We start from the raw sequence: 72,089 nt of genomic DNA, 5'->3' as shown, positions 1-72,089 counted from the left end.
AGTGTGGCAAAAACGCTGCACAATGAGAAGAGGTGACCGGACCCTGAGGAAGATTGTGGAGAAGGACCGATTTCAGACCTTGGGGGACCTGCGGAAGCAGTGGACTGAGTCTGGAGTAGAAACATCCAGAGCCACCGTGCACAGGCGTGTGCAGGAAATGGGCTACAGGTGCCGCATTCCCCAGGTCAAGCCACTTTTGGGCTACAGAGAAGCAGCACTGGACTGTTGCTCAGTAGTCCAAAGTACTTTTTTCGGATGAAAGCAAATTTTGCATGTCATTCGAAAAATCAAGGTGCCAGAGTCTGGAGGAAGACTGGGGAGAAGGAAATGCCAAAATGCCTGAAGTCCAGTGTCAAGTACCCACAGTCAGTGATGGTCTGGGGTGCCATGTCAGCTGCTGCTGTTGGTCCTCTGTGTTTTATCAAGGGCAGGGTCAATGCAGCTAGCTATCAGGAGATTTTGGAGCACTTCATGCTTCTATCTGCTGAAAAGCTTTATGGAGATGAAGATTTCATTTTTCAGCATGACCTGGCACCTGCTCACATTGCCAAAACCACTGGTAAATGGTTTACTGACTATGGTATTACTGTGCTCAATTGGCCTGCCAACTCTCCTGACCTGAACCCCATAGAGAATCTGTGGGATATTGTGAAGAGAAAGTTGAGAGACGCAAGATCCAACACTCTGGATGAGCTTAAGGCCGCTATCGAAGCATCCTGGGCCTCCATAACACCTCAGCAGTGCCACAGGCTGATCGCCTCCATGCCACGCCGCATTGAAGCAGTCATTTCTGCTAAAGGATTCCCGACCAAGTATTGAGTGCATAACTGAACATAATTATTTGAAGGTTGACTTTTTTTAACATTAAAAACACTTTTCTTTTATTGGTCGGATGAAATATGCCAATATTGTGAGATAGGAATTTGGTTTTCATGAGCTGTATGCCAAAATCATCAGTATTAAAACAATAAAAGACCTGAAATATTTCAGTTGGTGTGCAATGAATCTAACATATGTGAAAGTTTAATTTGTATCATTACATTATGGAAAATAATGAATTTGTATCACAATATGCTAATTTTTTTTAGAAGGACCTGTATTTCTGGATCTGTAAAAATGTTGTCTATTCCTGAGGATAGTCTAGCCTCATATGAACACAACATTGTTTTTCAAGCTAACAATTATGGTGCTATTAGTTTGATATTATCTTGATGCTTGGGACTTCCTTGTCCTTCTTATCTGAGTTCTAACAGAACCAGACAATTATCTCTGAAGGCAGTTGTCACAGTCATGGCCAGCAGCCATATCACCCTGTAGCCCAAGACTTCCCACTGAAGCTAAGCAGGGCTGAGCCTGGTCAGTACCTGGATGGGAGACCAAATGGGAAAACCAGGTTGCTGCTGGTAGAGGTGTTAGTGAGGTCTTACCCTGTGGTCTGTGTGGGTCCTAATGCCCCAGTATAGTGATGGGGACATTATACTGTCAATGAGCACCGTCCTTCGGATGAAACCATGGTCCCGACTCTCTGTGGTTGTTAAAAATCCCAGGATGTCCTTCGATAAAGAGTAGGGGTGTAACCCCGGCATCCTGGCCAAATTTGCCCACTGGCCCCTGTCCATCATGACCTCCTAATAATCCCCCTATCCTGATTGGCTTAATCACTCTGTCTTCTCTCCACCAATCAGCTGGTGTGCGGTGGGCGTTCTGGCGCAAAATGGCTACCGTCGCATCATCCAGGTGGATGCTGCACATTGGTGGTGGCTGAGGAGATTCCCCCCTTCTATATGTAAAGCGCTTTGGGTGTCTAGAAAAGCGCTATATAAATGTAATGAATTGTTGTTATTATTATTATTATGGTTAGCTTAATTTTCTTGTTCTGTTTAGTGTCTTGGGCTATGTATGAAATTGCCCCCCTATACCCTTAAATATTATTACACTATTTGAGAAGAAATTTGTAGTGATGTATGAAACCACAGTGGACATTATCGAGTGCACTCATTCAATTCCACAATGTACTGAAATAACAAATTTTAATTTGCAGTAGTGACTTGTGGGTAATATAAAAAAATAAAAGGCAATTAAGTGTACTTAAAGATACACTCTAAAAAAAGCTGGGTTAAAAACAACCCAAGTTGGGTTGAAAATGGACAAACCCAGAAATTGGGTTGTTTGAATGGGTGTAATGAGTGTAGTACACTTTCGTGAACACTTGTACACTTGGATGTAAAACACCATATGAACCCATTGTGAAGTGACATGATCTTTTGTTACAATTTCAGTATAGCGTGTACACATTTACGTATTGTGTGGTTATGGAGGTTTTCTGTTTATTACATTTAGTGTATTATTTGGCAGACAAATAAAAGTGACTCAATGTATGTGGTATGCAATGTTTACGAGCTGTGTGGATTGATGTACAACCTGAAAACTTAAAAAGGAAAATTTGCATGCTAATGTAAAACTTGTCATTGAAGACATGACATCAGACTGTGGTGGTACTGGTGGTAAAAGATGTTGGCTGGTTGCTCCAGTTGTGTCAGCAGAAAGGGAGTTGTAGATGGATAGCATTAGTTTGCTGAATGCAAAAATAGCAGCTGCTTCAGTGTCAATGTATGTGAATCAGTATACAGAGATCATGGGCTCAGGACGTTTTGAAATAATTGTCCTGGGAGATTAAGTTACAACATGCATCAATCTACAGCTTAAGTTTGAGGTTTTGAATTTAAAGACTCAATTTATTTTTGATCTTAGCAAAGACGTAAAATCTTTGGAATGAAACAAAGTAGAAAAGTTCTCAAATAAGAGAAAGTGGACAAAGGCAGTCTGCTTCTTAAAGGTGGGGTAAGTGCTATCTAGTAACTGTTGTTGATATTTCAAATCACCAAAACAAACACGCCCCTACCCCCAAAAGGGTTTCGGCCCTATTTTGATAGCTCCGCCCCACATATACGTAACCCAGACAATGACTATGGCATAATCTCTGTGAAATTAATCCAGGTCAAATATTCAATGAAAAAGTCATCCCTTCCATCACAAAAACACAAACCGTTCTCATGAACAACTCTATAGTACACAGGCATGACAGTCCAACTAACGAACATATTACAATTATGACAAGCTAATGTCCGTCCTGTGTGACTCGTGTGTTTTGAATAATGAGGCGCACTGAGCCTCTCTTCTCACCATAGACACGCCCCTTACCTGCTGATTGGCTACAAGTTTGTTATTCCACTCGGCCTGAGTCCTTTTTCTAAAATGGTTTTGAAATAACACTTACCCCACCTATAACACTACCTGTTGACACTTTTATTTCATATTTCATGATCTGCAATCCAGTTGCTTCAGATACATTTGCTTCAGTGGTTTTAGTTAAAGGTGAAGTATGTTATTTTCAATGCACCTAAAACATTTCCAGACATGACTAGTCCTTTAAACACTGTTTGAGTTATAGTTCTTATCACCTGACTGTGATTTCATGTATTGATTTGGACATGACTAGCATCTCTGTGTGTATTACAGAGGTGGGAGTGTGTGTTCCCTTTAGAAGTGGAACACTATCTGGACGCCATCAGCGTGACCGGTATCGGAAGCATGTGTGCCAACACAACAATTTAATTGGCTGATGACAGTCCATGACATTACTACTAGAGCGCCCATGAGTATAAGAAGGCTCGCAATGTACGTCATCAGCTTTTTTGTTTTCATAAGCCATTTGTTTGTGTTAGCGTGTGTGAAGATGACTATCAAGGATAAGCACCAGAGCAAGTGTTTTAGCAAATGTGTGCCTCTTTTTTTGACACTTGAGGACACATAACCTGTGCGTTATGTGTTTGGGTGAGGAGCACATGCATTCAGTCCTTGCGGGATCTGAATGTACCCATTGTGAGAGACTCAAAATGAGTAAGCTCTGTTTGCACTTGGCCCTGTTCTCGAGGGATGTGGTACAAGCGTATGCACCCCAATGCTCTGGCACTGCAATAGCTGAGGCACAGTGGAGACCTACGTCACGGGGATCGCAGAAAATCGTGGAGACCTTTTAGAAAGGTTTGACTCTCTTGCATTCCTCACTGGCTTGAGCGATCTGCTGGATCAGGATGTACTCTCTTGAGTCTTCTGATTCAGCAGTTAACATGTTACTGGCACCATCCAGCCAGGATGAGGTGGGCATGGAGATATTGCTTGAAGTGAGCCCTCCAACCTCGCCAGCCCTTCATATGAAGAGTTGTTGGAGTTAGTGATCTGTAACACGGCTATTCAATCTCAAATCTATCCCTTTCAGCATTCAAATTATTTGAATGTGGAGGAATTTGGATGAATGTGGATATGTAAGGTTGCCTTCTATTGAAGAGATGCTTGCTATCTCTCTAAGGGTGATGCATCCAATTAAACACAAAAATATCTTAGTTTATTATTCTCTGACAAGGGAAAGGAGATACTGCATCTGTAAGACACTATGATGAATGCCTCCAGCGTAACTACAGTGTCTGAAGCATGTCTAAAGTCGACAATGACATTGGCCAGCGATAGCCCATGGTGTCACTACTGGTGCAACTTGAATATAAAAGGGTGCCTGAAGTAAACATCTAATGTAGTGGGCATTTGTTCCCCGTAGTGTCTTCCAGACGCAGTGCAAGTTCCCAATCGAAAGGGAATGGCCCAGTTAAGTGTAACCTGGGTTCTCTGAAAAGGATAATGAGACAAATAACTGGATAACTGTATTATTGGTGACACTATTGGTGACACTACTTCCTAAGGCCACTACCCAAGCCTTATACCATAAACAGAAGATATAGTGTCTACACAGGGCCTCAAGGAAATTAAACAGTGGGCCAGATAAGAAAAAAAAACACTTCCTCTTGAGTTCTTGAGATCGAAAGAGCTCATCCCAGGGACTGGAGTACCCTACTTTAAGACTCGACTAACGGGGAGGGCTCAGCTCTACAGTCAAACCTGAGGAAATTAGGATCCATCACTCCCAAAGGTGGGCAAACTAGGGCAAAAAAATATTCTCTGATTGCCAAAAAAATCTGAGAGTTCTACAACACATAAGTTCCTCACACCAGATGCCTCTCTGTGGTGAACCTGGAACCTTAGCCACAGCCTCAGGTGACAGACCCTGGCTCTGGTCTAGGTCCTGCAGAAGGTCAGGCTGCTAAGCATGCAACTCGCCCATCATGTGCAAGGCAGTCCTGGCAGACCAACTCCCACATATGCCCTGCCATTCAAACACAATGTAACATGTAGAGGCTTGGATGGCAGAGCCAAAGTCTTCAATGTCGATGCCTCACCCACTGAGAGATAGCTTGCCAGCATCTCTTCCACGAAGAGCATTGATACAGATCCGCATCCCCTCTACATTTGCATAATTCACATGCTGAAAGAGATGGATTCTGGAGAAATATGTTTTCCTCAATGAAACGGAAGACTCATGAGAGCAGGGTGGTTATGTTTGGACAGAAATTGTTCTAACATGCTGCAAGTATCTTCACATCTTCAGCGCCTTCACGGCAGATCTAATCTGTTTGTGGCGCTGGACATAACCTCCAACAACTCTTCATCTGCGGAGCAGACAGCCTGAGATCTCAACTACTCCTTCACCATCTGCAGCCACATCTTGTTCTTCCTGACTTTCAGCCAGCAGTGTGCTACCCACTGGATCAGAGGATGTGAGTGATAACACATTCATCCAGCAGATCGCCCTCGTCAGCCACTGAGGAGAGAGTAAGAGCCACAACTTTCTCGAATTCCTCAGCGTGAGCCCCATCTGTGATCCCCACAACCTCAGATTCCTCCTTAAGCATTAGAAGGTCCTGAGCCACGGGGCAAAGACGCTTGTCCCAATTCCCTGGAGAAAAGGGATAAACGAGAGTGGCGCTTCTTCATTCAACTCCCTCCAGGTCATCAGGTGTCAGATAATGCACACACTTTCTGAAATGCTTTGCACTAGCATCCATGATAATCACCTTCGACACGTCACAAACAAATGGCATCTAAAGACAAAAAGGTTGATGTGTACTTCAGGCACCCTTTTATAATGAGGTCATGCCAGTAGTGATGTCATGGGTCGCCTGTGCATGTACGCCTGTGAAACACAAATCAAGCATTTTGCATTAGTTCAGGCAAGCCATGTAGTCAAGCTCCAAAATTCCAACTCAGCCCATATCAGCTGATATGATTCCTACGTACTCAATTGGCAAGTCTCAACAAGGGTGCCTTATTTAAACGCAGCTTCAGTCTGCCAGCTTGACTCCTCCCCCAGCTTCTCCTTAAACTTGTGTTTACAGCATTTCACAATTGCTAAAACACTAAACCCCATTATCTCAACCCAATGTTCAGTGGCCTAAGCCCATTTGTCAAATCAGTCACTTTATAGGTGACTGACAAGTTTAGGTAGTTAAGACACAAAATCAGGTAGTCAAGACACTGTTTGCAAATCTCATCCACTCTTTTTGCAAAACTCTAAAAACATTCTTACTCACTCAAACACATTTTGCACTGTGTTGCAAAATGGTACAAACATTTGGCAAAAGTTAAACACAACTACAACACAACTGTCATCGTTTACACACAACAACTCAAAATTGTTCACACTTCTTTCTAATGATGTGATCAAATCAGTTGTCTTGAAAAGAAGCCAGTTCAGAGTATACAGGTGGCCCACGTACGTTGAGTGTTGATACCACAATGGATGAATACAATGTGAGAGGCAGAGGAGGAAGAGTTTGTGTAAGAGGTGGTGGACGAGGAGGAAGAGTACAAGGACAACGAAGAGCAAGACCAAGAATTGTCGTTTCAGATCAAATTCGGGCAACTGTGGTAGACCATATTCTTGTTCATGGAATGACAATGAGGGAAGCTGGACAGAGAAAAAAAAAAGTACAATACATTTTACATATGAATGTGATGTCCATTTCTATTGTTGTATACATTTGTAAGAACATTAAATAAGGGTGGAAGGACTCCTTTGTTCTCCCAACAGCAAGAGTCTCTCATTGACTGTAACTTTAGCAAAACATGCCAATAAAAGTTGAGTAAAAGGTTTGTATTTTTTTTCTTAAAGCTACACTGTGTGATATTTTCCCCCATCTAGCGGTGAAACGGTATATGACATCCAGTCAATAATAGTTTCTGTTCCTCTCAATTCTGATTTCATTGTAACTCCTACGGTGGCCTATTTAGTCCAAGATTAACATGGCAATCCCCCTCTTCACATTCAACACGGTGTCATCGAGTGTTAAAACGTGAAAGGCGGAGCTTGAATTTACGGGTATGTCCCTCTTTGGCTAATGTACTTTCAAGATGGAGGGGCAACATGGCGACCGGCATTCGAACCCCTCACCCGTATGTATTTTCAATGGCATATTATAAACTTACGAGAATGCTTTATTATTTGAAAGAAGTAAATATACATTAATGAGCACATATATTTTTGAAAGAACTAAGTGTTTTTAGCTTAGAATAAACTAAAAAAGTTACACAGTATAGCTTTAAGTGGTCATGACTCAAATTTCAAAAGTGTAAACACTGTCACTCTGTGACACTTCATTGAAACCATTGGTGGTAATGGTAAAATGGGTTCTGAAATTGCATTTGTGAATTCGTAAATCTGCATTTGTGTGCAACAATAAAATATTAGTATAAAACCTATTAGTTTTCATTTCATGTCACCTTTATGGTTACAGATTATTCCAACTCACCCCTTTTAGATTTTCGATAAAAAACAGCCTACACATACTTATCATTATCAAATTCCATCCTTTACATATGAAAAGTCACTCTTGCTACACAGCGAAGAATCCCTTAACCTTATCATAATCATGAGTGACAGCAGAGGTCAAGAGACCTTTATAAGGCTGTTATCACCTATTCATTCTGGCCCATACAACACTATAACATGAAGAAATATTGCTATGCCTAGATATGTGCTCAAACTCTGTTGCTAACACCTGTGCTGGTTTTATGGGATGTTGATGAAAAACTGGAAAATACAGTGTTCTCACTGGCACACAAAGCTTTTATTTGTTCAGCTGTGAAATAAGCCACTGCTACAGAAAGACACTAGAGAGAGAGAGAGAGAGAGAGAGAGAGAGAGAGAGAGAGAGAGAGAGAGAGAGAGAGAGAGAGAGAGAGAGAGAGAGAGAGAGAGAGAGAGAGAGAGAGAGAGAGAGAGAGAGATCATATTCATATCAATAAAAAGTATAGATGAGAAAGGCTGTCATGATTTAATAAACTAGAGTAAAATAATTGGTGCTTCTCAAAGCTGCAGATCATTTGAATGACAAATAAAGCAAAAAGTAACAGCTTTATTTAAGATGTAAAAAAAAATTGGAATAGCAATAATAATGGGTTAATGGATTAACAGTTAAGTAACAATTGACCTGGTCTCACAGAATTCCATGAAATGAACACGGCCTCTTTTCAGTTTCATTTCACGGAATTCTGTGAGACCAGGTTGCAACAATATTTTACGTGAACATACAATGGCAGCAGTTATTTGTCTTAAATTGTATATTTACAATACAGTGTCAACAAATACATTACAGCGTATGCTTATTTGTGAATGGTCTACTCTGAGAATGGAAAATGTAATCACTTGAAATAACTATTCTAGTATTTTAACTGTAACAAAATCCAGTTCAGAAGATGTCCAGAGCACACTGTTGTTGGATTACATTTACATTTCCCTTCAGAACACAATTCAGTGTTCTTGCATTTCAGTGAATTCAGTAAATTCACAAAGCTCATATTTTGAGCTTTGTCCATGTGGTAAAATGCTTGCAGCAGCTTTGTGGTAAGCAGTAGTAGCAAAAACTTTAATGCACAAGTGCAATAAAGGCAATTGCATTGAATGTGCACTTGTAGTAGGCTACCTAAAGTCTTAAAAATATATTTGAAACAATCAAACAACTAGGCTATATAAGTTGAAGCACAAATTTAATACATTTTCATTAGTTTTAATTAATTTACAGCCCTAAAAATTAGTAATAATCTGTCTAAACTAAATAGTCTGTATGAAGATGTATTAAGCATCGTTACAGGAAACGCCTGAGCTGTAATAAATAGATAGAGGAGATGTTTTTTTTCTGAGCAGTATTTTCATGTTGCTATACATTTATAATATTTGTACAGCTACTGTAGGTAATGATTAATACAAATGCATTGGTTACCCTTTATTTCGATGGTTCACTTTAAACATTCTTCTAACTACGTAACTTTGCCAGTACATGTCAACTATTAGTTATTAGAGTATTAGTACACTACTTAAAGGGTTACTTCAGTGATAAGCATATGGCTTTGTATCAGTAGAAACCCTGGAGTATATTCAAATGATTGTGCTTCCCCCCTCATATCCCCCTGAGACAAGAGATTTATGCATTTTATTTCTGGAAAAATTCTGGAAAAATGATGGCGCAAATTGACGATATTTTGATAGATAGATTTTTGGCCAAAGGCTAAAGACTACAGCAAGCAGAGGAAGCTATTTCTGCATGTTTTCAACCCGCGCATGCATTCACAGCTCAGCTCGCAGCTGCAGGCATTCATGTTAACAGAGCACACCGTGAAACACAAAAAGTAAGTGTTTCAACTTAAAAAAATGTATTCCTATGAAAGTTGCGTTTCCAAAGGCGTGAACTGAAAACGCGGCAGACTGAAGACGTACTGTGAATGTATGCCACGAGCGCAGACTCGTTTACCTCAGCTTTTATCAGCAGAGCTCATTCAGCTCATTCATGATGGTGAATGTAATCTGACTCCTGCAGTGTTTGTGGTGTGACACTCGCACAGCGACTCACTCATTATATTGAACAGACACGTTCAGTTTTTAATTGTTCTCTAACTGAACTAATTTTATGAAAATGAATGCAGTGGGAAAGTGATCCAGTCACAGTAAATCAGTAGCGGTGGCTTTTGAAGGGGCCTCCTAGGGCAGCGAAGCAATGCATTCTGGGAGTTGCTGTCTTTCATCCCCATGAGACAAAAAAACCCTTTCTGTCTTTTCTCCGTCTAGAAGGTACCAAATTCAAAAATTATTTCAAAGTTCTACTACATTAATGACCCAGTTTATATACAGATTCATCTTCCCAGTGCTGAAGTACCAATTTAATAACTGCTAACACTTTATGTTGATGCTTCTCAACAGACATTCTACTGACTATAAGTAACTTTGCAACAACATGTCAATTTATTCTACTAACACTAACACCTAACCCTAACAGAACACCTACTACATTCTACTAATATTGTAATGAAAGTTTGTTGACAAGTTAGTAGAATGTCTAAAGTAGAACATGGAAATAAAGTTTAACCAGGCATTCATCAAGAAAATCATTCAGAAACTATAGGCTTTCCTAAACCGATATGACCACTCTTGAAATCTCTGTCTTTCATTGCAGGATTTTGTGCTGCCCTAAGCAGCCTTTGTACTCTGTTGACTGCAAATCATCTAGAGGCTGGCAAAGTTTACTGCAGGGGAAAAGGGCCCTTTTCAAAGCCTTCTTTTGTCTTTTCCTTTCTTTCTCCTCCACGCCCAGCCTACGCTCTCTCCTCCCTCCCTGTCTTTCTTTCTCTGCAACACAAATCACAAAAAAGTGGCAGCTTCAGGTCAGGTCATGTAAAACGAGCAGACATCAGTTTCTTCTTTGTCTTGGGGGAGAATACCACAGGTTGAGGGTACAGCTGCATTTGTTAGATAATGACCCTTCATTGGCCTGAGGGTGATGCTATTGAACTACAGCAACTATACAATGTCTTAGAGTTGAGATCCTCCTTGAGGAAACTTTTATGGCTCAGAAGATTATACATATAGAAGACCTTGACTTCATTTTAGATGTTTCTTCTTGTGTGAAAAAAAAGAAAATCTTGTCACTTGTTGACATATTAAGAGCAGGGTTGTCCAATCCTGCTCCTGGAGAGCTACCTTCCTGCAGAGATTAGCTCCAACACACATGCCTGTGTGTTTGTAGTGATCCCAAACACCTTGATTTGCTGGTTAAGGGGTGTTTAATCAGGGCTGGAGCTAAACTCTGCTGGATAGTGGCCCTCCAGGAGCAGGACTACTTTCAGTAAGGGTAAAGAGCCTTATAATTGATGTTGTTATAGATCCGATCACTTGGTCATGGAAGAGTTTGACAAGAAAAATGGCAATAGAACATTGGTTCTCAACCAGAGAGTCATGACCCACTAGGGGGCCCCAGCACACGAGATGGGCTTAAACGTGGGTTTCCTCCAGGTTAAAAATGTGCAGCTTTGTCTTTACTAGCAGTATCAGAAATATCGTTGAAGGCCTTTAAATGTTGTTTTGGACAGTGGAGGGCCTTGGAGTCAAAAAGTTGAGCATTGCTGCAATAGCATATCGAGCCAACACTGCACTTCTCATATAGTGTTTTCATGTAAGACAAACAAATGTATGGAATCTGCTTATTATCAGGCCATTCATGTAATGTTAGTGGATCTACAAGCAAGTGGAATTATGATCTAACAATCACACAAAAGAAGCACACCTTTTCAATGAAAGGCTTGACTCAATCAGTTAGCCCAGGGGTCCCCAATCTCGGTCCTGGAGGGCCACTGTCCTGCAGAGTTTAGCTCCAACCCCAATCAAACACACCTGAAACAGCTAATCAATGTTATAAGGCCTATAAAGGCATTGATTAGCTGTTTTTTATGTGTGTTTGATTGGGGTTGGAGCTAAACTCTGCAGGACAGTGGCCCTCCAGGATCGAGATTGGGGACCCCTGAGTTAGCCAATGAAAAGGAAACAGGGACCCAGAAGAAGCAGGTTATTGAAGAGGTTGGGTTCAGCCAAAAATTAAGTACCTCCATTAAATTGAACCCCAGAGTGTCTCCAACTGAACTAAAGTGGAAGAAAGGAAGGATTGCAAGAAATGGTGGGCTAGATGGTGGGCTAATATCTGGGACACAAGAGACTCTTTGAATCAATCCAAAATCAAATCCACTCACAAAAATCTCCACAATAATACAAGCCCTATGTGGGGATGTGACTCTTTTGACTTGGGCCAGTCAATAAAAGCATAGCGCCTCCCTAGAAACCACCCTGTACATCCTAGCAACCACCTAGTTACCCAGAACACCATAACAATGGCCTATCAATTACCAACACTGCAGAAACGTATGTGATTCCACGGCTTGCCTCTCCAGCGGTGGAACATCAGTTTGCTGTTGAACCCCATCAGACAACACTGTGATTTTCTGATGTCAGGTGTAACCCTACACTGTAAAAAAACAAAAAACAAACAAAAAAAAAGTACAAAATTGTACCTTTTAAGGTACAAGTGGCCATCACTGGGGCTGTACCCTTATTGGTACATTTTTGTACCTCTAAGGGTGCGTTCACACTTGTCATGTTTGGTTCGATTAAAACGAACCCTGGTGCGGTTGCTCGTTTAGTGCGGTTCATTTGAACATATGTGAACGCTGCCATCCGAACCCTGGTGCGCACCAAACAAGCGGACCGAGACCGCAAAAAAGATGGGTCTCGGTCCGCTTCCAAACGAACTCTGGTGCGGTTCGATTGATATATGAACGCAACACGGACCAAAGACATGTAAACGGACCAAAAACCGGACGTATAATGTCACAAGATGCCACGCATAATGCAGCTGATTTGACGACGCGGAAAGATCGGCGTATCCAAAATGAGTAACTTTAACGTTAGAGGGCAAACGTAGAGCAACGAGGAAGAGCCTCATCAATATTTGGTCTGACGAGCATGTTTCGAAAATGCTAGAAAAAACACACAAAAAGCATACCTGGCTCTTCTCATCAAAGTTCCTGTGTTGCCTATTATTAGCAGGTACAGACGACAGAACGGCCGTCTCTTTTGCATAAGAGACGCCCGACTCTTTTCTGCACAACGGAGGAAATCCTGCTGCTGTTTTGAATGTTTTGAACATTTTATGAGCTCTTCATGAGTTCTCAGCGGGTAAAAATAATGCCATATGTGTTACACGCATAAAATGATCGCGTTTAATCCAGCACACAGCGTTGTTTTGAACATTTAATGAGCTCTTCATGGTAAAAAATAATGCCATGTGTTACACGCATAAAATGATCGCGTTTAATCCAGCACACACCGTTGTTTTGAATGTTGTGAACATTTCATGAGCTCTTCATGAGTTCTCTGGTAAAAAATAATGCCATATGTACACGCATAAAATGCCTGCGCGTGTAATCCGCACACAGCATTGTTTTGAATGTTCGGTAAACGAGCTCCTACGTCATATAAACCGACCAATCAGGTTGTGAGCGTCTCCCTGTGCCTTTGGTTCGGTAACTTTTGGTTCGCTGTTAAAAATGCCAGTGTGAACGCTAAGCGGACCAGGACTATTATGTTTGTTTTTGTTTTTTGGTCCGGACCAAACGAACCAAACGAACCAAACTACAAGTGTGAACGCACCCTAAGTCAGAGGTAGGCAAGTTCAGTCCTAGAGATTTTATGTCCTCCAGAGTTTAGTTCCAACCTTTCTAAGCCACTACACATATAAAACCCATGGCTCCCAGCATGCATCGCAGCATTAAGTATGTCACCCTTGTTTGGATTCATATGCTGATTCTTGATATATGTGTGTGTCTAAACTTTTCCCCTCTTAGAATGTATAAAAATAAATACAAATTAGAAGGTCTGATCTGTGGCAAGAAAGTATTATTGGTAAATAAAATTCTTTATTATTTTTATTCAGTGATGAGTTTAGTCAAACATTATTCTTCATGATACATTTTGTTTATGGCTTCTTTTGTTTTGAACAATTATGTGATTTGCTTACACTGTAACAAATAAGACAAACTTACTTAAAAACCCAAGTCAAACTGCCCAACTAAAGGAAACACTAATCTCCATAATGGTGACCAAACATTTTCAATAAAACATCAAAATCTAAACCTCTGTTAATTCTCAATAAGAGCTTCTATATATGTGTTTCAGGGTTGGAACCAAACTCTGCAGGACAGCAACTCACTAGGATCGAACTGATAAAAAACAATGGTACAATTGTACCCTAAGGACCAATTGTGTACCTTTAAAGGGAACAAAATTGTACCTCCACTGTTCCTTTTTTTCTGAGAGTGTAGGGGTCATTCCCACTCATTGAGAGGTGGTCACAACCAGTGGTTAAATTGTGATTTATTATGTGGGGGTGCTCTCACTAGGGGGTCCGGGGGTATACTGCATGAAATGTTTTTTGAAAAATACATAATTAAATTAGCCTAGAAATCTAGACGCACCCTATAGCGGCAGCAAGTCTAATCTGCTGCAAGTATCGTCTAGCAACTCTCAATACACTTCTGAGCTGTAAAAACCAAACTCTGGTCAGGCCAATCACATTGTGTATAGAGTTGTTGGACGGGGCTTAACATGATGATGGCAGAGTTGCATTTGCGTGCTACTAGTACACACAGAAGCTGGCGAACGGCGGTCTTTCGAATCAGCTTTGACCGCGACTCTGGAAGGCTTGGAGTTAAGCTTTTCTCTGAGAAAAGAACAAAGAACAGCACTTTCATTCTTCAAGTCATTCTGTTTTCAGAGTTTTGCTGACCGAATACGGCGAAAGTTTAATCTGTCAGCTAGCTCTGCTTCACCTTCATTGCTCTGGTTGGTTGTAGTGCTATTCAATTGCGTGCAGAGGGAGTTTGAAAGACAACCATTTATCCCGCCCCTTCGATTGAGCCCTGTCAGTGGTAAGTTTCCAGACCAAACATCTTGATGTGGGTCTGGCTTGTCAGGCTATAATTAAATGGCACTTTCTGGAGAGTTTTGTGCAAAGAAATTGAGAAATTGAGTCTTACATGATATGTGAAGAACTGCAAGGTTAAGAGCATATACTTTGTAAGTTTGCATTGTTGTATCAACAGGTAGCATATTAGGACATCTAGCATATACATTAGGCTACTGTTAATCAGTCATCACTGGATTACACATTGTATTACCTTATGTTATAGTGATAATATGAAGAGACAGTGCAGCCTATGACAGTAGCAACAGCTGATAATATTTTAATTATATTTAACACATATAAGACAGGAGTACACTTTTGTGTAGTCTTGCATAAAACGTGTCTTATACTTTCGTTTTTTGGGGCACTCTCTGTCTGCCATGGTGCTACTGTTTAGATATATTACACTGAACTGCTTCATTCAGTTTGGGAGAAGATATAAAAGCCCGCCCACACTGACAATTGATTGGTTGACTTACTAAAGCAGGCCAATCAGGATGCTGTGTGTTTTACATGTACTTCAGGAGGCATGCGCACTAGTACACACACGCAAGGTCTCTCACGTCCCCTCCCTCTCAGCCGTGCAAGAGAATCTTGAATATCTTGTCTCGCATACGCGCATGGTTGCTCGCTCTAGATTCCGGGAGGTTTGAACTAATTGATGGGCATCAGGGAGCCGCCCGCTATCAATATGCGGGAGACTCCCGGAACTTCCGGGAGACCTGGGATGTCTGCAGTAGGCAACTGACTGGAGGTACATCAGGACACACATGAGCAGGCCCAATTTAACCACTGGCCACAACCAATGCTTATCTCCTTGAGTGGGGTGCAGTGTGGAATCACAGGGGTGTTTGTGGCTATTGGTCTCCAGTTCAGTCCACATCAACCTACTGGAGTTGAGTGTGATTTCCCTTGCCCTTCATTATTTCTTGCCAGTTCTAGCAGGCTGTCATGCGGTCATTCGGTCTGACAACACATGTACAGTGTTTCACCTGAACCATTAAGGTATCACAAAGTTGCTCAGGGCCCTGTATCTCACTCATAAGATTCTCGCTTGGTGTCTTTATCAACTAACATTTCTGAGGGCAGTTTACCTCCCGGGGTCGAGCAATCAGGTAGCAGGCGACCACTCACTGTCACTTGTGGTTTGTGAGAACAGAGACAACCAGCCCTGTCTCACAAGTGGCCAAACTGATGGCCAGCCATGTCACATTGTGTAGAAAAAGAACCCAAAAGCGAAGGCTGGTTACTGAGATTTATTGTGAATAGCTGAAAACGTAAAATAAGGCAGTCTGCGAGTCACCACCCATCTTGTCGGACGCAGAACTGAAAAAGGGAAATTCAAAAGGCTTGACAGCAACCCAGAGGAATTCAAAGCACAGGTGCACGATGAGCAGGAACTTATTCAGGGAGAGACGAGCGGCAGATGAACTCAGCACTAGAGAGTACCAGTCAAGCAGGCAGAAGGGTAACTGGGCAGATTACATGCAGGACCCAAACAACAGGACAAGAGTAGACTGTAAGGGGTGAACTCAAGAGGTGAGTAAATAACAAACCAGTGAGTCTATCAATGACAGGTATGCTCAACAATAAACTGCCAAGGAGTTAAAGTCCAAAAACCTAGGCAGCTGACTTGTTGCCTTGCTGCCTTATCAGGCAATGACTGAATGACTTTATGCAATGGACCTTTTTTGCACTCATTTTAACTGTGACCAAACATTTAGTATTCTATTAGTAGTATTCTATTATATCTGCTATAGCAGATAGAAACTACCCTTTTAAATTTGATGAACAGTTTAAGCCAAGTTCAGATTGACTTGAGAGATCAAAGTAAATGTTCAACCGCAAATTTGAATAGCATTCACATTTTCTTGATAGTGAGCCATGGATGTGTATGTCCTTGTGCAGATATGAGTGGGGTGTGGAGGGATGTATTAATGAGAAGAGGATGTGTGCTGCTACATTCACCAGCAGGACGTCCCGCCACACACTTCCTGATCAGGAGTTTTCCCCATTTCACTTGGCAGGCACATTGGAAGCTTTTTTTGTGATGGGCATCCAAAAACGTCCCAGTGGTGCTGGCACTGCCATTTAAAGAAATGCTTAGAGAGGGAATATCAAAGTAATTTCTGAAAAACAACCCTGGTCAGACGCAAAACACTGGAGCGTTTCTTCCTAGTTCAATTAGTTCTCATGTTCTGGTTTGCATCTGAGAGACCCCAGCTTAAAAATATACTTTACATTTGAAAAATCAGATGAGCACTGATATACAAATTTTGTATATACTGTTTTATATAAATATAATTTAAAAAAACCAATACATAAAATGCAGTTTTTAAGTACACTTAATTTGATGTTTTTATAACATACTAAAGCACATGTAAAGTACTTGATCCTAATTTTAACTTCATGTTATTCGGGAGTACCTTTAAAAGCACAATATATGCACGGTTTTTAGATAAAATATCTAAAAACAACTAGAACAATGTTACACATTTTGTTGACGTGTGTAGCCTACTTACATAATCCCAAATGTCTCCAAGAATATTTAAATCCAGAGAGATAACCAGGACACGGCAAATGGATGTAGCATTATAACATAACTTTCAACACACTCAAATAATATATCTAATATGATAAAACAGCACTGTGTTACGCCACATATGCATGACCAGAAGAAGCGAAAGTGGTTGCCTACGACATAACAAAAGCTCAGCGAAATCAAGACTTCATCAAGATATGCCTTTGATTTGAATAAGTGACCTCTAGAGGTGAAAAATTACATCTTGTGGCTTTATAGTTAATATATTTTAAATGTATTAAATTGCAGCTTAATCATCACAAATGTGTAATTACAAATTTACACGGTTCAATAGAAATTACATTAAAGTATATTTTACTTTGCCATAATTGCAATTGCATTTAAATAATATATATAAGGATAATTAAATAATTATCAAATTAGCTATAAAATGTATTTAAAGGGCTTCTTAAGTGGAACTAATTGTGTAATTTTGAAAATGAAAATGTAATTTTCATTTGTTTGAAAAAAAACATATTCTTTTTTTAGTATAGCATATTATTCTATGTCTAGAAACTAGACATAAAATAATCACTAGAAACACTCGTTTCAGTTGTCTATTTTCATTTAGTATTATCATTATTTATTTATTTATTTATTATTTTTATTGTTTAGAAAGTCAGTTTCAGAATCTCATCATGTATAAATATTTCTGGCACTGGACTGAATGTCCAGAAGAATGGTAAAATGCACAGATCGTGTAATGATCTGAGTTTTATCAGTATTATACTTTATAAATGTGCACAGATGCATGTACTGTATACCAACTGTACCGTCCTTGCTGCTCCCATCCCCCTAAAACACACCCACCATGCTCTGTCTGGCATCTGGGAGAAGCCAGACATCTCCCACACAACTGACGTTCCCATTTCAAATTCCAAGGAACAAAAGAGGCTGCCCACAGCCGGCACAGACAAACAGCCGGCCTGCAGTGCTCCAGTGGACACAGGGCCCTTGGCAGAAAGCCACTCACTGTAAAGAGGGAAAGAAATAGATCCCCCTTTTTTGACCAAATGAAGAGAACAGGGGTGAGCACCCCCACCTCTTTAAAGGAATGTGTTAATAATTCACTTCATAAAGATGAAAGGGCCTTTGATATGACAAGGAGGGGGAAAAACATTAACATATCTCAGTCTCTTTCCAGTCCACAGTACTTATGCAGTATAGCATATCGTAGATTTCTACTGTTTTCTCAGAAATGCACATAATAGCGTGTTGTTCACAGTTGATCAAAGTGTACTTCTTATACAATTTACAGTTTATTCCAGACCTAGCAGTCGTGATATTTGATATTTGTTGGATTTGTTGACTCATTTATTACCTATTAAAAATGTAATATTTTTATTTATTGACTTACTTTTAGGATATTTAAATTCACTCCATGGTGGTATTTTAGCTAGCGCGTCTTCATTAAAAAAGCATGTCATCATGCTTCTTTTCTCCTCATCTTTTTTGAAAATTACATAATTTCTGGGTGCTTTCTGTTATTCTTTGATTACATCTGTTTATATAAGAATGTTTATTAACCATAATTGCTCAAACTTCCAGTGTCCTCGGGTTGAAGGAACTTCAAGGAAATATCAAGAAAAAGGTTGAAAGAAATATAAAAGAACCTCTGGGCCCATTTACATACAGTCAAGTGCTGAAATGGTGAACAAAATACTGATTAACAGCTACATTTTATTTAAGATAAGGCATATAGCCATGTCAGAATATAGCATCTATTGACATTTTACACGATTGGCCTTCATATATTTGCTTGTGTAGCCTATTGCGCCACCTGCTGGACCAAAGGGGATTATGCGGTTTCTGTTCAAAGATGCACCGCTAAAAGTGTTCAGTGTCGTTAAATGACAGCTGAAGTGCCAATAACCTTTACGTAAAGAATACATTTGTTGACTTACGTTTAAGGTAAAAGGTTAAATGTATCTTATGTAAAGTAATGGTAGGCCTACTAAGATGGTGCTAGGTCAAATACATTCTGATCTTAATTTAGAGAAATCTCAAAATACAGCCTAAAACTAAAATTACAAAACGTAATCTGAAATAAATTGCAAGTCCATAAACGCGCGGGTGCGCGCACGCACTTCTGGAACGCCCCCGTTCACTAGCAGAATGCAGCTGCTGCTGTTATGAATGAAAAAATGTGTTCCATTCATTGACGTCGTCACTATCCTAGAGTGTGATTTGAATCACAATTTAATTGGCACCCTGTCAAAACGGGCTTTATTCTACATTCATAATAATTATGATGTGAAGGTCGTGAGATTTATTTCTGGAATCAGTGTGCACAGACATGGACTCACTGCTGCACAGTGACTGCTTCTCATAATGTCCTCGAGGGTTCCCATGGTGACAGGCTGCATGATACATATGAATGAAACGAAAATATGTGTGAAGGACTTCTGTTTTAACAAGATCATAACAGATTCAGCCTTGACATTGAGGCCTGAAAATTCATGAAATTACTGCAATGACATATACAAAAAAATAACAAAAGATTTGGGACATATAATAAAATAATATAGAATAGAATAGAATAGAATAGAATAGAATAGAATAGAATAGAATAGAATAGAATAGAATAGAATAGAAGTAAAAAAGTATGATGGATATTTGATGGAAAATTTGTTGACATCCCCAATATTTTAGGTCATGTGTATAGGTTTGAGTCGACACAGCAATCGGACAAATTCCTCTGGAACTTGCTTAATTAATTTCCCTTCCTAATTAATTAACCTTCATGTCGTTCCAAACCCACAAGCTTGAGAGCGAAGATCTTTTTGGTGTAATCTGAGAGCTTTCTGTCCCTCCGCTGACACGCTACGCAACTACAACTTTCAAACCTTAGAATGTAGTAAAGACATCATTAAAGGAGTCCATATGACTCCAGTAGTTTAACCTCTTATTTGCGGGGCAGGCGTATTAAAGGAAATGTATGTAAGATTGTGGCCAAAACTGGAACTGCAATCACCATTCCCTCTCCCCTCCCTCTGACTCGAGGTTGCCAGACAAGCAGCAGGATCCAGCAGGAACGTTTGTAGCTGCAGCTGTGATAACTAGAGCAGAGCTGGCAACCCGGATACTAAAACGTGATTGGTAGATAGGCGGAGCTTTAGGCCAAAACACAACATGACATTTGAAGTTGACAACATCAGTTGAAGGCTGCAACAACAACTTTTAAATGACAATATACCTGCCGGACTACTGTTGTCAGTGATATAAGTATTTGAAATTAACATGATTTCTTAATGTCTAGTGATATACAGTATTGTTCAAAATAATAGCAGTACAATGTGGCTAACCAGAATAATCAAGGTTTTTAGTATATTTTTTATTGCTACGTGGCAAACAAGTTACCAGTAGGTTCAGTAGATTCTCAGAAAACAAACAAGACCCAGCATTCATGATATGCACGCTCTTAAGGCTGTGCAATTGGGCAATTAGTTGAAAGGGGTGTGTTCAAAAAAATAGCAGTGTCTACCTTTGACTGTACAAACTCAAAACTATTTTGTACAAACATTTTTTTTTTCTGGGATTTAGCAATCCTGTGAATCACTAAACTAATATTTAGTTGTATGACCACAGTTTTTTAAAACTGCTTGACATCTGTGTGGCATGGAGTCAACCAACTTGTGGCACCTCTCAGCTGTTATTCCACTCCATGATTCTTTAACAACATTCCACAATTCATTCACATTTCTTGGTTTTGCTTCAGAAACAGCATTTTTGATATCACCCCACAAGTTCTCAATTGGATTAAGGTCTGGAGATTGGGCTGGCCACTCCATAATATTAATTTTGTTGGTTTGGAACCAAGACTTTGCCCGTTTACTAGTGTGTTTTGGGTCATTGTCTTGTTGAAACAACCATTTCAAGGGCATGTCCTCTTCAGCATAGGGCAACATGACCTCTTCAAGTATTTTAACATATGCAAACTGATCCATGATCCCTGGTATGCGATAAATAGGCCCAACACCATAGTAGGAGAAACATGCCCATATCATGATGCTTGCACCTCCATGCTTCACTGTCTTCACTGTGTACTGTGGCTTGAATTCAGAGTTTGGGGGTCGTCTCACAAACTGCCTGTGGCCCTTGGACCCAAAAAGAACAATTTTACCTCATCAGTCCACAAAATGTTCCTCCATTTCTCTTTAGGCCAGTTGATGTGTTCTTTGGCAAATTGTAACCTCTTCTGCACATGCCTTTTTTTTAACAGAGGGACTTTGCGGGGGATTCTTGAAAATAGATTAGCTTCACACAGACGTCTTCTAACTGTCACAGTACTTACAGGTAACTCCAGACTGTCTTTGATCATCCTGGAGGTGATCATTGGCTGAGCCTTTGCCATTCTGGTTATTCTTCTATCCATTTTGATGGTTGTCTTCCGTTTTGAACGACCCATTTTCCTCAGCTTTCAAATGCATGTTCAACAAGTGTTGGCTTCATCCTTAAATAGGGGCCACCTGATTCACACCTGTTTCTTCACAAAATTGATGACCTCAGTGATTGAATACCACACTGCTATTTTTTTGAACACACCCCTTTCAACTAATTCAACTAATTGCCCAATTGCACAGCCTTAAGAGCGTGCATATCATATGCTGGGTCTCATTTGTTTTCTGAGAATCTACTGAACCTACTGGTAACTTGTTTGCCACGTAGCAATAAAAAAAATATACGAAAAACCTTGATTATTCTGGTTAGTCACAATGTACTGCTATTATTTTGAACAATACTGTATCAGGGTCATTTTATGATTCACTGAAATATATGTCTTACACACAGTTCCTTTAATATGTGAATGAAACACAGGCTTCAATTTGGAAACATGAATTATCCTGTATGCTGGAGGGAGTTTGAGACAGACTGTCACTGGACTAAGAACTTTGGTGACAACGACCGGCAGATGAATTTTGGAGCTAGTTTATTACATACGGAGCAGAGAGAAATATTCTTGGAACAAAGTCATACTTTTTTAGCCTGACAAGCCAGACCCACATCAAGATGTTTGGTCTGGGAACTCACCATTTGCCAGGGCTCAATCAGAGGGGCGGGATAAACTGTTGTCCTTCAAATTCCATCTGCACACTAGGATAGCGCTACAACCAACAAGAGCAGCGAAGAAAGTGAAGCGAAGCTAGTTGATAGAATAAACTTTCGCCGTAACCAGTTGATCGTTGATCTTTTGACCACTGTTCGCCACCTTCTTTGTTTTCAAGTAGCACACGAAACTGAAAGAATCCAAAATAATCAAAGATATTTGATATTTTTCTTTGAACAAAGACATTTGTTTTACTGTGTTTCACCCCCCTCTCTCTTATCAGTGGGGCTTTTTGGGATTCCTAAAGACAAAGAGATGCTGAGGGCCTGTAGGCCAAATGGTGTCACACCTGTAGTACAGTGGGGGAAGTTTGGTCTGATTGGTCAGTTTGAAGGTCTCAGGGTTTCAGTCACATGGCCAAGGGATGTATAAAAGAAGATTGCAACTGTAACATTCTATACATGCTGGGTACGATTAATGGTATAAGTTTTATCATCTCATTCATCTATTTTGTAACTATTTTAAGTGTAACCATAACCGGATTTTGTCATTAAATTCTTTCAATAATAAATGATTTGCTAACTAGTTTTGGTTTGGTATTGACTTTGAAGTGCTCCCTATTGCAATACAATATAGTCACATTAAAGCAACGCTCTCCCACATATTTTGCTATTGTAACTGCACTTATTTCCGTCGTTGGTATAAGTTGCAGTGGGTGGTTATAGACAAGAAATGTACAGTTTTCTACCATCACGCTGATAACGTTTCTTTAGTCGTTCGGCAACCCTGCAGTCAGAACCACTGTAGGCGATCCACCTTTACAAAACCTTCACAACTCTGTCGTCATTATGAAAGACGTGATCCAAAGACGGCATCCGCTGTATCCTTGACAGAGGGTAATTTGGGCAAGGGAATAAAATGAGCTGACTTCTTGAACCGGTCCACTATGATTAAAACATATAGCCCTGGAGGGACCCATGGGCAACCGCCCGGGCAGAGGCGTTACACCTTCTAAGGCTGTGCAGACCTTCGACTCATCTTCCATGTAAGTGTGGAGACAATGAGTCTTTCAGGTACAATACACACAGGAGAAGATGGGTGTTCAGAGTAGTCAAAAACAGGAGAAAGGGGCATCAGGTTTGAGGTTTTTGGAACCCGGATGGTACGAAAGGGAAAACTCGAAACGACAAAAAAAAAAAAAGTGCCAGTCTTTGCAGCGAGTTGGAGTTCAGTCTTTTAGCGGATCTGATATATTTAAGGTTTTTATGATCGGTCCAAATAATAAAAGGTACCCCTGATCCAACTAACCAATGACGACATTCATCCAATGCTAACTTGACTGCCAACAACTCTCTGTTACCAATGTCGTAATTATGTTCGGTGGTTGACAAGTGATGAAAAAAAACGTGCAAGGGTGCATCTTATCATCCGTGGAAGAGCACTGGGAAAGAACCGCGCCTACCACCACCTCTGATTCGTTGACTTCCACCAAAAACTGACTTGATGGTTTAGGGGCTATCAGAATGGGAGCCAAAACAAAAGCAGCTCTTGACGTTGGTAAATGCAACTTCAGAACATGCCGGTTCTGTCTTGTGTACACATGTGGGTTTTGTTTTGTTGAGCATGTGCTCCTGTCATTGTCTGATCCCTCCCCCTTGTTATCTGATTAGTGTTTGATTTCTCCCACCTGTTCCCTCTTGATTTCTTCCCTTTATAAGCTCCTTGTGTTTGTCAGATCGTTGTACTGTCTACGTCTCCCGGTTCCCTGTGGTGGTATGTCTTCTGTTTCATGTAGTTCTAGTTTATGTTTTGCCCCCTCGTGGGTTTTGTTTTGTGTTTATGTTTTATTTTATTAATAAAAAAAAATGTTTTAGTTTCCTTTGTGTTAAATGTGACAAACGAATGTTTAGTTGAAAATGCTCTGCTGAAGCGAGGGACACAAAGGGAAACAAAAATTTCCAACCAGCCACCCCCCCCACACACACACCAATAAAATTTTTTTTTTTTAGATTAACTCAGTAATCTGTATAATAACTGGTAATTGCCTCAGTCCACTTTAAAACTCATATTAAAATGGCAGCAGACGTCAGCTCATCCCCGTATTTTAGTCAACATTATTCATCATGTTCTTCAACATCAGCACAGCAATAGCTTTAAAAGCATCACAAATACGTGTGTATTTATTGATAGATTGTTATGATATCTACATCTGTCTGGTTCCTTGTCATAAATGCAGTTTATAATGCAGGAGCAATTCAAGACATACACTGCAACATTTTATACAATTCATATAATCTAAATGGCACACGACTTTGACTTCTCCTTGCTATACTTAAAACATAAAATTGTTAAAATTTGTTATATTAACTTTATACTAAATACAAAAGCAAAACAAAGGGCAGTTGAAATGAGCTAATGAGGGGTCCTCTACTGCTAGTTATAGTTGTAATTTCATGTCATTTTCCAAGGGACACCAGATGACAGAAATCCTCCCTTAAAGCATGTCACATTTCCCATGTTATTCATCATGTTGTTTAAAATATGACGTGTATACTGTATATCTAAACATGTTTAACAAATATTTAAACATTTAAATTTACGCACCTATTGCCAAAGCCTACAGTAGTATCAAGTTCGTTTTTAATCTTAATGATTATTAATGAATATTAGCTGGTTATTTCAAATTATTAAAAATTGCATTGGAAATATTCAGGGATTTACTTGATATGTAGCACTGTCGGCTATATAATCTACTATATTGTTCATGCATATCCTAGAAAACAAACAACGTAGGCTATCTTTTTATTTTATTTTTTATCATACCCTCATTTAGTCCCCCTAATATTGATGTCCTAGAATGCGCTTGAGTGAAGAACACACAGCAGTGAGCAGTCCTGTCTCTATGTTGTGAACACACAGGCCGTGACACTATTGATGCCAGCAGGCTTCTGCACATGCTCAGTGTGTTCCCCCATCACCACATCACGCACAACGGAGCAGCCCCTTCAGGAACCGATGCTCACGCATCTGCGACACCTGCGGACGCGCTCTCAGCCTCTCCTGTCCCAGCAGCCGTTTCTCTGTCCGTGTCGGTCGCTGTTCCATGCGAACGCGTTGATTCGTTGTGAGCGGACAGTGCTGGACTCAGGAGCGGAGGGACATCATCATGTCGTGGGCACTGGACGGATTTCTCTGATAGCAGAATTAGATTATGGAGTTCTCTGGCTCTTCATCCGTATTTGAGCAGCTCAAAGGTAAAGCACTACACACACACACACACACACACACACACACACACACACACACACACACACACACACACACACACACACACACACACACACGAGCTGATAACAAGGAGGTGTTGCCATGGTAATGCTTATCAGCGGGCTTTACCATAGCCCATCATTTGTTTGGCTTGCCATCTGTTTGTGTGTGTAGATATAACCCACCAAAAAAAAAAGAGTATACTAGCGACTATGAGGGTCTTCACCACCATCCAAATGTTTTTATGAGAAATCCTAGGGTTTTCTGTTGTATTCCGATGAGGTCTCTTTCAGCAGATCCATATTGCATACATGTTTTTATGTATGCAATATGCCAACAAGCACCGCAGACAATATATACAAGCCCAAAGGAATATAATTTGCTTTCTCAGTGGTTGTTAAAGCTGTAATGCTCTCTCAGTATATTTCACATCATTAACGTTGTCTCCATATCTCCTTAGGAGTTAATTAATTTTCCAGTTGTTGACAAATACTGAGCTATAAAGACTCAGATAACTTTATTTGGAAAGTTAAGAGAATTTGGAGAGAAACATTTGACTAAGTTTATATTTTGAATGCGAAAGAGCTGTCTATTATCTATTTAATCTAATGGGTTTCTAGGAGAAACTTCTGAGAAAGATCTCAGTTCTTTCCTATAGGAAAGCCAATATACACCTGCTTCTCTAAACCTGTTGACTTATTAGAAGTAGAAACATAATTATAGAGTATGTTCATTAATCTGAAGCTCTGATAGCATTGACAACTCCTCGTAAATTTCTCCAAATTAGACCTGAAATGTTCAAGCAAAAAATGTATCAGTACAAAGCATTTTATTTACACCCAACAGATGGTATATCCGTTATATCCGTTTGATCCGTTTTCCTCTCAGAAGCTGCGGAGGAGGTTGATCTGAACGTGGTTTACCAGGCGGCAGCGAATGGCGACGTCAACACGCTGACCGCCACCATACGAGAGGACCCCTCCATCCTCGAGTGCTGCGATGGGGAAGGTATTCGTTCACACAGCATATGCACTTCTGTCCTATACTCCAAGATCATTTTCATATTAGTTTTACCCTTGTGAAAAGAAGCACACCTAATTGTATTGAATGTGCACTTGTAGTGTACTTTACTGTACACCCAAAGCGCTTTACACTCATGTTAGGGGTCTCTCCTCAACCACCACCAGTGGGCAGCTTCACTTGGATGATGCGACGGTAGCCACAGTACAATGGCGCCAGTGCGCTCACCACACGCCAGCGATAGGTGGAGAGGAGAGAGGGTGATAAAGCCAATTCAGTGGATGGGGATTATTAGGAGGGCATGATTGGTAAGGGCCAATCGAGGGAATTTGGCCAGGACAGCGGGGTTACACCCCTACTCTTTACGAGAAGTGCCATGGGATTTTTAATTAAAGTCAGAGAGTCAGGACCTCGGTTTAATGTCTCATCCAAAGGACGGTGCTCTTTGACAGTACAGCGTCCCCATCACTATACTGGGGTGTTAGGACCCACTCAGACTCAGGGGGTGCTCAGGGGTGGCTTCACTAACACATCTAGTTTTAGCAGCTACCTAATTTTCCCAGTTGGTCTCCCATCCAGGTACTGACCACACTCTAAAAATGGCTGGGTTAAAAACAACCCAATTGGCAACCCAGCGCTGGGTAAATATTGGACAGAACACATGCTGGGTTAAATTAACCCAGTGGCATTTTAACCCAGCAGGCTGGGCTGTTGTGAAAACCCAAAATGTAGTAAATTTTTTACCATTAATGGATTTGCTATTCTGGGTTATTCTTGCTGGGTTGTTCTTAAAACATCTCCTGTGCATTAGTCTACTGTAAAACTCGACAATCATGAAAGAACAAATGAAGAATGCATGTTTAGACTGTTAAAACAATCATTTTTATTACTTGACAAATGGTACAATACACAAATGTGTTAAAATTGGCAACAATGACAACTACAAACCTAATATATTCTGTCAATTTATTCACGTTTAAATCGAACTTTTATTTTGACGGGTTGCCGTGACTTTTGAGTCAGTGTTCATGATATGACACCCCCCGTCATTCACACAGAGACGCAAAACATGGAAGAGTAATATTTAAATAGTATTTAATATACAAAGACACTGGTATATATTCGGCTACAGTCTGGAGCCCTGCGTGACGCGACTGAACGCAGCTGCGGGACCGAATATAGTCTACTTGTGAGTCGATAATATACAGATACTATTGTCACATTTTTACATTTCAGTATGTAAGTTACTTGGTATCGAAGTACCGGTACTTGTGACATCCCTACATACAACCATGTTTAATTTTCGTAAGGGGATCATGGTTCTGTGTAATCACAAACTATTAATCGTCTCACATGCATACCTAAACTAACACGAGTCAGTACATTGCATCGGATTCTGAGGTAAAACTTTTGTCGTCTTAACGTCATGTAAGCTCAAGAATTGTTGCCGCGAAGAAGAAAAAAACTATAATTATGCTAATTAAAATGATTATTAAGGAAAATATATGAACTTATCTTAAAACATCTGCAACCAGCGGCTTTGCCTTTTGCATGGTCCTTTCAAAATGACACTTTGGGAGCGAATTTAAACGAATCAAGGCGGGAAACACGTGAAACAACCAAGAGCTGGGTAGAATCAACCAAGCATTGCAACCCAGCAGGTTTAACCCAACGACTGGAAATTTGAAACTACCTAATGGTGTTTAAAATGTGATCAAATAAGCCAAAAAAAATTACCCAACAGTCTTAACCCAGCATTTTGGGTTAAAATATAACCCAGCATTATTTAGAGTGCAGGCTCAGCCCTGCTTAGCTTCAGTGGGAAACCAGTCTTGGGTTACAGGGTGATATAATGACATAAAAGGTGATATTAATGAGAGGGTGATATTAATGGCATAAAAGGGTACGTAAGTGTACGTAAAGGGGACCTTTTATGCCTCTAAGCCGTTAAAATGTAATATAAGTCTCCGGTGTCCCCAGAATTTGTCTGAAGTTTCAGCACAAAACATCCCACAGATCATTTATTTAGACAATGTTGTAAATGTAAAATTTTTGAGAGGGAAGGAAAAACATGCTGTTTTCGTGGATGTATCTTTAAATGCAAATGAGCTGCTGCTCCCCACCCCCTGACAGAGCCTGTACAGCTCATGCCTCAATACCCTGCTAAAAACCAAGGCTGTGTTCAAAATCGCCCCCTATAACCTCATTCACTATCCCTACATTACTCCACTTATAGTCCACTTGAAAGAGTGAATAAAAACAAGTGAATTTGATAGGAGAAGTTTGTACCTGTATGATATTACGCTGTAGCCATATTGGACCATTGAAAAATCTTCTGGCAAGACACGAGACTACATTCTGTGGATAATTCAGTATGGGTATTCTCTCTAGCCATTGCATGTACATTGGTTGTACGCTTGTTATTGTGGTGCATTGTGGGATTCAATTAGTGCACTCGATAACGTCCACTATGGTTTCGGACACAACTACAAATGGCTGTCCCCTCAAAGAGTGCCCTATTTAAAGGGAAAGTTCACCCAAAATGTTTTAAATTCTGTCATTCATTACTCACCCTGTTCCAAACCCGTAAGACCTTTGTTCATTTTCGGTACAATAAAGTGTAAATTTTTTGTCACAAGGGTAGTCCTGTTGATTTATCAGACCTGTCCTGATACTAAAGGCTGCTGTATTTGTGCAATGGCAAGTTGGCCATTGTGATTGTGTTATTATGGTGTTTGCCAGGGCAACTATCACTCTTGCTCATAGTTAAAGGGTCATGAAACCCCAAAACACTTTTTTTGAGATGTAAACAGATATGTATAGGCTGCACATCATTGAAAACACTAAGGGTACTCATTAATGGTATGCATATGTGAAAATAATTATTTTTGCATTTTTCAGAGCGATTTCTGTCTTCCGGTTTGAAAAGTTTAGTCGGAGCAACGTCACAAATGCTGACGTCGGCACGGCCTTTTCGGCCCAAGTATGGGCTGCTGGGCACATGCTGACGTCGACCGCTCCGAGCGATTCTCGATATATATTCATGACATAAAGCTCATTCAGTCCAATCCCTGCGCTGTAGTATGCATACAAGATAATTTAGTTAATATGCATGAGACAGTCACTTCTGTCAGGCTCGTCTTACATCATTATTGTAGAGATATGGTGGGGAAGTTTTGGAAGCAGCGTGCGGAAAAGTCACGGAGGAAAGCTAGGCGTTGTGCTGATACGAAGTAACGTAAAGGGCGCCGAGCGAGCTGTAACCGGCGCCGTCTGTGGAAGCCTTTGCTACAAAGGCTCGGTAAAGTAAAATTCACCTGAGGAATCGCACGCCGAACCTGCAAACGTTGACTATCTATGTCAGGAGTGCAAAATAACCAATCTGTAATCTGTAGGCCAATGAACAAAAGCCACGTCCTCTCCGTTTTATTTGTGGTCACAGCCATGCACTAAACCGCATGTGTTCGGGCTCTTAGTGAAACCGTGTGCTGCATATTTGGACAAATATAGATTTAGCTGCCGAGTGATAGACAGCGCGGATCGTCACGGCAATGCGCGGTCGAGACTAGCCTCAAACCTCTTCGCTTTTACCCCGATCTAGAATTACACATCTCTTATCACATCGCATGTTGGGTGGTTCACGTTCTCTTATCACGTCGGCGCGTTGTTCATCTTGCCAAACAGCGTGCATATTTGGACAAATATAGTTTTATCACGTTTGCAAAATATTTCGTCATGCAGAATAACATTTATTTTCATTTCTCACTGAATTATGCTGGTTTGAACTTTGAAGAGCTGAATGATTTGCGATCTCTGCTGCACTCATAGCTCTCTCATTCGCTGTACTCATCCCTCATTTAATCTCTCTGTGGTAAACAATGCCAACGTGAACCAAGAACATGTCTCAGAACCGCTCAGCACCTACTGACAGACACTCCCCTATTTATGCAAACATTCCCTCTTTCCACACAATACCATCCCACCTTTTCACAGTCGACCACTCCCCTTTTAACAAGCTTTTTCAAATCGAAGGTGTGAAAAAACACCGCTGCAGCAGGGGGGTTTCATGACCCTTTAAGGTTACCAATTCTTGCTCATAATTAGGGTTACCAAACCCCTTACCCAAAGTATTGGACTTTGACACATAATTTGTAAATGCTACTTACATGAGATCAGTGCCGTTTCTAGGCATAGGCAAACTAGGCGGTCGCCTAGGGTGCCAACAGCTGGTGGGCGCCAGTGAGCTCCCACCCCAACAAGATTTTTTAGTTATTTCATATATATTTTATTATTAATATTTCGTACTTATGCTATTTCACGGCATTATGATTAGTTGCGATTATTGGAGTGAAGTCGCCATGGTGATAGTGGCTGCTGTAATGAAATGAGATCATGTAGAGGGCGGCAGGGAACGTCGTCATCCGTGGCGTTGTAACGCTTGTGTCCGAGTGAAAAATGCGGATAGCTCACTTAATGTAACTGGAGTGGATGTAAACACGGAGGCGATTAACATCAAACAGATCGCACTTTATTCCCGCTGAACTCTCATCACAAACTCCCTTTCCGTCCACAGCATTACTTAATAAAACAAAATAACTGACTGTTAGCAACAGAAAACAGAAAATAATCCCCACACATGGGAGCTCAAGACTCAGTGCGCAAATACACAAAATGCAGACTTCGTTTACAGGGAGCGTGCGCAACTCTTAAAGGGGCCACACTATATTTCTACTCGTTACAGCGTGCTTTAGTTTCATCATCATGAAAAGGTCAAAGCCATCAGGGGTATGCAACATATGAATCTTGCCTAGGGTGCCAGAAAGGCTAGGAACGGCCCTGCATGAGATACATCAAATTATGCAGAATGTTGAGGATAGGTGTGCTTTACATAGGTGCAATATTTAGAAACCTATATATGATTGAGGGTGGAATGGTGCCGAGCAACCACTTGGCAGCCATCCACAACCCTAATTAGGAAAAGGTATTTCATGAAAGGATTCATCACTCAAAATCTGAATACCTCCTATCATTGTCGTACAATCCACACATTCAACAAAGCTGAGACAGAAATAAGCCATCATCATAAACAGATTACAGTAGGGCTGACCTACATTGACATTTTAATGAGAACTGTTGTTAAGTGCCGCGTTTCTGACTGCTTGTGTCTTGACGACAGGCTCCACACCGCTGATGCATGCAGTATCTGGAAGACAGGTGGATACGGTGAAGCTGCTGCTAAAGATGGGAGCTTCTATCAATACACAAGATGCCTGTGGACGGACGTCCCTCTCTCTAGCGACATACCTTGTATGAAAATGCCCTCAGGATCACTTCCTTTAAAAAGTCATATTATGCCCTTTTACAAAGTCTTGATTTTTTAAAGCTCTATTAGAACAGGATTTTATAGTTCAAAAAACACATTTTACCCATATTTGACATTATATCAGCTCCTCTCTTCTCAGTCTGTCCTCTGTCTATGGAGATGCGTTTCCCAAAAGCATCCTTAGAGATATGGGGGAGTATTGGGTTCCGGCCATATTTTAAGCTTGCAGCCCTCCCCTCGGACAGCATGCCAAATATGCATACTCTTTTACTCTATCTAATCATTTGTAAGTGTGAACTCATGAAATTGTGTGGTTGGAATGACAGCTCTCGACCTGTGGTTAGAACCATAGACTCTTGTTTCCATGACATGGGCTTAAATAAATCCTTATCTTGAGCAAAATGAGAGCTGATATTCAGTCCAATCTACATCTTTCGTTCAAATATACTCATCTTTCACTTTTACATCTTACAGTTTCGGGAAACAGTCGTGACTAGCTAGTTGATTTCTTCAACGATGCTCTGTACTATTAGCCTAGAAATCTAGGCGCACCCTAGCGGCAGCAAATCTAATCTGCCCGCGATTGTCGTCTAGCAACTCTCAATACCCTTCTGAGCTGTAATCGCCTATCTCTTGCCGGGCCAATCACATTGTTTATAGAGTCGGTGGGCGGGGGCCATAATGATGATGGCCGAGTTGCGTTTGCGTGCTTCTAGTAAACGCAGAAACTGGCGAACGGCGGTCTTTCAAATCAGCTTTGGCCGTGACTCTGGAAGACTAGGAGTTAAGCTTTTCTCTGAGAAAAGAACGGCACTGAAGTCATTCTTAAGAAGGGAAGATGTGTTCGGAGTTTTGCCGACCAGATACGGCAAATGTTTAATTTATCAACAAGCTCTGTTTCACCTTCGTTGCTCTGGTTGGTTGTAGCGATATCCTATCGCGTGCAGAGGGAGTTTGAAAGACAACCGTTTATCCCGCCCCCTCGGATTGAGCCCTGTCTATGGTGAGTTTCCAGACCAAACATCTTGATGTGGGTCTGGCTTGTCAGGCTACTTTACTATGGTAGTTAAGCAGTGAGTTACATCTCTGTATTCGTTGTAACGCACCCCTGTTTCGTTCCTCTATTTATGATGCCCTTCCTTTTGAAAAACACGGTGTGCTCTGATTGGTCAAATGGACCAGTGTGTTGTGACTGATCAAGGCATGTTTTTGAAATGTTCCCATAACCGAGTTTAAACCCTAGACTGTAAAAAAATATGGATGTAGTGTCCATGATTTCACCCATAGGATAAAGGAGAGACAAGCTGGCCCTTGCATATAGAGGGAATGCATCGATGTCACTTTCCCGCCGGAACACGCCCCCTCAGCCAGGGCTGAGTGGCAGAAGAACTGCTGCATGACTGCAGTTAATAAAGAAAAACGCGAGTTGAGAAAACCATTATCAGTTTAAACTAAAGCTTGGACTCGATATAGTGGTCCTTACAACTTACCACAGATTCAGTGACCCACGGATAATGACATGCAGCCAGGAATCGTGTTTTCCTGACATTTTTATGAGCTTGATTTCAACATGATTATTTATAACTGATCAGTCATCACATTTTTCGAGTGAATCCCGCATGTACTGTATATGCGGATGGGTCAGTGTATTCAGGCGTGTATGTGGCTGCTTGTCACGAATGGAAAACAAAAGTTTTATTCAAATTCTGAATATATTATAGACCTTTTAATAAAAAATAAATAATATTTATATTGCCCAGACACCGTGCAAAGCGTGCTCCCTTTATAATCACTAAAAGCTGTCACTCATTCAATAAACGCAATCTCACAGATTTCCGCCATGAAGCTGGTATACAATGAATCTCTTATTTTCACAATGTCTGCACTTATAGAGACGTGCGTGTTAACTGAACTCAGCGCCTGGACAAACACTCGAGCAGTGATGATTGGCCAATTCCGTTGTAGATATCTACAAAATCTCTGTGATTAGCTACATTACTCACCGAAGCGAAAACATGTTGGAAAAGTAATAATTTGACAAGTGCAAATACAGATGCACACTGGATAATTACTAGCTCCTTTTCGCTAATAATATGCTATTATTACGAATTCTTACAGAGGATTACATATCCTAGACAAGCAGTTAAGGGCAGCGTTTCACTCTTAAAGCAGAAGCAGCAGCAGGTTGGCTGTGGTTTGAGTAAGAAAATTTTCAAGTCAGTCTCAAGTTCGGAACAGCGATGTCCATGGTGTCTACGTGGACAATCCTCCCCTACCCTCCTCTGGCACCGGGCCTGGTTTTGTGTGTTTTTCGCTGCATTCACGCTGTAAACCAATGCTGCCTCACAGTCTTTTTGCCACTCAGTAGGGCGTAAACGCAGTCACTCCAGCTGACGTCACGTGCATTCCCTCTATTGCCATCTCGTGTCACTCCCGCATAACAGAAAATGGGCAAAGGGGGAGGATGTGGGCGGGGCTTAGGTGACGCAATGACTAACAGACAGTGGATAAATGGCTATCCGCCTGTCACTTAAAGTGACCACGCCCTTAATTATGCAGAACTTTAAGGCTTTACATAATGTAAACGAATGAGTAATAAAAAAATACACCCCCTCACAGTTGTCATGAAGGGCAAAATTAGCCGTATAGACCAAAACCACAATTGGTTCCAGGCTGTAAACTTGTTTTTTTCTTCTGTAAATTTGGAAATTTTAACATAGGGCTCAATGAGATTCTGCTCCCTTCTGGAGCCTGTCCCTAGTGGTCAGTCGATGAATTGCAGTTTAAGTCACTTCTGTATTGGCTTCAACAGAAACTGGGGGAGGCCGCTGCTTGGTTTCAACACACTACAAACTCAACTAAGTCCCACCCCTTTATTCTGCATATGGCTTAGGTCGGGAATTATTTAAATTAAGAATATTGTCACTAATGGCACCCTTAGCACTTTTGTCCACACTTTCGTGACTTAATGCAGCTTTGACTGTCAGGTAGAAGTCTTGTCTGCTAGCGGGCTCTGCAAACTGGGCATTCGTGAGCACCCTTCTGATACCTAAAATGACAAATGGGACACTCTACAACCTTGTGGACCTCATGATCACATGCACCCAATGGCTATTGTATGTCCACAAGACCGTAAGTGCATGAAGTGTGCCATTTAGGACAGGGCCTGTGATGTGTTCGTACCTGGAAGAAAACTTAAGACTACAATGGAGGCGTTTCAGGGAGTTAAGAGCAGAGCTTTTTCATTCTCAAACAGCAACATAACACACTAAAGAAAGTTGAACATAATTTAAAAAGGATAATTTCTGCCTTGTTTATGGGGACTGTTAGTGGATTGTGATTCTACAGCATGTTTATGAGGGTTAGGAAGGTTAGGAGGGTTAGGTCATGCAGAAAGTTGCAGTGACCTTCATTTCATTGACTGAATTAAATGCTTGTTTATTTTAAATTACTTTTACTGTAATTCGGTTTATCTTTTGCAGGGTTGGCTGGAAGGCTGTGTGTGTTTGCTTCGCAATGGGGCAAAACAAAACATTCCCGATAAGAACGGACGCTTGCCAATTCATGCTGCTACTGCTGAAACTGACTTCAGGTAACAAGGAAAATAAAATTAGTTATTAACAAGAAGTAGCGATTAGTACAGTAAAATTACTGTAAACAAAAAACATTACATCTCCCACTCTTTGTTGTTTTTTAATAAAATAATTGCCGAATTATGTTCCACGTGTTATTTAGTCTTGTTTAGTCAGTTGGCTTCATCAGTGGGTTCCTGGAATTCAACCAATGTCAGCCATTAATTTGTGTGAACAACAATAGATGCATTTTACTGGAACTTCCTCCTTCTCACTGTCCATTTAGCAGAACACTTGCTGTGCATATGACAAGATGAAGAGATGGTAATTAGAAAACAGGTGCAAAGGAAATCTCATCCTACCAAAAGTGTTGATTTTTTTACACTTAAAATCAATTTTTTTTAAATGATTTTCTTGTTAAGAAAATCCATCAACTTTTTCTGTAACATGGACAGTAAAAGTTAGACTGGACTAAAACATGGACTGAGAATGTCTACATTAAGACAAGATAAGATATGCTAAAGAGTTAGTTCACCAAAAAATAAAATTCTGTCATTAATTACGTACCCTCATGTCGTTCCAACCCCGTAAGTCCTCCGTTCATCTTCGGAACATGAATTCCAAACCATCTCTGACCCCTCCATAAACAGAAATTTATTTTACAATTTCAAGGCCCAGAAAGGTAAGAAAGACAATGTTAAAATCGTCCATGTGACTCCAGTGGATCAACCTTATTTTTATGAAGCGACGAGAATACTTTTTGTGCGCAAAAGCAAACAAAATGAACAACTTTGTTCAACATTTTCTTCTCATCTGTGTCAGTCTCCCACGCAGAGTACATTGGCCATAAGTCTGAAGCACTGGACTGTATTTACTACATTATCAGCGTTTGGAGACTGACACAAACATGAAGAAATTGTTGAATAAAGTCGTGTCTTGTTGAATAAATTCTCGATGCTACATAAAATTAAGGTTGAACCACTGGAGTCACATGTATGATTTTAACTTTTTTTTTTTTTTACTACCTTTCTGGATAGTAATCTTCATTTGTGTTTCGAATATGAGCAAAGGTCTTACAGGATTGGAACGACATGTGGGTGAGTAATTAATAACTCTAATAATAAAAAAGAATTTTAAACAATTATTGTCATGATCATGTTGTGTTTAGGTTCATTTTTTTCACTTCCATTATTTTTGCCTGAGTTCTTGATTGTTTGGTTGTCATGGTTTCTGATTAGTTCACACCTGTTCCCTGTTCCATCGATTATCATTTATTGTTTATTTAATCCATCATCTTTCCTCAATTCATTGTACTGTGTTGTCAGTGTTTAATGTGTTGTGTTTATTGGTCTTGGTGTTCATTAAAAGTATCTTTATCGTTCTTCCTGTGTCACACATTGTCTTTTTGGATATTAAACTGCATGCATCATGACAATAATGTGCTCTGCCTCTGAAATTAATGCTTGATTTTAGCTGATCTCACAATCCCTTTTATATTCCAACCCCTCCCAACCACTATCCAAATAACAAATCAACCGCTTAATTTTTTCCCTCATTGATTATATGGTTCACGTTCAATTGTGAAATTAAAATATGTGTATGCAGCATGTATAGAACAATAAACATGCTGTATATGTTTGTTTAAGGCTCATGGCTGTTTTGCTGCAGCAGTCAACACTGTGTGAAATCAATCATCAAGACAATGAGGTGAGTCACGGAAAGCTGCATTTGTTGTGTCCGCACTGTCTGTTGGACTTTTCAAGCACTTAAGTCATTCGCACATGCGCTGTTGTTTTTTTTTCTTTTTTTTTCTTTACGTGGGCCGTTGTCTGAATATCCACAAACCGTGGATTTACGGAAATTACGTCACATTTTGAATACGTGGACCATTTTGAATTGCAGACAGCAAAGTACTTTGGGCTTTACGTTTGGTGCCTTTTTAAATAGGACACATGGCCAAAAAAGTAAAAAAAATTGAAATGTAAAAAAAGTTATTTCTTATTAAATCATTACCATGAAGTTTATTGTTATGAAAACATTATTATACAAAAAAACTATTTTCAAATTTTATATGAACTATAATTTTCCAAAACATGTTTTACTCTAAAACCCAGAGAAAATTAAAGCCAGACATCTAAATCTAAATTTGTGGTTGATATCTCAAAAAATTAGCTTTCAATAAGATTGTGTTTAGGCACAGTATCAAACGTGTCCAATAGATTAAATTTGTTTCCAACGCTGGCAATTTAGCACACGCACTGTAAAAAAAAAGTTTTGTTTTAATATCTTTTGTCGTTCTTCAAAGAAGTACACTTGTTTTTGATATGCAGACTAACCTATGTAATACTAGCATATGTAAAATACTATAATATAAAAAGTAATTAACTGTAATTATCTGTACTGTTTTAAGCCTAATTTATACTTCTGCGTCGAGTGTGAACCGTATATATATAACGGGTTTCATACAAAAATGCAATGCATGTTCTATTTGTGGTCATGCTTATACATTTTTATACACTTTCATCTATTTGTAAAAAGCATGGTTATTGTATCGTGCTGCGCTCTCCTTTTTCGCCTTTAGATAACAGTAGGTTTGTTGTATATTTGCGTTGTGCAGGGACATTTTTTATTGTCATCTGATGCGCCATTTGCTGCTATAAAGTAACAGCCACGAGCACTTATGCAACCCGTGTAACCCTCTGATTGTGCTTTGGTAGGGAATGACAGCTCTTCACTGGGCTTGTTTCCATAACCGACCAGAGCATGTGCAGGCCCTGCTGCAGAAAGGAGCTGACCCGACACTTGTGGACAAAGATTTTAAAACAGCGCTTCACTGGGCTGTGCAGGTACAAATCATAAACAAATACACAATTCTTAAGTGTTATTACAGTAGTGTTATATTGTATTGGTATAGTATAGCTCACTAATTCATACTCTAATATATACATTTAATTTCCTAGTAAGGTAGACAAATGTCATGATTCATCATGAAATGTAATATTATTTATTTCTTAAAAAATAATTGTGAAAGATGTTTTATATATGTACATTGCAAGTAGGGGTGGGTGATATGATATGATTATTTAACATAAATACCCAAAACTGTCAAGCTCAGTAAACAGTCAGATAAAATTAGAGCAAAGAATAAAAATATGATCAAAGAAACTAGGGAGAAACTAATAGGGCAAAAAAAAAAAAAAAACTAAAATAGAACAAAGACTACAAATAGAACAAATTAATTAGACCTTCCTGAAAAACTGCAAGCACTATAAATATGAAATACTACATAAATTGTATAAAGCAATCAATGTACAAAAACACAGCATAGTCTTCACTGTGTAAATTTAATATACATTTATACTTATTAAAGCTAGAAAAGTGATTCAGTCAAGAGCAGTGAGAATAAAATTAAATGACAGACAGCAGCAGGTTTATTAGGCTGCTGTCACTTTAAGACTGAATGCACTGATCTAATATAGCCTTCAAATAGACATGCACTTTCTTTCTTAACTGTTTATGTTCACTTAAGACATACACGTATTTGACGTTCAAGCCCAATAATTCTGCCAAAAACAGCTCAGTTCTAGGCTTCATTTATACGCGTCTCTCAAAGCTAAGAAAGAAAGCTAAGAAACAGTCTCTAAGACAACGCATGCATGCATATACCGATATGAGTCAGCAGTTTAAAATCACTTGTTTTTAAAATACATGTCTTAAAAATGCATTCAAATAATTAGCTTTTGTGGTGGCACAGCATGGGGAAGTCACATGAGCATAACCGCGATAGAGACGATAGTCCGAAACCGGTTGACAAATTTCCATCGGTCAATCGTGTCTACTGGTTTATCGCCCACCCCTAATTTCAAGTTGATTATTAATTTATATGTCTCATTGTTTTTTAACTATGTGGCAGAGTGGCAGCCAGTTAATGTGTTCCCTCATTCTTGACCATAATCTGGGCTCCTCTGTGATCAATTATGATGACGAGAATGGGAAGACCTGCGTTCACATTGCAGCCGCTGCAGGTTTCAGTGACATCATATATGAGCTATCTCGAATTCCTGAGACCAACTTGCAAGCTTTGGACGTGGATGAACGGTACAGTAAACATGTTGTGTAATATGTGAGTGGAGTTCATATGAAGTGCTTTTTTTGTTTACCAGAGGGACAACTAAGACAAAACTTGGTTTTGCTAGTAAAAGTTTAACAGAGAATTTTTGCCATGGGTTTGGAGGACAATATGTCATTTTTATTAGGGCATTTTTATTTTATTTATGGGGCAGAACTCTAGTATCACCATACCACCGTAGCAGAAATTTCCTTAAAATGTCAAAATTCTTAAAGGGGACATATTATGCCCCTTTTAAAAGTCTTGATTTTGTCAAAAAAAAACACATTATTATTTTCCCCAAATATTCTCCATTGTTGCAGCTCCTCTTTTCCCAGTCTTCTTCTTGCCAGCCACTCCTTCTGAAAAGCACAATGTGCTCTGATTAGTTGGCTGGACCTGTGTGTTTTGATTGGTCAAGTGCCTCAGGCATGTTTGGGAACGTTACGCCTCTTACCATAACAGACAGCAAGTGTCAACACACTACTAACTAACTCCTACTCCTAACTAACTAACTACTAACTAGTCCTGAGTTAGTTAGTAGTGTGCTGACACACACACGGTTATGTTAAAGGGAGTGACATTTCATGCCCCTTCACAACACACAAATATACAGTATATAGACTTCCTCTCATCCTGATAGGATATATTGTGGTAACTGCTGATGACGAGTTTTTTGGATAGATCATTTGAATGTGCTCTCCCGAACTTTGTTAATAAAACACTATATAGAGAATAACTCCCTTTAGAGGGACTTTAGAACTTTGTAGACCTTTTTCATGCTCAAACAGCAACATTTTACACTAAAGAAAGCTAATAATTGGACCCCTTTAGTATGAACCTAAAATAGAGCATTTTTATGTATGAACACACCTTTTTACTTAAAGTATACTTCACATTTAGAGCACATTGCTGATGGATAACTGGCAGTTCCTGAGTGTGCTTATTTATGATGATGTCATATTGTTAAAGGGGGGGGTGAAACACTCAGTTTCAGTCAGTGTCATGTCAATCTTGAGTACCTATAGAGTAGCATTGCATCCTGCATATCTCCGAAAAGTCTTTATTTTTTTTATAATTATATTAGAAAGATGCGCTGTTCCGAGTCTTTCCGAAAAAAGACGAGCGGGTGGGGGCGTGTCGTGTGAGCGGAGCTAAATAATGACGTGTGCTCGCTGCTGCTATTGTGTTGAGTGCGTCGAGTGCGTCGTAAAGCTGTCATCCCTAACAGCGGGGAAAAAACTTTATTCAAAATAAAAATATGGCTTTTAATCAGATACAGCCATACATCTATGATCCGGAATCAGACCCAGAGGCTGCAGTTGAACAGGAGCAGCAGCAAAAACGACTAGAGCAGGACGTCTCTATGTGGTACGATATACACTAACTATATAATATGCTTAGCGGCTTATGTTATTTACATATTTATACTTGAATTATATCGTCGTATTTTTGTCTTTGAAGGTGTACATGTGGGAAGTGCAGTTGTGCACGTGTGTTTGTGTGTTTACGCGTGGTTTGTGTAGACAGGTTAAGTTAGTGTTTACATAGATAGACACGGAATAGTAGCGCATTTGAATGAAGAAGCGTGCTTATTTAGTTCAACATATTTCCCCCCTCTTTGTGTATTGTTGAGTGCTTTTACAATACACAAACATAAAGTTACACATATAGTGGCCAGCTAAACAAATGTACACGCACTACACATCGCATGCTCCATTGATCAATTTCTATATATAGTAATATATATAGTAACTATACGTGATCATGTTTGGGCTACTTGATGAGCATAGACACAGACATTTGAAGCAGTCTAACTCACCGCCCGCGGTTCTAACGTTGGGACTGCTCCATCCTTCAGCATTAGGCTATTGGAAAATCCGGCGTCATGCTGGGCCATGTTTATGAAACAGTCGGCACCGAAATGCAGCGAACAGATATAAACATTCGCGCAACTCAGTTGCTGATCCGGAAAAGCAAATTACATCCACTGTTGCCTTACCGCGGGGTTTTGGGGGAATCTGTGCAGGACTGTCTTGGTCTGGCAACCAAAAACGCACTTTTTGATGTCATTGTTAATTGTGCACATTACCTGTGCAGCGCAGCCTACGAGCGCTTTGATGGGCATAGCCTGTTGCTTTCGCTCTCTCCCTCTCTCTCTCTCCCTCTCTCTCTCTCACACGCTTCCGGTAGAATTGTCCGTAAGGCCCATACAAGGAAATTCCGCCCCCACTAACGTCAATGGGGACGCATGATCGCAAAAAACTTGCCGAAACTTATGACTAACCGGAAGTAGTATTTTTGACAAAGAAATACTCCCATCAAACGTCCACCTTAACTTTTGAAACTTTGTCCATGTTTAGTATGGGATTCCATGTCTTTAACAGTGTAAAAAGATCAGTATGCATGAAACAGCATTTCACCCCCCCTTTAATCATGAGCCCAACCATATTTTTTATTATTATACAACATAATATCTGTTTTTCTGTCAGGACCCCTCTTCACTGGGCCGCTGCAGCCGGTAAAGATGACTGTGTGCAGGCATTGTTGGAGCTGGGAGTGGAGCCCAACCCTCGAGATATTAATGAAAACACGCCTCTCACCTACGCCATGTACTGTGGTCATACTGCATGCATCAAACTCCTGTCCACAGAAAACAGGTTTGTCATTTTGTTGAAAAAAATATTTGCTGAGTACATATTGACATATCTGTGACTTTTTTAAAGAAGCAATGCCCGCTTAGCGTCAATAACTGGCAACCACTCATTAGCATTAATAAGTGCAACTGTAGTAGAGTCCCCCCAAAAGTTTATCAAAAAGTTTGAAAAAAGTGCACAGAAGGCAGATACCCAGCTGCAGAGACAGAAACACATCAGGCAGTTGACAAAGAGGAATGGGATTCTGAGAAATAACCGAGGGTCGTGAACCAGGCAAATAGTACATTTAGGCAACCAATCCAAAGGCGAGTGTCACATCAAGAGAATGGCAGTGTGTCATAACCATTCTGAATACCGGGCATAGCAGGAGAGCGAAAGTAGGCACCAATACTGGGTGGAATGGGATGAATGACGACTCCCGCCATAAGGCAAAACGTTTTCGGGAAGTGTAAGAGAGCATCTGGAATGGTATTTTTGTAATACGGACGATAAGACAAAGAAAAGTACCCATTGATCCTGCCTCTAATTTAGTCTTTTGACTTACCTGATGTATTTGATGTTCCTGTGATTGGTCCTCACCACAGATGACACTTGAACTGATGCACCTAAAGAGTGGGAACTCAGATTAAAGTATGTTCCAATTATAAAACAAGCCTACTGTTAACTGTTAAAGATTGCATTGGTACAGTTCGGTACGCAAATGGACCATACCGGAAGTCCTGTTCCAAAACGGTTCGGTACATATATGTAGGGATCCCAAGGGACCACAGACCCTTCCAACTAGTGGTGGCACTCACCCGGAGCCAGCCAAAAACTACCTGGTACCTACACTGCATTTCTGTTCTGAGAGGGACATGCAGTGGGAGAAGTTGGGGCATTGGTGACCTTACCACCCTCTGGAAACATCTGGAGGAAAACCGGCCTAACTCTAAGAATCCACTGTGGAGGTGTTAAATGCCATATTCCAATCTTTGGCCTCCCTAATCAAGACCAGATCATAAGCATTGTGGAGGTGCAGTTTCATGAAGGAATTTGATGACTTAAGAGTCCTCCAATGTCATTGAGTCCCCAATAATTGGTGCAGGGCTACGAGGAGCCACCCTTTTTCTTCACAAAAAGAAATCCAACCCCACCAGAGAACAGGAGAGATGGATAATGCTGGCCACCTGAGGCTGATAAAGATACTTCACCATGGCAAATTGTTGACTAAAAATGTTCCTAGTTAATGTGGTGGTTATGGAGGAATAGCCTATGATGGCCTTCAACTATAAACGTGAATGAGCAGCCCAACACATAGAATACCAGTTCCTCAGTGTGGTTGCCATTTGTCAGACTCACCTAAGCAGTGACCTGTGAGACACCTGTGGGATGCAGACCGGTCAGAGTGCTGATGTTGACCCCGTCCTCTACCAAAAGCATCTACAATGGCCACATGGGCATCAGAACTGGACCATTAGAGAATTGGGAAGAGATGGCAGATTCACTATGCGAAGAAGCCAGGCAGGTTGGTGGAGGCAGTGTTATGCTCTGGACAATGATTTGCTGGACAATTGCTGGCAGTCATGTGAATGTTAAAGGAAGTGTATGTAAGATTGTGTCCAAAACTGGTACTGCAATCACTTTCAAATAACTGTAGAGTGGTGTATCCCCTCTCTCCCTTCCCCTTGACTAGAGGTTGCCAGATAGGCAGCAGGATCCAGCAGGAACGTTTGTAGCTGCAGCTGTGGTAACTAGAGCAAATCTGGCAACCCGGATGCTGAAACACTACTGACTTTGTGATTAGTAGATAGGTGGAGGATGGAACAAAAATGTGACTTCAAGCATGTTTTAAATAGCCTGACAAGCCAGACCCACATCAAGATGTTTGGTCAGGAAACTCACCATTGACAGGGCTCAATCCGAGGGGCAGGATAAACGGTTGTCTTTCAAACTCCCTCTGCACGGCGTGCACGCAATTGGATATCGCTACAACCAACCAGAGCAACGAAGGTAAAGCAGAGCATGTTGAAAGATGAATCTTTCACAGTATCCGGTCGGCAAAACTCCGAACACATCTTCCCTTCTTAAGAATGACTTCAGTGCCGTTCTTTGTTCTTTTCTCAGAGAAAAGCTTAACTCCAAGTCTTCCAGAGTCACGGTCAAAGCTGATTCGGAAGGCCGCCGTTCGCCAGTTTCTGTGTTTACTAGAAGCACGCAAGCGCAACTCCCATATGAAAAAAACCTATATGGTTTATATATGCGACCATATATGTTCCTTACTTAAATCAGTCAGAATTATCTTATATGTTTAATGTAAGTCCCATATATGTCATACACAAAATCAGACCGTTTATGGCCCATTTCATACTAAAAAACACACAGAAAACTTTTGGGTCATGTATGAATCCTGCAAAAATCTTATATGAGTTTTACATGTAAACTGTATGCAATGGTATATGCTATTAGTAGAAAATACATGATATTCATATACAAATCATATAAAGTTCTTATACTGAATCATATGCTAGTCATATAGGATTTATTTATATTTTGTGTCATTTGTTTATATGGTTTTTATACAGATTTCATATTTTTTTAATAGGGAAATGGTGTGTTAGCTCTTCAAGTTTATATAATATACATATAAACTACATATAAAAATCATACATGATTTCAGTCAATATTACATCTCTGCATATACTAACCATATATAATTTCAATCAATGACATACACAAATTTGTGATGGAAACACTTTTATTTCAACACAAAATAAAATAATCAAATTATACTCCACATGAGTAATTTACAATTCCAACTTGATAGCAAACTGAACTTTGCTCAGGAAAAAAACAAAACCCAAAAAACAACAAAATACACTGAACACAGTGACATGGCCATCAATCAAAGATAATGAACGGATTAGTTCACCCCAAAATGAAAATTGACTGATAGTTTACTCACCCCCATCTCATCCAAGATGTTCATGTCTTTATTTCTTCAGTGGAAAAGAAATTAAGTTTCTTGAAGAAAACATTCCAGGATTGTTCATCATATAATGCTTTTCAGTTGCAACCAAAATGTTGAAGGTCCAGATCAACGCCGTTTCAAAGGGCTTCATAGCCTCTGCGTGATCTCAGATGAGGAATAGGGTCTTATTTAGTCAAACGATCAGTCATTTAAAAAAATGAATATACTTTTCAACCTTAATTGTTCAACTTGCTCAGCTCTGCGAGGTGCCAAGGATGAGTTAATCACGTGTAAATGGTCACATAGACGTAGGCAGAAGTCCCGCCCTCGTGTTTACAAAGCGCTCATGTGAAGACCAATACAAACGCCCTTTAGCAAAAACACCTCATAAAATAAAATAAAAATCCAATATTGGACATAAAAATCCTCCAATATTGTTGTTTTATATTATTTTTTATTTGCTAGAGGGCATTTGTATTAGTCTTCACATAAGTGCTTTGTAAACACGGAGGTGGAACTGCATTGAGTTGGACCTTCAGTATTTTGGTTGCAACTAAAAACCATTATATGATGAAAAATCCTGGAATATTTTCTTCAAAAAACTGAATTTCTTTTCGACTGAAGAAAGAAAGACATGAACATCTTGGATGACATGGGGGTGAGTAAATTATCAGGACATTTTAAAAAATCTTTTAATAAAGGCCTTCTGAAGAGAAGCTATGCATTTTTTATTAGAAAAATATCCATATTTTTGACTTTAGACTAAAATATCTATCTTCCGGCAGTCAACAGTGCGTGTCTACTTACGCCAAAAGAGTGACCTCTGACCTGAAGCATGATGTATTGATGAATGCGGATATGCAGAGAATAGAGGAAAACAAAACACTGGTCACGAATTTGAATTTAAAGAGGATTCGATATAAGAGAAGCGCTTGATTTTGTTGCCCAGAGAGACGTTGAAGCTTTCGCTACTCCTACATCGCATCACTCAGGTCACTCTCTGGTCGCAAGTCGTCTGCCATGAGCTTGTTATTTTAGTCAATAAGGTTATAAATATGGATATCTATAGCAGTATCTATATCAATTACTATATTAACTTATTTCACATAGTAATTATAGTACACATATTAAAGCTTTATTTGTTGTGTTCTGAAAATAAATGAACGTCTTGTGGGTTTGGAACGACATGAGAGTCATTTTAACAACATACATTTTTGGGTGAACTAAACGTTAAAAATTGACAAAGTTTAATAAATACTGTAATAATGTATTGCTCATTGTTAGTTCATGTTAGTTAATACACTACATTAAAGTCTCATTTGTTAACATTAGTTCAAGTCTTACAACTCAGATTACATAAACTTCTTCAACACTTCCCCTTCAGAACTGAAGCCGTCCTCATGGGATGAAACAGTCTGTGGCTGAACCTGTTCTTCTTGCGTGGTCTTCAAATGTTTTCATGAAGATCTTTCTGTGGAAGAAAAAGAAAATCTTCTTGACCACCCCATTTACATACATGAATATTAGAAACACGTTTCATTATAATGTTTTTTCCAGTATAACAATATATTCTTATACAGTTACTAACTTTCTATTACAAAATTGTAATATTGTACATCATTTAGATTCATATATGTTGCAGTTACATGAATGCAAATTATAGAAGTTTATATTTTAGCTATATTTTAACTACATTACAGCAATTCACTTTAAAAGAGTTAATGTTTTAGTGAAACTCAAGTTCACTAAAACATTAACTCTTTTAAAGTGAATTGGCACAAAATAGACTATTAATGATGACAACAGGAACATACCGGTAAACAAATCACATTACATTTATTCTAACCTTTGCTTTTTGTCAGTGTCACACAGCTTTCACTGTGTCACACACAATCGTTGTATAACGTTATCTATGCAAACCATGAGCTTTAGGGTTTAACTTAGTTACCAAATGACAGTTAAACAACTAGAATAGTTGTGTTTTACATTTGATCATTTAGCAGACGTTTTTATTCAAAGGGACTAACAAATGAGGAGACCAATCATATAGTTTAATAACTTTAATACAAATATAAGCATTTTTCACTTGTTTTTGCACATTAAATACTTGTAATTTAATTTTTGCACGTGCGCGCAGCATAATTAGGCTTAACGTTACCTAACACTACGGTGGCACCGACATGATAACAGAAACGAACAATTTACTAATCTTTTAGCAAATCTTGCGATTAAATAAGTTAACATTTGCATTGAGAACGACATGACAAACACAAATCTTACCTGGAGCTCGACACTTCGCGGTCCCGCTGGGAGGCAATCATATCACGGACACGGAGACAACAAGAACCCGCGATTGATTTCCTCCTGGCCGCGGCGCGTTGACGCATGCGCAGTTTGCGATGACAGAACTAAGGCTATTTTTGTTACAGATATCTTCATCGTCTAAGCCTAACGCTTAGAGTGAGTGTTTAATTATTATTTTTTTTAATATTGTTGATATTGCTGTTAACAAATAGTTTGTATGGGTAGAACATTACGAAACAAATATATGGGAATATACTGCAATTATATGCAAAATAGCCTATATTAAAGGAAATATAAAGGAATAAAGGAAACTAAAGCCTTTTTTTAATATAGCTACTGCAATGTATGCATATTGACTTTATTTATAAAATATGGCTACATTTTAACACATACAATATTTAGTAATTAAGATATAAATAGTATTACATGTAATATCCATTAAGTTGTATCCTTTATTGTGTAGCCTTACTGTATATTGAATTTCCCATATTAATGTGAATGCATGTACACACATAAACACTTTTACAGAATGAGTTACAACAAATTTCTACTTCCCATCATGCTTTACTTCTGATTTAAAGGAGGTTAAATGTTAAAATTAATTGTTATTTCATGTGTTTTGCTCAATTTAAAAAAAACTGTAAAACTGTTACTTTTATTAACAATAATGTCGGTGCACTTTTCAGCAGTTACAGCTCTTTGCTAAATATGTAGGAACATGCCAGTGTGCTTGACTTGTGTTATTGTTAACTGTATGTGTGTGTATATATATATATATATATATATATATATATATATATATATATATATATATATATATATATATATATATATATATATATATATATATAAAACCCTTTGTAATTGTTAACATTTTCATAAGTAACTGTAATATAATAGCACTTTCTCAGTAACGGACTACAGTTCCTTTTATTTTGTAATATATATTATTTTGTTCAATATATTTTTGGGTATATCATCACATGCACATCAAATAAAATGACATACATTATGATATATAAGTAAATATATTGTCACATAATTTTCTAATTGAAAGCAGCAATTCCTCATGTATTATTAAATATTGTAATATATTTATCCTGTATATTTTTAATATGCAGTTAAATAATTTAATATATTTATCATTCACATATATAAGGAAATATTTTCTTTGTGTTAGGGTTACCCATTTTTATTCGTTTTACTTGCTAATTAATTTACTAAAGTAAAATCTCACTGATTTGCAGGGGTTGTATTTAACACAATCCAGCATATATTTTTTTTACAGTGTAGGACATATATGACTGAAAATACATGAATATTGTACAATTTGTATATGTGGTTTTTGCAGCATATATGATCCTTATAGTTTTCTGTTGGAACATATAAGAAACACATATGTTTTTAGCAAGACTTTTCCATATGGGCTCTGCCATCATTCTGTTAAGCCTTGCCCACCAACTCTATACACAATGTGATTGGCCCGACCAGAGTTTGGCGTTTACAGCTCAGAAGTGTATTGAGAGTTGCTAGATGACACTCGCTGCAGATTAGATTTGCTTCCGCTAGGGTGCGTCTAGATTTCTAGGCTATGTTTTAAATGCTTCTTTCTCAGTAATGATACAGTGCATCCAACAATTTTGTCAACACTTTTTGTTTGTTTATTTCTCATGAAATATGTAGCATAAAATAAGAAATATACAAGTGAATGTGACATGCGAAGGCCAAGTATGGCCATACACACACACACACACACACACACACACACACACACACACACACACACACACACACACACACACACACACACACACACACACACACACACACACACACACACACACAGTCGTGTTTCCATGTTTTATGGGGACTTTCCATAGACGTAATGGATTTCATACTGTACAAACTGTGCATCCTATCCCCCTACACTGCCCCTGCCCCTAAACCTACCCATCCCAGGAAACATTCTGCATTTTTACTTTCTCAAAAAAACTCCTTCTGTGTGATTTATAAGATGTTTTCCTCATGGGGACCTAAAAATGTCCCCACAAGGACAAGGATTTGGGATATTGCCATCTTTGTGGGGATATTTTGTCCCCATAACGTAGGGATTACCAGGACACACACACACACACACACACACACACACACACACACACACACACACACACACACACACACACACACACACACACACACACACACACACACACACTGCAAACCATACTTTGTTCTTGTATCATTCAGATGTAACATTTAAAGAAGAGTTCGCATAAAGTATTTATAAACTAAACTAAAGATGACCATATTTTTCACAGGTCTGAGTCAAGCAGGCCACTGTATGCTCAAAACAGTGACTCTTCTATGCGCAAGGAGGGGAAATTTCGCATGCTAAATCACATCTTCTGCAAGAAGAAGAAAGAACTGCATCCTTCTCAGCAGATAGACCTAAGTCAAGAATGTCAGCTCAAAGAAGAGACGTCTGAGGTGGACGACATCATTACTATGTTTGACTGTGTTGTGGAACCATTAAGCAGAGATGAGAGTGAAAACAGCTCTACTGTCAGAAAACGAAATAATGACTCTGAGAAAGCCCACCTCATTGAGGACACATCCAGCAAAGACTTCCTAAGTCTCCCACCCATACGCACACAGAGTCTTCCTCCAATCACTCTAGGTAAGTCTTTGCTGGCAAACTCTCAGACTTTGGCCCACAGGACCAGTGGAGGTCATGTGGTTGGACATTTAGCGCACAGGTCGCAAAAAAGCAAGAGCGAGCATGATCTGTTTGATGGTAAAAGTAAAGACCAAAAAGCTTTTGGACATGCATGGAAGACTGAATCCAGTCAGATACTGACTCACAAAGCATGGATCTCAACTCCATCTGAAGGGCTGCTTGACAAGCTACTGCATGGAACTTCAAGCCCTTTAGATGTGCTGTGCTCAAATCACTCACCATACATACAGAGAAATGACCAAGGTAAGATATTCCATGTTGGCATATAGATGATTCTTCAATTAGGTGAATATATTTACTCTTTAAAGTGTCCTTATTATGCTATATTAAAATTTTAATTTATCATATTGCAACAATATTGGCAGATCAATATTATAGTTTATAGAATTAAATAAGACCTAATTAATTAATTTTATTTGTATATTTAGTTTAATAACTGAGCAACTGTCCCCCAACTGAGCAAGCCAAGTCAAAGGTGACATTGAATCACCGAAACGATGTAGTATATATGCCAGGCAAGTGTGTGGCGCTGTAATTCTGCCACAGAAATACACTAAAAATGAAGAAAAAGAGTTGTGGCTAGAAGGCAGTGGTAGGAAATGAGGCAAAATCTCATGATAAAATAACAATAAATACATTTGCTACTTAACTGATGTGTTTTATCAATGTCTACACCTACCCCAACCCTAAACCTACCCTTACAATAATGCAAATTACAAATTAAATGATGCGATATTGATGTGCGCATGCCCAGTGCCCGTAGTTGCCTCACTTAACTCTTTCACCGTGCTGGACGTAGTGTGATGACATCACCGTTTCGCAAAATATAGGGATTGGTTGTACACATGAAAACGTAAGATTGTCGGTTTCAGATTTATCCATTCTGGGACCTGGTTTCATGCTTCCAAAACGCTGGATCTGTGTGGACGAAACGCTGATACTGTACAAAACACAGCTATATACAAAATACAGTATACAGCTAAACACATCTCTGTGTGGACGGGGCCTCAGAAAGGCTTTCATTTCCAATGTCATTTCCTCTCTCAAGACCCATAAAAGGCACTAAAGATATCGTTACCAAAGCCCATCTGACTACAGTGGCTTTACAATCATTTTATGAAGTGACGAAAAAACAACGAAAGAAACGACTCATATAGTGATGGGCTGATTTAAAAAAAAAGATTTGAATGTTTATTAATCAGCATATCGATTCAGGATTTGGATCGCTAATGTCACGTGATTTCAGCAGTTTGGCATACAATCCGAATCCTGAATCAATATGATAAAGTATGCTTTCATGTACTAAAAGTGCATTGTTTAGTGCTTTGTAGTCAAGTGTCCCTGATTGAAGAACACTCACACATTAGTGAATTCATCTATAAAATGTATACTTGCAGAATTCCTGCAGTTTTTGTGTGTTTTCTCTAAACAGCTCAAAATCATCTTTTACCTCTGAGGGTTAGAGAAACTGCTCTCACACGTAACAGTCTTGCTCCCATCCGTGACCACTGCACTCACAGATGTAAGTCTAACGCTTGTGTCCTTATATATTTTCATGGTTCATATGACTCTTTGTAATGCAATACCTTGGTCATGATGCTAAAGAAAATTATTTTTTTAATTAGTTTGTTCAGAAATATAGATAGACATAAAAGTATGTGTGTAATTTTTTTTAGATTTGTGACAAACAATTTTGAAGAAAGTAAAAATGTGTTTGGTAGTAAAATATCTGGTTTGTCACATAGTCCCAAGTGTTGGTGTAGGTAGACGACCAGACAATGAAGATGAATACAAAATAAACTTTATTAAAATGAAAGCGAACCAACAACCGCCAAAGGGAACTAAATACAGGCAGATAAATACTCTGGCAAACAAGGATAAATGACAAACAGCTGAACAGAATGACTAAGCATACAGTAACCATAGTGACAACTCAGACAGGACACTGGAACAAAGGAAAGGAATGCGATTGAAGGAAAAGATACTAAAAGTCCTTGAAAATGAAACCAAGAAAAGGACTGATTATCTGTGACATAACATCCCCTCCCAGAAGGCCTTAACAGAAGTGATGAGGGAGGGCTTTAGCCTTGTTCATAATTTCGCCTGGCTCCAGAGCACGAGCCTCCGCTGACTGTGCACACTCCTCCTCAAACGGATGAGACGTTTATACTTGACGCGCTTGCCGTTGTACAATTCTTTGAAACGACAGAGGGCGACTCTACATAATTGTTCTATAAACCATCAGGAAACATCAGTGAGAAGTAGAAGAATGTACATAGGTGACAATATTTATTTTAGTACACTTTTTGTATCTTTGGATGCGAAGCCTAGTGAAAAGTTACAACAACCGCCATGCAAAATGGGGTTTCGTGCACTCAACGCGCACTACCGCCCACTCCGTGGTGACATCATTTTTGTTACGTGCAGCCTCGCACCCTAAACAAGGATTTAGGACAGCGGCCTTCAACCCTGCTCCTGGGGACACACTGTCCTGCAAAGTTTATTTCCAACCTGCTTCAGCTCACCTGCCTGTGTATTTTCAACAAGTGATTCTGAAAATCTTGATTAGCTTCACCTGTCTTTGATTAGGGTTGGACTAAATTCTGCAGGAGAGTGGGTCCCCAGGAGTAGGGTTGAAGACCTCTGTTTTAGAAGGTGGATGAGGAGCAGGTTAAGGACTGGTGAGAGCAGACAGAGCAGACAATGGATATGTCCATCAAGAAGCCATGGAGGAGATGAAGGGAGGAGCTATGATGGCGACATCCGGGGCATGACCAACGGAGATAGAGCCAATCGAAGTGGAGCCCAGGGAGCAGACAAGAGAGCGGATGAGACCAAGTGGTTGGAGACCTAGGTTGAGCCGTGGTGATGAGGGTCCGAGGTGAAACCAGAGTGCCCAGAGACAGAGGTGGAGCTGGTGGGAAGGACAGGCCCGCTTAAGCTGGGTGATGACTGACCAGAGTGTTGCCAGAGGGACAAGGGAACCAGGTGGAGCAGTAAGACAGAGGGAACCCAGTGAAGCCGTTAGGCCAAGGGTCTCTGGTGGAGCTGAGGGTGGGAGGAGCCAAGGCGAAGCCATCAGGTTGATGGGCCGAGGTGGCATGAAGGGATCATTGGCCGGATGCAGAGCCGAGGATTCCAACACTTGGCCAATGCAGGTGACTGCATGACCCAAGGCTTAACAATGCCACAAGGCGTCAAAGGGGAAGATGAAGGGCTGCAGGAAACCAGCAGAGGCAGGGCTGAAGGACTGTATGAGCTTTGTAGCGGAGGTGGGATGGGGAGGCTGGAGGGAATCAATGATGGTATTTCAATGTCTATACAGGGCGATGATACAGTCATTTTGCTGAACTGACCCAGCTGTGATGAAGGCACAAACGAAGGTTCCGGTTAGACGCTGTTGTCATAAGATGCTCACTTGCGGTGGGTGGGGCTCGGGCGAAATCTTCCCAGTCTACCCGGTTGTGGGTTGGGCTCTGTGTCTAGTTGTGGTCTGGAACAGGTGTAGACGCTCTCCAGACACCTGATGATGGCCTCCTTCCAGCTAATTGATGCTAAGTGATAGATGACCCCGATCCAGAAGAGAGACTTTAAAGTCTCATACAGTGAGCTGGCTATAAACTGAAGAGTAAAGTCCAATAAAGGAAGACCTTCCTGGGCTAAAGTGGTAAATCTTGCTCTATAATCCATCTTTTGTTTGAGATTGGTTGTTCTGTCACATTGTCTAAACCAAGATTGTCCAGTCCTGCTCCTGGAGGGCCACTGTCCTGCAGAGTTTAGCTTCAACCCCAATTAAACACACCTGTACCAGCTAATTAAGGTCTTATTAGGCATACTAGAAACTTTAGCAGGTATGTTGAGGGAAGCTGGAGCTAAACTCTGCAGGACAGTGGCCCTCCAGGACGGACTTTGGCCACCCCTGGTCTAAACGTTGATGTAGGCTGGTTTCCGTAAAAATAAAGATGGATACAAAATAAGCTTTAATATAATGAAAGCAAACATAACCAAACTCAGGACATGCATTAACAACAACCAACAAAGGGAACTGAAAACACAGGCACATAAATACTCAGGCATAAAAGAATAATAAATGCTGAACAGCTGAACCAAATGACTAATCATATCAGTAACCATAGTTACAAACTCAGGCTGGAAACTAGAAGAAAGCAAACGTGACTGAAGAAAAACAAACTAAAAGTCCAGGAAAATGAAACTAAGACAAAAACCACTGAATATCTGAGTCTGATTAGCAATCATGTTTATGAGTTTATGATATAAATGCTGTAGTCTGAAATAGCAGGTTATATTGTTTAATTTGATAAATAACATCCACACAAGTTTTTCATCTAAATGTTTTTAGGATACATAAAACTACATAAATAAAAATATCATCATAATACTACCCTGTTCTTACTAATGGGTCCTGCACACTGTGCGATTTTTCAAAATCCTTTGCGAATGTCCCTTGTCAGACTGTACGAACATGATCCCTGATGTAAGCGTCACACTGTAAGATCTCAGTTGGAATTAATGTCAGACTGTACGATAGTGAAGGCGCGCTACAAACGGACACGCACAAGAAAACTCGTCCTGAGTTTTATATCATCAATGAATGTCGCGTTAGGTGACAGTGAAATTACACGCGGGACTGAAATGCTGGCTACAAAGAAATCTCTAGCTCTCGTTTTGGTCATAGTTTGTCTTGAAAAACTGAGATATTTGACTGTCATTGTAGGAGAAGTCACACTGCACCAAATCAGTGTGCCAAAATCTTCTGACACTCCCAGAATTTCGTCTGAGGTAAAATTTGATCACAGCGCTCATTAATCGGCTGCCGGTGAACATGTCAAAGTAACGACCAAAGACGTCAGATTTTAGCCTAGGATCAGAGGAATCTTTTAGGATTTGCTAAATTTGTCTCAGACGGCCAAATCGTGGCCCAAATCGCACAGTGTGCATCCGGCTTAAATGGCTACTTTATTTAGACCCAGAAAGATTGCACAGAAGAAAATATATTGGGCTACATTTGCAGCGACTAATTAGCCTGTGTTGATTATGTTTGTTCCATATTTACCAGGTATTTGCTATTTTGCTGTCTATATGTTTATTATTAAAATTGTTCAAATTTGTTGAAGTTTAAACTAAATGTGTTAAACACGTCCCGATCTTCCCTGCATGACAAACATATTTTGACATATTAACATATATAAATATGATACACTCCTGGTATTTTTGCTGAACATGAGCATTGTTTATATCTTCAGTGGAACAAACCCAGTTTCATGTCATCCACAGTTTCCTTACCACCTGACCAGGTATCCCAGGGAGTGAAGAAGTCCAAATCCTCTCTAGGAGCGAGTCTGTCTGTACTTCCACATCCGTTTGCATCCAAACTGCACCGTTCCGGCATCCCCCAAAGCCAGTCGATCAGCTCCTTCCCGACACCATTGACAGGAGAACCTTTACGTAACATTCAAGTTCTTCCAGCCATTCCTCCGCAGAGAAAACGGAGCCCATCTCCTCTCATGACCCAGAGGCCACAGAATCCCTCTGACAGTAGAAACTGATGGAAATCTGCCTGAAATAAGTGACCAATTGAAAATTGTAATACTGTTCAGCTTTTCATGGATAATTTGGATTCATTTAAATCATGAGAACACTGAATAATCACTGTTTGATAAAATTCCTGAGTCCTAACAGGCTATTTTTCATACGATTTTACAGCTATGAACTTTTTATATGGTATGCATATGGTTAAACTTTTAATTGTAACATTTAAACATGTTTTAAGCTTATTGTTTACTGTTGTTATTATTAATAAAGGAAACTGTTGAAGTATCGAATAGCAATAACTTTACTAAACAATAACTTGTTTAACCCCCCCCCCCCCCCCCCCCCAAAAGAACTAAACAAAAACTGCTATTTGGATTTAAATAAGCTTAAGAGTCAATGATTGGATCATTATTGTGGTGATTATTATGTTTCCAGCAAGTTATATGTTTGTTCTTCAAATCCTAATAATCTAAACATCAATTTAACCATCATTTGTTTTTGTTTTCTAATAAAAAATGTATGTACCTTTTCACTGAAATATTTATTTCCATCAATAGGTGCATACATTTTTGCTCAAAATCTTGCGTTGACAATGCAAGAGTCCAGCACTCTGTAAAGTCTCCTCCAGCACATCCCAAAGACTTTCATTGAATTTAAGGTCTGGACTCAATTGAACTATGAAAATGATACTTAATGCTCCCTTCCAACTATTCTTTCACAAATTAAGCCGAATGAATTTCACATTGTCATCCTGGAATATGGCCTTGGAATATGACCTACATAGTTATTTAAGAAATAAAAAGCTACACACACTATCCATTAGGGTTTGCCAGTGGGCCAATAATAGACTCTTAAGCCTATTTGAATACAATCAGCGACTTTTGTTTTGTCCGGGCAGTTTATAAACAGTATAATAGGGTCCTAATTTGATACTTTTTAAAGGAAGGCCTTGAAATGGTCTTAAATGCATAATATTATTATACTAAATGTTGTATACATCACTCTTTGGTATACAATAAGGTAAGTTCTTCACTGTATTTTACAAATAGCACCGCCCCAACAGCTATTGGGCCACAGACTTTTTTTTTCTTTCCACTGCCTCCTCAGTCCCCATTGGTCAACTTCAAATTTAGCCTGCAAAACCCTTGCAACAAAGTTACTTCATTCGTTGCATTTAAAATATCCCTTCCCAATATCCTTAAGGTTAATGATTTGATTGGTTTTCTTTAACAATATCCCTCCCAAATCCATTGCAGGTGAGGTATTTGGTTGGTTTCAGGCCAGGTTAGCAGATATAGTTTAAAAAAATATAGTTTAACCAATAATTGATTTGATTGATTGATTGTTGGTCTTTATTAGGGAAAATAGTCAATAGTATCTGAAACAGAAAACAAAATTGAAAAATACAACATCTACTTTTAATAAAAAGATTTCAAACAAAAGCAGTAAATAACACATGATAACGTGTCCTAGCAGACTCCAGTCTTCACTGCAGCTCCTGCATGCATCTTCATCTTTACATTGAGCTCCACCATTTCTGTCCTTCACAATGCTCATTCTGTGTTTGTCTTTGTTGACCTAATCTCCAGGAACTGCAAAATTACAGTAATGTAATCACTAATGATACTTACCAAAGCATATTTAAAAAGAGTTACATCTTATAGACTTTTAAGGCCCTATTTTAATGATCTGAGTGCATGGTCTTGAATTATTGTTTAAGCTGGGCCTTTCCAAAATGAAACTATGAATATTTCTTCCTCACAGCCTTATTATACAGCTAGGGTACCTGAAAGGCATAGAACATGTTTAGTAACAAAAAAAAAAAAAAAAATTCGATTGGTAAAATTAAAAGATTGCAAAAACCTTCTGAACTTCTGTTACTGTTTATAATCTCAGAAGACAAGTTCGCCCAGTCTTTTAAGAGGAAACAATCAAAATACAGAAAAAATACAGCATAAATATAGTTGACATTAAATATTTAATTTTGTGAATACGATTTCAAGGGAGATATATTTTAAAAAGTATGAGTGTTTATTTGTTTATTTATACATAGTTTATAGTTATATATACAAACCCGATTCCAAAAAAGTTGGGGCACTGTACAAATTGCGAATAAAAAAAGAATGCAATAATTTACAAATCTCATAAACATATTTTATTCACAATAGAATAACATATTAAATGTTGAAAGTTAGACATTTTGAAATGCCATGACAAATATTGGCTCACTTTGGATTTCATGAGAGCTACACATTCCAAAAATGTTGGGACAGCAATAAGAGACCGGAAAACTTAAATGTACACAAGGAACAGATGGAGCACCAATTTGCAACTTATTAGGTCAATTTGCAACATGATTGGGTATAAAAAGAGCCTCTCAGAGTGGCAGTGTCTCTCAGAAGTCAAAATGGACAGAGGATCACCAATTCCCTAATGCTGGGGCAAAAAATAGTGGCGTAATCATCTACTGTAATCAGTGCATAATATCATCCAAATATTCAGAGAATCTGGCACAATCTCTGTGCATAAGGCCGGGTGAAGGCAGGAAAACCATACTGGATGCCCGTGATCTTCGGGCCCTTAGACAGCACTACATCCCATACAGGACAGCTAATGTAATGGAAATCACAACATGGGCTCAGGAATACTTCCAGAAAGCACTGTCGGTGAACACAATCCACAGTGCCATTTGCCATTGCCGCTAATAATCTATGGGTCAAATAAGAAGCCATATATTTAAACATGATCCAGAAGTGCAGACGTTTTCTCTGGGCCAAGGCTCATTTAAAATGGACTGTGGCAAAGTGGAAAACTGTTCTGTGGTCAGACAAATCAAAATTTGGAAATTTGAATCTTTGCAAAAAGATTCAAATGGTGTGACTCAATCAATGATTTGGGTCTGCGAAACTGCTGAAATCACGTGACATTGGAGACCCGAATCATTGATCGATGCACACCATTTGAATCTTTTTGGAGGAACACGGAAGAGAAGAGAATGCTGAATAAAGACAGCTTTTGATATTTTTGGACCAAAATGTATTTTCGATGCTTCAAGAGATTCTAATCAACCAACTGATGTTACATATGGACTACTTTGATGATGTTTTTATTAGCTTTCTGGACATAGACAGTAAATTTGGCATATGCATATGCTCTGGGACTAAAATATAAAATATCTTAAACTGTGTTCCGAAGATGAACGGAGGTCTTACGGGTGTGGAACAACATTAGGGTGAGTCATTAATACCATAAATATCATTTTTGGGTGAACATTAGGTTCACATTTAAACAGTTTGTGCATTTTCTGAGAATCAAACATGACTTTTGCTTGGTGGCGCCAGTGAGCTAGTTTGAGCTAAGCACATATTTTTGTACTTGCCTTTATTCTGCTTTGACTTATTGGAAGTTAGTTCAACATATAATATTTGTAATTTAATTACCCAATTAAATTTAAAGCTTTTGAATTCACATAAAACTTTTTAAATAAATACATAAATTAATAAGCCTATATATTTATTTGGTGTGGACCAACATAAAAGTTATTTACAAATTGATATTTATTTTGCTCTATTCAGCAGTTCACTTTTAGAAAAACAAAAGGTATAGTGCAGTCACTGGGGCGGTACCCTAAGGTACAAAAGTGAAACGATACATCCTTGTACCTTACTCACCCCTACACCTCACCCTAAGGTACATAACCGAGTGCGTATTAGTACTTTAAAGGTACATATTAGTAACTTTTCATCATCATCAACAATGTGTTAAAGGTAGATTAGGCCATTTTTGGCGTGGCTCTAGCTTTGAAAGCATGAGATCCCAAATGAGCGCACATGCGAAATGGGCACACTCAAAGCATAGGACCCCCCCCTCAGCTCGGATTTATGGAAGTTGTTGACAGGCAGGTAGGACATTGTATCATTGCATTTGGACATTTGAACATTGTGATTGCTATCAGGATGAGAAGAGGTTTTCAACCAGCATAACAAAAATGTTTCTGGAGCAAATCCACTACCCTGCATTTAACTCTCAGCAATCATGTTTCACATGAATGGATGTTTGCTGATGTTACTTTCCTATGCATAGATGCTTGTGAATTAATCACACACTCAGGTTCACAGCTCAAAAAATCTGAGCTGACAGAAACCAGTCCTCCTACCTTGAGTTTATTCAACTAGCTTTTTTGGTACAGGCAGCTGTTCCTAGTGTCGTGAGCAACGCCAAGGCCACGGGTTTGATTTTCAGGGAATGTGAACTCTTTCATTATTCTGATATATTTTCAGATTGTTTTTCAGTGATTTAGAGAATAGCTGAGCTAAATCACAGGACAGATCATAGTTTAGAATTCTCTTCACTGTCAAATCTATGGTTCTCATAAAGAACTGCATTATGCATGTGCCATGGGCAATTTGGAAAAGTGATGTTTTTGTTTAAGCTTGTCATAACACATCCTAAACAGGCTTTTAACAAAAGTGCCTTCATGCCAATAAATGTCCCTTGATTGCAAAATACTGTGACAGCGCTTGCATCAATAAAGGTGGTAAACTGAAGTTAATAATTTGGATATGTTTTTATAATTAGAAAAGGCCCCTAAAATAGCACTTGTCTGTCACTTATTTTCATTTTCATTTTATTTTATTTTTTTACGTAAATACGCTCAGGAAGTAAGATGGGTTTTTAGGCAGTGGGTGAGGACTAATCTATTCTAAGAATCTCAAGGTTTATTTAAATCACTGACATCTGCATACCAATCTCAAGAAGAGTTTCAGGACCGAAGACATCTTGGCTCTGCACATGCTCAGAATGCTTCGATCTACAGAACACAGTAATGTCGGGTGTGTCAGAAACCTGAAAAATGTTGCCTTATTCAATATAAAAAGACATCAAGGCATGACCGAATTTAATGTTAGCTTCACTTCCTGTCTCCTGAGATAGCGATCGATTTTTGAAGGCAGCATAAATGTATCTATCGCTGCCTTTTATATCTCACAAACCTGTGCGTTCCGTTCTGTGACAGTTGAGCCAGAAAAAAAGATGGCATCCAAAAGTTGCATTCGCTGGTCAGTTTCTCTGTAAATGTATGTTTTTAACTAACATTTTCTACTTCTAATGTCATTTCTAGCGAGAAATCACTAATGCAGTTTTTTATTAAAGGGGTGATTGCATGTGATTTTACTTTTTAAACTTTAGTTAGTGTGTAATGTTGCTGCTTGAGCATAAACAGTATCTGCACAGTTACATCGCTGAAAGTTCAATGCAAACGGAGATATTGTCTTTTAAAGTTATGGCAGTTTATTACCTTCAAAAATGACCGGTTTGGACTACAACGAGCTTCTTATCCGGATTGGTGACATCATAAACCCTTGTTATTAACATAAACACTGCCCCCGCGAACATGCAACAAAGTGGGCAAGACCACATCGAAGTCATTACGGAAGAGAGAGCTGTTTTCACCCCAAGTATATGCTGGAGTGCGCTTCTCAACCCCCACACTATTAACAGTAGGCCTACTCGTAATTTGGGTCCATATTTTGTTTTTGTGGGTGCCTTTAATCCCACTCTTTAAACTTCCAAATAAAATGTTTTTGTTTTTTTCACTTGATGGGCACGTCTCAATCATCTCACTAGTTCAGTAGTCAGGGCACTGAACAGGGAGTCAGCCCATTGACTTATGTCCTGATCAGTGCCCTGACTAGTGGATTCGTGAGATGATTGAGACGCGCCCGATCTTTACGTGGGAGAAGTTACGCTTCTTTGCCGTCTTCCGTGTGCCTGGCGTAAAATGAGGTGTAAAATGAGGGCGTGGAGGAGGTGGAGACTTGAATATATAGGGGCGTGTTATTCTAATGACGATCGTTTTCAGCCGCTGCATTTATCAAGGGCAAGTATTGCGTACACCTGGATTGCAGAGGTCTGAATCAGGCGATGAGAGGAGTGTAAGCATAATCTTACACCAACATATATGCCCACTTCTACGCAAGATTGATAAATGAGGGCCAGTGACACTACAAAAATACTTGTAATACGAAAATGCTTACCATTCACTAACATCCATTAAAAGCCTTGTGTGCAGAGGTTCTGCTTGACCTTCATCCCTGCAATCTGGCTCTGATTCGGGCTCAAATTGGTATGGCAATAGTGACGCCATTATTTTATTTACACCATCATTTCTGCCAGTAATGGTAAGGAGCGTGGTGTTTCCGGCAACCTGTGCTTGGCACTTTAGCCAATAAAAATACATGAAACTACATTTAACCATCTAACCAATCTAAGACCATTGCGTTTTTCGGAGGGATGGGCTTCATAGAAGCAGAAAGCAAATGAGCCGTTCAAAAGACAGTGGAGACAGCGGTGTGGAATAAAGGTCAAATATAAGAAAAATACAGCGTTTAAAAAAAAAAAGTATTAAGACATGTTATACTGTGCCCCATAAACACAACCAAGCCTAGAAAAACACTCCTTTAAAGGTGTCATGAACTGGCTTTTTACATTTTTTTAACTAAAAATTTAAATTAGGTTAGGTTATGATGTTCGCATGGTTTTTACATTCAAAAACATCATAACTAATTAGTAACAGGCTATTTTCTACACTGGTTTTGAGGCTCTCTCCAAAACGCTGGGTTTTGATGGGCGCGACGCACTGAAGACTGGGAACAAAAAGCCCAGGGCTAGGAATTGATAAGATTTTCATATTTTAATGAGCTTCTGCTCCCTCACGTGAGCGAGTGATTGTTTTGAAAGTGGCTGGAATAATTCTGACAGGTGACAGAATTGAGACCTGACAGGTCTCAGTCTCAAAACGTATTTATCAAACAAACACAATGATTCATCTCTCATCCACCCGTGATTGATTGATTTTTTTTAATTACTTGGCCCGCCCGATCAGTGGATATAAGCGTGAACCATACACTTTTCAAACACAATGGAAATCAAGAAATGAATGTTTTCACTATTTAAGATTCACTGACCTGCTGACGGGCTTATGTTTTGGTAGCCCTGCACTGTAAAAAATTATTTAGAAAAAAAGTTACCTGGTTGCCTTAAAATTTTGAGTTCATTGAAAGTAAAATTTTGAGTTAATACAACAAACATTTTTTGAGATTCGTCAACCTTTATTAAAATATTATTAAAAGATTTTGTAAGCATATTGGGTAATTGTGTGTTTTATTTCTGATGATGCAGCCAAATTTAGCTATTTTCATGATTTATCAAAATTTTTATGTGGTTCAGATACAATAATATTTTGAGTTTCTATTTATTAAACAAATTTCCTTCATTGTATCAACTCAAATTTTAATTTCAATAAACTCACAATTTTAAGGCAACCAGGTTACTTACTTTTTAAAGTTAAACCAACAAAAACCAACACATTTTTTTTCCAGTGTGTCTGTGTCCCGAGACATCGCGCTTTGCGAGCCCAGGGAGTCAGAACCCGAATCGGAATGAACCAACAAATAAGGGATTCCAGCCTGTGACAGTGTGCTGGTATGTTCTGTTAGATCCGTACTAGGGATGTCACAATACTCAATATCATATTGAACCATTCGGTACTGCATTCACGGTTCAATACGTGCTGGTGAATTGTGTTTTTTCCGGTTTTGCATTGAATTAATTATTTCCATTTCCCTCCGTTTGAAATATTCCTCTCAGTTTATTTTGTCTCTTTTTGAATGTGCAAATATCCAGTCATATGCACTAAAGTTAAAGGGGGGGGGGGCACTCAGTTTCAGTCAATCTCATGTCAATCTTGTGTACCTATAGAGTAGTATTGCAGCCTTCATATCTCCGAAAAGTCTTTAGTTTTATTATATTTGTAAAAGAAATATGGGCTGCACCGAGTCTTTCCGGGAAAAAACGATCGCCTGGAGGCGTATCGTGTGGGCGGAGCTAAAGAATGAGCAAAGCGGTGACGTCCTCAAGCGTGGAGAAACCCATGCTATCGATCTCAGCTAATAGATATATGATCCAGAATCATTCGGAGGCTGAAATAGAAACAGCAACAGCAGGACGTCCGTCTCTGTGGTATGTACTGTATTTAGTGGCCTGTCAACATTTGTCTTTACTCTCAGTTTATGAGGACATGATTCGGTTTATGGACTATTGTATGCGACCAAACCTTAGTAGCAAGCAAAACGGTTTTGCATGTCAGACTAGTGTAACGTTATACATAGAACAGCAATGAAGTCCGTTAGCGCATTTGAATGATGAAGCACGCGATCGTGTCGTTTACTGATGTTTACTCACGTGACGATAGCCAACAGCACAGACATTTGAAGCAGTTTTACTCACCGGCTGCTTCCAAAGCAGGTCCGAACCTTTATCGCTGGGACGGCTCCGTCAAAAACACACTTCTTGGAGTGTGGAGATCCACTTTGCGACGCGACTGAAGCATTTCTGCGTTCAAATCGGTTCAAATGCAGCGCTGCCTTCCCGGAATGCTGTGCTTAAGCGTTGAAGTCGCTTAATGTCAAAGTGGAGGAATGAAGTGGAGCGCGGCTCGGAATATAACCGACATTCGTGTTCACGGACGACTGGATCTGCAGCTGAGAGAGTGTTTAAGGCCGTGCATTTCCTCTCTCGCTCTAGTCACGCGCGTGCGCACCCTACCGGGAGAAGAGCCCGTACAGCCCATACAAGGACCTTCCGGTCTATTAACGTCAAGTCGACCCATACTCGAAAAAAACTCTCCGAAATTTGTGAGAAACCGGAAGGAGTATTTTTAACACAGAAATACTCCATTAAACGTCCAACATTAGTTTTTGAAACGTTGTCTATGTTTAGGATGGGAATCCAAGTCTTTAACAGTGTAAAAAGCTCAGTATGCATGAAACAGCATTTCACCCCCCCTTTAAGGGATGTTTACCTGCGTTTTAAAGCCTTGCCGGTTAAACATTTCATTCGCGAAATGTTTAACCGGCAAGACACAGACTGTTCACTGCATGCACTTGTAACCCTGTTGAAATATATTTATTAGTATAAGATATACAAGTTGAATAAATAATTTCATAGTTTAATAAATAGAATACCAGGGGGAAAAAAAAGTTAAGATTCATTGACCAGTGACGAAGTTATGATTTTGCTCAATGAGAAAAATGCATATTGGTTAATGTTCATGGTTTACTAATACAGCATTTAAAATGTTAAATATTTGTTGAGTAATAATATGTGAAAATACTTTAAAACATGCCTGTAAAAATAGGAATATAAAGTTACACAAATGCTTTGTTAAGTTATTTTATTTCTGCGAGTATGTGTATGAGCCAATGAGAGTAGAGGTCAAGGGACAAGGAAGAGAGAGACGAACGCAGGTGGTTTTGTTTGCGGTAAAGAAAAGACTGTTGTGGGGAATGTATCGCACTGTGTGAGTGAGAGGGTTCCACAAGGACTCTTAGATCGTGAGTGGTGATAGTTCCGTCTGTGTGAGTGGTAAACTCATCACTGTAAGACAGAAGTAAGTTTAAATTAGCCGCTGATTAAGTGACTAGTGTTTGTGCATGGACTTTGCTGACAAGTTAGCGACCAGCGACCTCGATTAGTAAAGCCCGTGTTGAACTGTGCGACCGATGAAGATCAAAGACCCTGACAGAGCCGGATAGTGCTATCGAGTGGTGGACTTTGCTGAGATCGTCATGTGCATCTTCTCTTCAGACTTTTCTCTTCAGCGTGAATCTTCTCGTTCTGCCCTCTGCTGCTGACGCCTTTGATCCTGTGCGAGGGAGGTTACATTCACATTGAGTAAAAGGTACCGTATTTTTTTGTTTGGCCTGTGTGGTGAAGCAGCCATTTGGTTTAAGGCTACAACGCACCCAAGCTACATTCAGGCCTGCATCATTTGAACATTTGACGTGTATTTGAATATTAAGCTAGGGATTTGCCGGCTATTTTCTTTTTTTGGGCCCTTATGTTTTCAATGTGATTTTTAATGCATTTGTGATCTGAAAAGTGATTTTGACAGAACATATCTAACATTTCCTAAGTAAATCCTGTTTTACTTTTTTATAAAACAGTTGCAGTTTCTGATTCTTTTGATATTTTAAGTTAATTCAGAAAAAAAGTATATTTGGACTAAATGTGAAAGTGTTTATAGGATAAAAGTAAGTCCAAGGCATTTAATTTCCTGTTCAAGTGTAAATATTACTGTTTAAATAGTGATTTAAAGGGGAAAAGTATTTAATATAATAAGTAAGTAAGTACACACACACAAGTTAAACATTTATACGTTTATTAGTGAAACCTCACTTATTGGATAGTACAGCTAGTTAAAGAACTCAGGATAGCCACCTCTCGTTATAGTTAAGCACGCTAGAGAGGCGCTACATAAAATGGAGGCACCGCTGGGATAATTAGAGTGGGTTTCTCGTTTTATTTTAATTTTATTTATTTTTTATTGAAAATTAGCCTTCTGAAGCTTTACATAGTGCTATTTGATAAGCCAATATGGAACCCATGAAAGAGCTAGCAACAGAATTAAAAGGCTGGTGCCGCGGGGAGGCATTAGACGAGGCTCATGCAGTCATGGTGCTCATCCGAGATGATGTAGACATAAGTGCAATTGAAAAGACAATGCAAACTGTGAAGTGCTTGGGACGAGTGCGAGTCAGAGGTCGAATTTTCAACAACCAACTAAACCAATACTTGGTCTTGTGTGAATGTAAGGAAGTAGTAAAAGGCGAAATTGTTCCCTTTGAAGTGTTTCCTATTGATGGTGGAAGCCCGTGGTCGGTAATCATAGCTGATGCAGCTACACAAGCCAGTACACAAGTTGATATGTCCGGAACGCAACCAGCTTCAGATAGACATGCTGAAGACCTTCGCACATTGTTCCCTGAAGATAAAGCTGCTGCCAAGTCCACAGAGGCAATCCTGCGAGCTGTGAGTGATTTACTTGACAAGACATCCAAGTCATCAAGTGAGCATGGAAGTTATCGCCGCCTACAAACTTTTTCTGGGTTGTTGCCCACCCCAGCTGGAGAAGAGCAGTTCGACCACTGGTTGGGTCAAGCACGGCTCATGGTGGAAGAGTGTGACTGTTCTCACAAAGAGAAGAGGCGGAGACTAATGGAAAGTCTCAGAGGCCTGGCACTTGACATTGTAAAGGCAGTACGAGCCAGTGATCCTGATGTGAGCCCCGAAGACTGTTTAGAGGCCCTGGAGCATGCTTTTGGGACAGCAGAGTCAGGAGAAGAGTTGTATTTTGCATTTCGCCTACTGCAGCAACAACCAGGTGAGAAGCTGTCTGACTTCCTCAGACGTCTCGAACAGTCGTTGAATAGGGTGGTGAAGAGAGATGGTCTCCCCCTTAGATGTGCAGATAGAGCAAGACTTGACAAATTGTTACGTGGTTCGATAACCTCTGATCTGATGTTAGTTAACCTTCGATTGAGAGAGAGGAGAGCAAATCCCCCGACTTTTCTCCAGCTTTTAAAAGAGATTCGAACAGAAGAGGAATATGAGGCCTCATGAAAGAAGATTACTCCTGTCGTGCAAAGTGGAAATGTAAGGCAGAATGCTGAGGTGAAACAGACGGAGATTCAGACCTTGAAGTCTGAAATTAAAGAACTTAAAGCCTTGGTTGCTGCTGTCGTGTCTAAGCCAGCCCACAACCCATCAGTTAGCAGTGAGAAAATTCCCTCAAATATAGTATGCAGTGAGTGCAGTTCAGACAGTGAGATAACGGCTTTGAAAAAACAAATGAAGCGCTTGCAACAGAAGGTAACCAATAAAGTAACTGAACCTCAAGCTGCCATTTCAGCTGTGAATACCTCGAAACCAGTAGCCAGTTCCCCACAGCGATCATTGAAAGTATCGGAGGAACACTTCTGTTATCGATGTGGTGAGAATGGGCATTTTGCAAGGAAGTGCCAAAGCCCAGAAAACCAGGCTAAAGTTATCAAGAGACTTATCCAAGCTTTGAAGCTGTCCAAGAACAACCAGCCGTCAAGTGATGCCTCCACCAATGCTGTTAACTGTTCTGTTGAGAAAAGTACAGCTGACATGCCGGATGGTGTGCTTATTCCGGAAGGTTTAGTTGGGCCGCCTAGCCTGGTGCCACTGAAGGTTAATGGACAACCCTGCACTGCTCTATTAGATAGTGGCTCTCAGGTGACGATCATTTTTGAACCTTGGTACCTGAAGCACTTGTCTGAGATCCCCATTCAGCCAGTAGCTGGTCTTTCCCTGTGGGGTTTAAGTGAGTCTGGAGCTAGTTACCCTTACCGTGGCTACGTGGTGGTTGATGTGGAATATCCAGCTGAGGTGTTAGGAACCAGTCAGACTGTAACTGTCCTAGCTCTCATATGTCCTAATCCAAGGACTGAAGATGAGATGTCAGTCATCGTGGGCACGAATGCAAGCCATGTTAGACGTTTGGTGAATCAATGCAAAGATAATGGCATTGATGTCACCCGAACACTAGGCCTTCGTGTTCATGTTGAGGAAGATCAAACTGCTCTACAGGGTGGTGCGGTTCCAGTCCAAGAGGAGGAAGCTGGTTGTGTCCGATGGATGGGTCCTGGTCCCTTAGTCTTACCCCCAGATGGTGAGACTCAGGTTGTGTGCAAAGTCGAGCTGAAGGAACCTGTTGCTCAAGAAATCCTGATGATAGACTCCTCACCAGCAGCTGCCTTACCTGCTGATGTGATTTTTCATCCCATGGTTGTGCCCAGTGGGGCATTGGATGTCAACAGTTTGAGAATACAACTAAAAAATGACTCTTCAAGAGAAACTTCCATACCGGTGGGAACAGTGATTGGATGTGTGTACCACATTGATTCAGTTGCGACGATTCCCCCTAAGGAGACTGCTTCCTCTGACTTTGATGAGAGCATGATCAACTTTGGGGACTCTCCTATCTCAGAACAATGGAAGAACAGATTACGTAAGAAACTAGCTCAGAAGTCTTATGTATTCTCAATGCACGAGTGGGACGTGGGATTAGCAAGAGGAGTAGAGCACAGAATTCGACTTTCTGATTCCCGCCCTTTCCGTCAACGATCACGCCGATTAGCCCCTGCAGATATCGAAGATGTGAGAAAGCATTTACAAGAATTGCTGCAGGCCGGAATCATAACAGAGTCGCGAAGCCCCTATGCATCCCCTATAGTTGTAGTCAGAAAGAAGACTGGGGCTATTAGGATGTGTATAGATTACCGACTGTTGAATAGCCGCACCATACCTGACCAGTACACAACACCATGCATTGAAGATGCTTTGAATGCATTAACAGGGAGTCAGTGGTTTTCTGTACTGGATTTGCGCTCGGGCTACTATCAGATAGCTATGTCCGAAGAGGACAAAGAGAAAACGGCATTCATTTGTCCGTTAGGATTTTTCCAGTTTGAACGAATGCCTCAAGGCATTACCGGGGCACCAGCAACCTTTCAAAGGTTGATGGAAAAGGCTGTCGGTGACATGAACCTCTTACAAGTACTGGTGTACCTGGACGATGTTATAGTGTTTGGAAAAACTCTTGAGGAACACGAAGAGAGACTGCTTAAGGTCCTAGATCGTCTCGGTGAAGTTGGGCTGAAACTTTCAGTGGACAAGTGCCAAATATGTCTGCCAAGGGTCAAGTACCTGGGCCACATCGTGTCTTCGGATGGAGTTGCCCCTGATCCAAACAAGATTGAGGCAGTCACTACATGGCCCATGCCAACAAATCTGAAGACGTTACAATCTTTCCTAGGATTTTGTGGTTATTACCGCCGATTTATTCAGAACTATTCTGAAATTGTTAGACCGTTGACTGAACTCACAAAGGGGTATGCTCCAACTCAGAAGAGAAGTAAGGACACCCACAATGTGAACAAAGTCTACTTGAAAGAATCGGCGCCGTTCGGGGAAAGATGGGACAAATCCTGTACAGATGCATTTCATCACATAATTTACTGTCTGACACATGCGCCTGTCCTGGCCTTTGCCAATCCACAACATCCATACATCCTGCATGTGGATGCCAGCTTGAAGGGTCTGGGTGCTGTTATTTACCAAGAACATCCTGAAGGCCTGAGACCTGTTACCTTTGCAAGCCGAAAACTGAGCTCTGCAGAGAGAAACTACCCCATACATCTGCTGGAATTCTTGTCACTCAAGTGGGCAGTAGTCGACAAATTCCACGACTATTTGTATGGTGCAAGATTTTGTACGTACTGACAACAACCCGCTTACATACGTGCTGTCCACAGCCAAGCTTAATGCGGTGGGGCATCGCTGGCTAGCTGCCCTATCGACGTATGAATTTGATGTGCAGTATCGCCCAGGCCGACAGAACATTGATGCCGACCTGTTGTCAAGGAACATGCCGGAGGAGGATGGCAATGGCTGGGTGACTATACCTCAGTCTGGAGTGAAATCCATATGTCAAGGAATCTGCGTTTCAGAGTCTGCATGCAGTACATCTGTCTGTGTTGCTCAGCTCGGAGCATCTCCCCACTGTGTGCCTGACCTGTATGCTTTTCCCACACACCTGGAGTTAAAGTCGCTGGAACTCATGTCAAAACGGAGTCTCAGGAAAGCCCAAGAAGAGGATGAAGCCATTGGACCGGCCATACAAGCAGTCAAGCATGGGCGTTGGCAAGAGGAGGGGACCATGAATCCTGAATTGTCCAGATTGAAAAGGGAAGCTGGAAAGCTGGAAATGAAAGATGGATTACTGTATCGGTATAGCAAAAGACCATCCGGAGAGGTGATCAGTCAACTCCTCCTGCCGAGAGAGTTCCGAGAGATGGTTATGAAGGCAATGCATGATGACCTGGGACACCTGGGACACGAAAGAACCGTTGACCTGCTCCGAAGTAGATTCTTTTGGCCTAGGATGTCGATGCAAGTGGAAGAATATATCAAGAACTGTGGGGAGTGTGTCACGCACAAGACCCCAATACAGAGAGCTGCTCCGTTGCACCAGATTGTAAGCCATGGACCCATGGATTTAGTGTGCATGGACTTTCTTTCCATGGAGCCTGACTCCAAAGGCATAAGTAATGTGTTGGTTGTAACGGATCACTTTACGAGATATGCTCAGGCTTTCCCCACTAAAAGCCAGAAGGCCCATGTTGTGGCAAAGGTCCTGATTGAGAAATATTTCATACATTATGGACTGCCTTCAAGGATCCATTCGGATCAAGGAAGAGATTTTGAGAGCCGTTTGATCCGAGAACTGTTGACCTTGATGGGGATACGAAAGTCGCGGACCACGCCGTATCATCCGCAAGGAGACCCGCAGCCGGAGCGGTTCAACAGAACTCTGCTATCGATGCTAGGTACGTTAGGCCGAGAAAAGCAGCGTACGTGGAGTCAACATGTGCCACACTTGGTCCATGCTTACAACAGCACCAAGTGTGATGCCACAGGGTACTCGCCGTACCGTCTAATGTTTGGCAGAGAGGCGAGACTTCCTGTTGATTTGTGCTTTGGAACATCCCCTGATGGCATAGAAGAGGTGTCTCACACCCGATATGTAACAAAGCTAAAGGAAGACTTGAAGCAAGCCTACAAGTTAGCCTCTGATGCCGCAGACAAACGGCACCAGAGAAATAAGAGGTTGTACGATCGCAGAGTTACCTTTCAGTCCATTGAGATCGGCGACAGAGTACTGCTTCGGAATCTAGGCCTGAGAGGCAAGCACAAACTAGAAAGCAAGTGGAGTCCTGATCCGTATGTTGTCGTGGGAAAGATGCCAAACCTACCAGTGTTCAAGATCAAGCGGGAGGATGGAAGGCTAGGAACCAAGACTATGCACAGAGACCACCTTCTTCCGATTGGACAGCTGGTGAGAATACCATGCACTGACCAGGATTCTGCTCCGCCTAAGAAACCCAAGACCAGACCAGACACTCAAAAAAGAAGTCAAAGTGACTCACAACCAAAAACTCAAGAGTCACAGGAGTTTTCTGATTCGTCCTCTGACATGGAGTATTATGTTCCTCACTGTGTCAGTTGGAGAGAGCTTGTCCCAAGGGTGCTAAATCCTGCCAGGCCTGTATCTGAGTTAGAAGATGAACAGGGAAATTACCCTAGACCCGAACATGTTCCTGGAAATGATCCAGACTCAGAAGAAGTTGACCACAACTCTGACCCCGAACCTGAGCATGAGTGTGATACGGAAGTAGCTCGGGAAGATACAAGTGAAGCTGGATCGGAGTCTGAAGGCAGCCCAGCTTTGAGCCTAGACCTAAGAGAACTGCCAAGCCAACTATTAGACTTACCTATGATGAGCCTGGTAAATCAAGAGATGAGCCTTTGACCATAGT

At 40.1% G+C, this 72,089-nt stretch overlaps 2 protein-coding genes across 2 annotated transcripts; both read left to right on the top strand.

The window, feature by feature from the left end:
• Nucleotides 1-25,149: 25,149 nt before the first annotated feature.
• Nucleotides 25,150-56,130, top strand: ankrd55 (ankyrin repeat domain 55). Its single transcript, XM_067433723.1, has 11 exons — nucleotides 25,150-25,611; nucleotides 26,513-26,632; nucleotides 31,821-31,951; nucleotides 35,450-35,559; nucleotides 37,186-37,246; nucleotides 38,257-38,385; nucleotides 39,453-39,637; nucleotides 42,140-42,307; nucleotides 49,874-50,535; nucleotides 51,725-51,814; nucleotides 55,588-56,130. Exons 1-11 carry the CDS (start codon nucleotides 25,569-25,571, stop codon nucleotides 55,857-55,859), a joined length of 1,971 nt encoding a protein of 656 aa, XP_067289824.1. The 5' UTR covers nucleotides 25,150-25,568; the 3' UTR covers nucleotides 55,860-56,130.
• A 10,149-nt stretch (nucleotides 56,131-66,279) lies between these two features.
• Nucleotides 66,280-67,305, top strand: LOC137063180 (paraneoplastic antigen Ma2-like). The gene has a single exon (XM_067434249.1). The coding sequence runs from the start codon at nucleotides 66,280-66,282 to the stop codon at nucleotides 67,303-67,305; it is 1,026 nt and encodes a 341-aa protein (XP_067290350.1).
• Nucleotides 67,306-72,089: the final 4,784 nt, after the last annotated feature.

This window comes from Pseudorasbora parva, chromosome 23 (genome assembly GCF_024679245.1).
Source record: "Pseudorasbora parva isolate DD20220531a chromosome 23, ASM2467924v1, whole genome shotgun sequence".
NCBI lineage: Eukaryota > Metazoa > Chordata > Actinopteri > Cypriniformes > Gobionidae > Pseudorasbora > Pseudorasbora parva.
Note: the sequence above shows the minus strand (reverse complement) of the source record. Positions and strands in the feature narration are given on the sequence as shown.

Coding starts and splice junctions, on each gene's coding strand:
- ankrd55 (XM_067433723.1), top strand. CDS start 25,569: ATGGAGTTCTCTGGCTCTTCATCCGTATTTGAGCAGCTCAAAG. Junction 35,560..37,185: donor ACTGCTGAAACTGACTTCAG/GTAACAAGGAAA, acceptor TGTTTGTTTAAG/GCTCATGGCTGTTTTGCTGC. Junction 42,308..49,873: donor CTCCTGTCCACAGAAAACAG/GTTTGTCATTTT, acceptor TATTTTTCACAG/GTCTGAGTCAAGCAGGCCAC.
- LOC137063180 (XM_067434249.1), top strand. CDS start 66,280: ATGGAACCCATGAAAGAGCTAGCAACAGAATTAAAAGGCTGGTGCCGC.